Source organism: Phacochoerus africanus, chromosome 10 (genome assembly GCF_016906955.1).
Source record: "Phacochoerus africanus isolate WHEZ1 chromosome 10, ROS_Pafr_v1, whole genome shotgun sequence".
NCBI lineage: Eukaryota > Metazoa > Chordata > Mammalia > Artiodactyla > Suidae > Phacochoerus > Phacochoerus africanus.
The window spans coordinates 66,045,163-66,108,694 of NC_062553.1; the positions used below are offsets into that span (position 1 = coordinate 66,045,163).

General features: G+C 39.5%; 1 protein-coding gene and 1 pseudogene across 2 annotated transcripts; both read right to left on the reverse strand.

Moving 5' to 3' along the window:
* Window positions 1-13,610: 13,610 nt before the first annotated feature.
* LOC125137955 (UDP-glucuronosyltransferase 2B18-like) lies at window positions 13,611-34,108 on the reverse strand (annotated as a pseudogene). Its single transcript, XR_007137549.1, has 6 exons — window positions 33,387-34,108; window positions 32,614-32,762; window positions 20,123-20,254; window positions 18,078-18,165; window positions 16,969-17,188; window positions 13,611-14,808 (listed from the first exon to the last, which is right to left on the reverse strand). The product of XR_007137549.1 is annotated as a UDP-glucuronosyltransferase 2B18-like (transcript).
* Window positions 34,109-47,048: 12,940 nt separating this feature from the next.
* Window positions 47,049-60,000, reverse strand: LOC125138037 (UDP-glucuronosyltransferase 2B31-like). The gene is made up of 6 exons (XM_047799273.1): window positions 59,265-60,000; window positions 58,492-58,640; window positions 53,964-54,095; window positions 51,410-51,497; window positions 50,297-50,516; window positions 47,049-48,113 (listed from the first exon to the last, which is right to left on the reverse strand). Exons 1-6 carry the CDS (start codon window positions 59,983-59,985, stop codon window positions 47,834-47,836), a joined length of 1,590 nt encoding a protein of 529 aa, XP_047655229.1. The 5' UTR covers window positions 59,986-60,000; the 3' UTR covers window positions 47,049-47,833.
* Between the last annotated feature and the right edge of the window lie 3,532 nt (window positions 60,001-63,532).

Genomic DNA, 63,532 nt, shown 5'->3' on the forward strand with positions numbered 1-63,532 from the left:
TGTTAAGTTTTTCAAAGGCTGTGAGTCAGTTTCTGTTCTGCAAAGAAGTTCATTGTGTCCTTTGTTTTAGATTCTACATAGAAGTGACAGCATATGATGTTTGGGTCTCACTTTCTGACTAATTTCTCTTAGCATGATAATTTCTATGTCCGCCCCTGTTGCTGCAAATGCCATTATTCCAGTCCTTTTTCATGGCAAAGCAAAATTCCATTGCATGCATGTAACACATCTTTTTCATCCACTCATCTGCTGATGGACATTAAAATTGCTTCCATGTCCTGGCTATTGCATATAGTGCTGCAGTGAATATTGGGGTACATGTATCTTTTTGCGTCATTGTTTTCTCTGGCCAGAGGCCCAGGACTGGGACTTCTGGATCATATGATAATTCTATGTTTAGTTTCTTGAGGAATCTCCATACTATTTTCCATGGTGGTTGCACCAATTTATATTCCCACCAACAGTGGAAGAAGGTTCCCTTTTGTCCACACCCTCCCCGGCATTTACATACAGTTTGTAAACGTTTTGACGATGGCCATTCTGGGCTGGTGTAAGGTGGTACCTCATAGTGGTTTGGATTTGCATTTCTCTAATAACTAGTGATGTTGAACATCTGATCATGGGTTTTTTGACCATCTGTATGTCTTCCTTGGAGAACGGTCTGTTTAGATCTTCTGCCCATCTTTTGATGGGGTTGTGTGTGTGTTTGTTTGTTTGTTTGTTTGGTATTTAGCTGCAGAGGGTATTGATATATTTTGGAGATTAATCCCTTGTCCGTCACGTCATTTGCAAATATTCTTCGCCACCCTGTGGGTTGTCTTTTTGTTTTGTTTAGGATTGGCTTTGCTGTGCGAACACTTGTAAGTTTAATCAAGTCCCATTGGTTTGTTTTTATTGTCATGACTCTAGGCGGTGAATCTGGGAAGATATTGCTGCAGTTTATGTCATAGAGTGTTTTATGGTATCTGGTCTTATATTTAGGTTTTTAATCCATTTCGAGTTTATTTTTGTGTATGGTGTTAGGAAGTGTTGTATTTTCACTCTTTTACATGCAGCTATCCAATTTTCCCCGCACGACGTATTGAAGGGACTGTCTTTTCCTCCATTGTATTTTCTCCCCTCCTTTGTCGTAGATTAGTTGATGATAGGTGCTTGGGTTTAATTCTGGGCTTTCTACCCTGTCCCACTGATCTGTATATAGTTCTGTTTTTGTGCCAGTGCCATCCTGTTTTGATGACTGTAGCTTTGTAGATAGGCTGAAGTCAGGGAGCCTGACTCCTCCTGCCCCATTTTTCTTTCTCAAGATGTCTTTGGCTATTCTGGGTCTTTTGTACCTCCAAACAAATTTTAAAGAGTTTTTTCTAGCCGTGTGAAAAATGCCATTGGTAATTTGATCAGAATTTCACTGACGCCGCAGATTGCCTTGGGTAGGATTGTCATTTTGACAATATCGATTCTTCCAAATCTCGAGCATGGCATATCTCTCCATGTGTTTGTGCCGTCTTTGACTTCTTTCATCAGCATGTTATAGTTTTCAGAGTAGAGGTCTTTCGTCTCTTTAGGTAGGTTTATTCCTAGTTTTTTGTTCTATCTGATGTGATGGTAAATGGGATTGTTTCCTGAATTTCTCTTTCTGATGTTTCATTTTTCGTATATAAAAATGCAGTTGATTTCTGTGTATTAGTTTTGTATCCCGCAGGTTTACCAAATAAATTGATGAGTTCTAACGGTTTTCTGGTTGTGTCTTTAGGATTTTCTAGATATAGTATCATGTCATCTACAAATAATGATAGCTTTATTGTTTCCTTCCCAATTTGTGTTCCTTTTAGTTCTTTCTCTTCTCTGATTGCCTTGGCTAGGACTTGGAGAACCGTGTTGAATAGCGGGGGTGAGAGCGGACATCCTCATCTTATTCCTGATCTCAATGGGAATTCTTTCAGCTTTTCACCATTGAGAATGATGTTAGCTGTGGATTTGTCATATATGGCTTTTACTATGTTGAGGTAGGTTCCCTCTATGGCCTCCTTCTGACGGGTTTTAATCAGAAATCGCTGTTGGATTTTGCCAACAGCTTTTTCTTTATCTGCTGAGAAGATCATATATGGTTTTTAGTCTTCGGTTTGTTAATGTGGTGTGTCACACTGATTTATTTGTGGATATTGTAGAAGCCTTGCGTCCCTGGGGTGAATCCCACTTGATCATGGTTTTCTGTCCTTTTCAAGTATTGCTAGTTTTGGTTTGCTAGTATTATGTTGAGGATTTTTGCATCTAGTTCGTCAGTGATATTGGCCTATAATTTTCGCGTGTGTGTGTGTGTGTGTGTGGTATGTTTGGTTTTGGTATCAGGATGATAGTGGCCACAGAGAATGAGGTTGGGAGTTTTCCTTCCTCTGCCATTCTTTGGAATAGTTTCATAAGGAAAGGTGTTGACTCTTCTCTAGGTTTTGGATAGAATTCATCTGTGAAGCCACGGTCCTGGCCTGGACTTTTGTTTGTCCACCACCTGGTCCTGGACTTTTGTTTGTTGGAAGTTTTTAAATCATGGTTTCAATTTCAGTACTTGTGATTGGTCTCTTCATCGTTTCTATTTTGTCTTGGTGTGGTCTTGGAAGATTGCACCTTCCTATGAATTTGTCAGTTTCTTCTAGGCCATCTGTTTTATTGGCATATAGTTGCTTGTAGTCGTCTCTCGTGATGTTTGGATTTCTGTGATGCCCATTGTAACTTCTTTTCCATTTGTAATGTTTTTGACTTTGAGTCCTCTCTCTTTTTTTCTTGATGAGTCTGACGTAGGGTTTTCCACCTTTTGCCAGAATCCAGCTCTAGCAGCCAGGGAGTGTACACCCCGAAGGAGAGGGACAGCGTCAGCAAATGCACACAGAGACAGCCTCTTTGTCCCTTCTTCCAGGGTGTTGGACTGCTCATATTTTATTGGCATAAGCGGTTGAGTATATCGACAAGTCTCTAAGTACAGATTACATCACAGTGTTAAAAGTACACTAGTTAAATTTTACATGGTACAGCAGCTCTACATCCTGTTCTAAGATCTTTGATTTAACTAAATTTGGTGAGTACAATTTAAGGGCAATTAGGTACAATACATCATGTGGAAAGCAGGAGACTCAGTGCAAATCATCCCATGGCCAGCCAGTCTTTACAGGTTGAAGCGGTCACAGACACAAGAATTTGGCACTTACAAATCTTGTCTTTAGACGAGTGCTTATCTTTAAAGCGTTATGGCAGGGAGACAGTGTAGGAAAATATAAGTCAACTTAACTAGCTATCACTTAAAAGCTTTTAAAATCAAGGACAAAACTCCCAGCTAGGTTTCGTGAATAATATATGCCTAACTTCTATGAACCTCATTAAAATCCTAACTCTAAAGCTTACTGTATAACTAGTTAGTAGATAAACACTATGTTTTAAGTTAGACTTAAATAGGGGAAAGTCCTTCCGGATGAAATTCTTATTATATTATCGTTGTAATTTTGTTAAATCACAAATCACCACAGGAAAATAGGAATGGGAAATAAGAATAATAAGTAAATACTCAGGAAAGACTGAGGAAAACTGAATAACAAGTGAAAAAACAGAAAAGACTAAGTCATCCTTGGAACAATCCCCACTCAGCATCGCAAAATGGAAATTGTTTCTTGGAAAATTCAGTTCCCCACCAATGTCAGCAGGTGAGCCTTATTGTCTTCTAGGGCCTGTGCTCGGAATTGTGCCGTACATACTAGCAGACATCTCCTTGTTTAGGAATCTGCCCTCGGAAATGCACCGTTCAGACAGGCCCCTTTTCCTGATTAGGAGCTTGCCCTCGAAACTGCACTGTTCAGGCAGGCCCCTTTTTCTGATTAGGAGCCTGCCCTCGGAATTGCACCTTTCAGGCAAGCTCCTTTCCTCGGCTCCGTCTATCTTCTAGGCTCCCCCCAAACTTTGTTGATCTTTTCAAAGAGCCAGCTTTTAGTTCCATTGATCTCTTCCACGGTTTTCTTCATTGCTACCTCATTTATTTCTGCTCTGATCTTTATGATTTCTTTCCTTCCTATAACTTTGGGGTTTGCCTCTTACTCTTTCTCTAGTTGCTTTAGGTGTGAAGTTAGGTTTTTTATCAGAGCTTTTTCTTCTCTCTGAGGGTGGGCTTGTATCGCTCTAAAGTTCCCTCTTAGAACTACTTCTGATGGATCCGATAGGTTTTGGATTGTTGTGTCTTTGTTGTCATTTGCTTCTAGGTATGTTTTACTATCCTCTTTGATTTGTTCAGGGATCCATTGATTGTTTAGTAGCATGTTGTTTAGTCTTCACATGCCTGTGGTTTTGCTTTTTTTTTTTTTTTAATTGATTTCCAGTCATACAGCATTGATTGCAGTTGGAAAAGATGCTTGATGTGATTTCAGTTTTCTTAAATTTAGCAAAGCTTGGTTTGTGGCCCAGAATGTGTTCTAACCTAAAGAATGTTCTGTGCGCCCTTGAAAAGAATGTGTATTCTACTGCTTTTGGATGGAATGTCCTAAAAAATAACTGTTATGCCCATCTGGTCTAATGCATCACTTTAAGGCTTGTGCAGCCATGTTGATTTTCTGTCCGGGTGGCCTGTCCATTGCAGTAAGTGGGGTGTGAAGTCCCCCGCTCTCACTGTGTTGTTTTCAAATTCTCCTTTGTAGGCTGCCAGCAGTTGCCTTATATATTGATTGAGATGATCCTGTGTTGGGTGCCTATATATTTCCAATTGTTATGTCTTCTTCTTGGATTAATCCTTTGACCATTATGTAATGTCCTTCTTTGTCTCTTGTAATATTCTTTAGTTTAAGGTCGGGTTTTTTTCTGATACAGGTATTGCTATTCCAGCTTTGTTTTGATTTCCTTTTTCATGGAATAGTTCCTTCCATCCTCTCACTTTCAATCATCTTAATGATTTTTATTTGTTTCCATTAGAGCTGGTTTACAGAGTTCTGTCACTTTTCTACTGTACAGCAAGGTGACCCAGTAACACATACACACATACATTCTTTTTCCTCACATTAGGATATTCTGTCATATCATTTGCAATTGGTACGTGTCCCTAGACCGGAAGCATGTCTCTTGAAGTCAGCATATATATGGGACTTATGTTTGTGTCCATTCAGCCAGTCTGTGTCTTCTGTTTGGGGCATTTAGTCCATTGACATTTAAGGACATTGTTGATATGGATGTTCTTATTGAGATTTTATTAATTGTTTTGGAATTGTTTTTGCTGGTCTTTTTTCATCCCTTCTCTTGTGGTTTGATGACTATTTTTAGAGGTCTGTATGGATTGCTTTTTCTCACTTGTGTATCTATTGTAGACTTTTGCTTTTCAGTTTCCATGACGTTTTGCTATAGGAGTGTATATATATACCTATAAGCATATGTATATACATATGTATATATGTATACACACACACACACACACCCACACACGCAGACACACACGCACACACGCAGACACACACACACAAAGACCATTTTAAATTATTGGTCTCGTCATTGCAAATGCATCTCCAGGATCCTGCATTTGTTCCGTCCTCATGATTTCTGGTTTGGGTAGCATATTTTTCTTGGATGATTTACCGCTTTTAACTGTATGTATGGCTTTACTGGTGAGCCTTGTCATTTGTGGTGTTTTTGTTTCTAATTGTGGCCTTTTCTGTTGAACCTAGAGAAGTTCCTTTAGTATTTGTTTTAAAGCTGGTTTAGTGGTGCCGAATTAGCTTAGCTTTGGCTTGTTCGTAAAGCTTTTGTTTTCTGCTTCAAATGTGAATGAGAGCCTAGCTGAGTAGAGTAATCTTGGTTGGAGGGTTTCTCCTTTCCTCACTTTACTTATAGCAAGCCACTCCCTTCTGGCCTGCAGCGTTTCTGCTGAAAAGTCAGCCAGTAACCTTATTGGGGATCCCTTGTATGTTACTTGTTTCTTTTCCCTGCTGCTTTCAGTATTTTCTCTTTGTCTTTAATCTTGATCTGTTTAATTAATATGTGTCTTGGGGTGTTCCTCCTGGGGTTCATTTTGTATGGTAGTTGTTGTTCTTCCTGGATTTGAGTGAGTGATTCCTTCCCCAAGTTAGGGAAAAAGGAGGCTATTATCTCTTCAAATATTTTTTCTGGCCCTTTCTCTCTCTCTCTCTTCTCCTTCTGGCACCCCTATAATACAGATGTTGGTGCATTTAAAGTTGTCCCAGAGTTCTCTTACACGGTCTTCATTGTTTTCAATCTTTTTTCTCTTTTCTGTTTTTCAGCAGTGACTTCCACTGGTCTGTCTTCCACCTCGCGTATTCATTCTTCTGGTGCCTCTATTCTGCTCTGCCCTGGGACCCAGGGCACATGAAAGCCTGTGTGCCCCATTCAAGAGTGGGGTCTCTGTCTCCCCCAGGCCCATGGAGCTCCTGCTCACAAGCCCCACTAGCCCTCAATGCCAAATGCTCCAGAGGCTCCTCCTCCCAGTGCCAGACCCCCAGGTGTGGGAAAGTGGTGTGGGGCTCTGACCTCTCACTCCTGTGGGTGAGCATCATTGGTGTGGTTACTTTGCAGTCTGTGGGCCTCCCGCCTGGTGGGTGTGGGGTTGCGTGGATCATGTAATTGCCTCTCCTTCCGTCTTGATGGGCCCTTGTCTTTTTCTTTTGGAGTAGGATATTGTTTTTGGTAGTCCCCAATTTATTTCGTTGAAGGTTGTTCGCAGTTGTTTGTCATTTTGTTGTCTTCCTGAGAGAAGCTGAGCTCTAGTCCTCCTACTCCACCGTCTTAATCCTGTCTCTGCAGTTCTTTAATAATCAGCAATGTTGAGGCTATTTTTATGTTCCTGTTTGATATCAGTGTGTCTCCCTGGGAAAATGTTTATTCATATCTTCTGCCCCTTTTTTTGGATTGATTTTTTTTTTTTATATCAAGTCGTATGAGCTGTTTGTATCTTTTGGATATTGTCCTTGTGAGTCCCATCCTTTGCAAATATTTTCTCATATTCCATAGGTTGTCATTTTGTTTTGCCTATCATTTTCTTTGGTGTTCAAAATCTCTTAAGGTTAATTAGGTCCCATTTACTTATTTTGGCCTTCATTTCTTTTTCCTTGGGAGACGAATCTAGGATAACTTTGCGTCCATGTATATCAAAGATTGTTTCGTCTATGTGCTCTCCAAGAGCTTTGCAGTTTTATGTCTTACATTTAGCTTATTAGGCCTTTTTGAGTTTACTTTTTCTATGTGGCGTGAGAGAATGTTCCCATCCGATTGTTTGTAATGTGGCTGCCCAGTTTCCCATCACCATTTGCTGAAGAGATTTTCTTGTTTCTTTTGCATATTCATGCCTGCTTTGTTATGGATTGATTGTAGGCATATGGCTTTTTGTCTGGGCTCTCTATTCTGTTGCAGCGATCTCCGTGTGTGTTTTTGTGCCAATACCATACATAATGCTTTCATCATTGTAGTCTTTGTAGTCTTGTCTGAAGTCTGGCGAGGTTCTATCACCGACTTTGTTCTTTTTTCTCCAATTGCCTTTGCCATGCAGCGTCTTTTGTGGTTCCACATAAACGTTAGTGTCCTTTGTTCTAGTTCTGTGAAAAATGTTCTAGGCATTTTGATAGGGATTGTGTTAAATCTGTAGATGCTTTGCGTACTGTGATCATTCTGACAACATTCTTTCTTCCAATCCAAGAACGAGGAATATCTTTGCATTTCTTTGAATCCTCTCCAGTTTCCTGTCTCAGCGGTTTTTATAGTTTTCAATGTATAGGTCTTTCTACCTTTTCGTCAGGTTGATTCCTAGGAACGTTATTTGTTTTTGATGTGATTTGAAATAGACTGTTTCTTTCGTTCTCTCCTGAGAGTTTGTTATTAGTGTACATCAGTGCAAGAGATTTCTGTATATTAAACTTGTATCCTGCCCCTTTGCTGAATTCATGTGTTAGCTTTAGTAGTTTTTGTGTGGAGACTATGGGGTTCTCTGCAGAGAGTGTCGTGTCAACCAGAAAGCGTGAGAGGTTTATCTCTTCTCTCCCAATCTGGTTACTTTTATTTCTTTTTCTTCTCTTGATTCCTGTGGCTATGACTTCATATCCTATGATAAAGAGAGGCGTTGAGAGTGAACATCCTTGACTGTTCCTGAATGTAGCAGGAAGGCTTCCAGCTTTTCAGTGTGGAGTAATCATATTGTCAGTTCATCCTAAATGGCTCTTATTATCTCCACTGTGATGAGAGCTTTTATTCACGAATGGATGCTGAATTTCCTCAAAAGCTATTTTGTGTCTATTGAGATGATCCTGTAATTTTTGACTTTTTTCTTTGTAATGTGTGTGTCACATTGATTGACCTATGTTGAAGCATCCTTGTGACCCTGGACCAGTTCCAACATGAACTGGTGAATCATCTTATGTATTTCTGGGTTCAGTTTGCTAATATTTTGTCGAGAATTTTTGCACCTCTGTTCATCAACGAATGTTCCAGAATTTTTTTTTGGCATTGATTTTGACTAGTTTTGTTATCATGGTAATGATGGACTCAGAGAGTGAATGTGGAAGCGTTCCCTCTTCTTTACGTTGTTGGGCTAGGTTGAGAAGGATAGGTGTAAGTGATTCTTTAATGTTTGGTGGAAATGCCGCTGCAGTCATCTGGTCCTGGACTGCTACTTGCCAGGAGAGAGCTGTATTTTTTTTTATGACAGATTCTATTTGACTTCTAGTAATTGGTCTGCTCATACTGTCTGTTTTCTCCTCACTGAATCTCAGCAAATTATATATTTCTAGAAGTTTGAACATTTCTCCTGCATTGTGCAACTTGTTGGCCTATACATATTTATAATACACACTTTTGATTGTTTTGTATCTTCGTAGTATTGGTTGTTCTTCTTTTTCTTTCATGTCTTATTCTGTTTACATGTCTTCTCTCTTTTCTTCGTGGTAAACCTGGATAAGGTATGTCAGTTTTGTTAACTTGAAATGAAAATCTAGCTATTTGGCTATTGATCTTTTCAAATTTTTTAAAGTCTCTGTTTTATTTGTCTTCACGCTGATCTGTATTAATTCCTTCCTTCTGCTTTCTTTGGGCTTGTTTTTTTCCTTCTATTTCTACTTTTGTATGCTTGATTAGGTGGTTTACTTGGGTTTTTCTTGTTTCTCAGGAAGGTGTGCACCACTATGACCTTCCCTCCTAGAACCGGATTTGCTGCCTCCCAACGATTTTATAAAGCTGTGTTTTCATTTTCGTTTGTCTCATGGTATTTTCCCATTTCCTCTTGATTCCCTCATTGACACATTGATTTTTAGTAGCATGTTGTTAAGTCTCAACATGTTTGTTCTCTTCTCTCTGTAGATGAATTCTAGTTTCATAGCATAGTTGTTCAAAAGATGTTTGATATAACTTTTCTCCTCTTAACTTTGTGACATCCTTTGTGGTCCCTCTTAGAGAATTTTCCGTGAATACTTGGAAAAAAATGTTTGTACATATTTTTGGAAGTAGTGTCCTGAAGATATCAATTCCATCCTACTGGTATACTGTATCTTTAAGGACTTCTGTTTCCTTATAGATTTTCTGTCTGGATGTCAGTGTGATGTTAAGATCTCCCACAGTTATTGCATCACCGTCTATGTCTCTCTCTGTCTCTCCCTTTTTTTTTTTTTTTGGTAGGATTTTCTTTACATGTTCAGGTTCTCCTCTGTTGGGTGTGTATGTATGAAGGAATATAATCTGCTCTTCTCGTATTGAAGGCTTTATCAATACACAAGGGCTGTTGTTGTCCTTTGAGATGGACTTAATTTTATTTTTTATTTTTAATTTTTTTTGTCTCTTTGTCTTTTCTGGGGCTGCACCGTGGCATATGGAAGTTCCCAGGCTAGGGCTCTCATCAGAGCTGTAGCTGCCGGCCTATGCCAGAGCCACGGCAACATGGGATCCAAGCCGCATCTGTGACCTACACCGCAGCTCACAGCATGCCAGATCCCCAACCCACTGAGCGAGGCCAGGGGTCAAACCCGCAACCTCATGGTTCCTAGTCAGATTCGTTAACCCCTGAGCCCTGACAGGAACTCTGGGTATGGGGACTTAATTTTAAATCTATTTTGTCTGATATCAAGTATGGCTACTCCTACTCTTAGGTTGTTTCCATTTGCACAAAATATCTTTTTCCATCCCCTCATTTTATGTCTGTGTGTGCTTCATCTTTAAGTGGGTCTCCTGTAGGTATAATGTTGCAGATTTTTGTATGTTTTAAAAATCCATGTAGTTACACCATGTCTTTTGATTGGAGCATTTAGTCCATTGACATTTAGAGTAATTATTCAAATGTATGTCCTCATGCCTATTTTAACCCCCGTTTTCTAGGTTTTGTTTGTTTGTTTGTTGTTTTTTGTAGTTCTTCTCTGTTCATTTCTTCTTTTTGTTTTTCCACTTGTGGTTTGGTGATTTTCTTTTGTGGCATTCTTAAGTTCATTCATGTTTTGTTTCTCTGAATGTACGTGTACTGTTGATTTGTGGCTCCCTTGAGATTTGTTTCTGTTGCCCCGTAAATATGTCTACTTGCTTTGGGAGGGCCCTTATTCAGCTGGCAGATGAATTGTGGTTACTGGTTGTGGTGGGTTTGAAATAGTGCCTACTAAGCACTGATAGTGGCAGCATCCTCCCCACCAGAACCACACTGCAAGCCCGAGCTTCCTCCGCGTAGCTATTCCGAGTCTTCTCCCGGGGCCAAGCTGGCCCGGGTGCTGTGCCATGCAGTGTTGTGGAAGGAACAGGGCTGGGGTGTTTTCCCCACTCCGACTGGGAGTATTGTGAGGAAACAACTGCCAGGTAGAGCTTCTCCTTACCCTTTTTATGCAAGTCAGCACATACACACTCTTTGGGAGTGAAGACTTGCCTTCTCCAGCTCTACTGTTCATCTGGGTATTTCCCCCAGGAGTCAAGTAGTTTGTTGCCTCCATATAGGACACCAGGACCTGGACGTGCCATCTGTAGCTTAACTCCTTGGCTCCTCAGGGTAAGGGTCCATCTGTGAGGATGTTTTCTTCCTTTCCAACCCCTCCCAGGGGCAGAGGTCCCAATCCTATGACCTTTTCCCATCCTACCTGTTTGTATGTCAATTTCTTCTTGTAGCTTTGGTTTATAGGCCTTCTGCCTGTTTCTAGGTACCTTTCTGTGGCAGTTATTCCCCATGACTCTGTACTTTTGATGTGTTTGTGGTGGGAGGTGAACTTCCTGTGCTCCTACTCCACCATCTTGATGTGATTTTGTCATGGTCCCATAAATTTAATTTCTACATATTTAATTTTGGCATATTTAGCTTCTACGTATTTAGCGGGAGATGCTGTTATTATTAATGATTATAACTGAAATCTTAAACTTATTTTAAATAAATGTGAAGACTGAAATCACTGTGGAAAATTTTCCATGCATTTAGATGTTAGCAGTTAATGCACGTTATATTTTGCTGTATACAACACTTATTTAATGCTTTACAATGGACATTTATGCAAACTGCTAATAAATCCATGAAGTAGGTGATGCCATTACTTCCTTTGCTTTTCACTAATGGGGTAGCTTGATCGTAGAGAGGTTAGGTAACATGCCCAATAGCTCATAACTCTATTGTATTTATGTGGTGAGTTAAATTGCTTCTATCTGTGTTCAGTCTGCAACCTCTTAACCATGATGGTATGGTGCCTTCTTTTTCTGGGTTACAGTTCTTTTTAAAATGTAGTATTGATAGTTTCCCTTATGAAACTACATTTTACTTGTAATCATGCGACAAAATATAATTATTTTTCCAGTTAAAATTGCACTTAAATATATGGGCTTAGAACCACAATACACATGTTGTTTTTACAAAATGAGTCATAGCTCTGGGTCTTGCCCGGGCTCAGCCAGGGGACTCTTGTCAGAGATTTCTCAGGTGATGACGGTCTTGTGGTGGCTAGGGTTGGAATCCTGTGGACATACCTGGTGTTTGGCTTGAGAAGACCCAAACCACTGTGGAGGTGGAACTCCCAGGACGTTTCAGCCTTATGTGTGTGTCTCTTCACCATCTGCTCATTTATCCTGGAAACTTTGGGTATGGTACAGATCTCCATAGTGAGGAGGGAGACAGAGAGACGAGAGAGAGAGAGACAGAATATGTTACATTTTGTAACTGCACCTTGGAAATTAAGCTCAAGCATTTGTGAGGCGGCAACAAGACTTACTGAAGTTCAAGTGAAGTTCAACTTCTATTTCATGGGAGTGCCGTCACATATTTATGGTCATGTCTCAAAAATTCTACAAAGAGAGGTTTTTGAAGTTATCCAGCAGAGGTCCCTAAGGTATTGTAAAAATCGTGCAATGTTGACCTAAAAACCACAGTAAAGTCCTTAAAATTTTGCGAGTTAAGATTTTTAAACTACTGAAATTTTAATTGTGTGTTCTAGTACATTTATTTATAATATTTGGAATATGACTCTGGTGTCCTTAAAACTGTCCTTCCTTGGATCTATTCCATCGCATGCCAGATTCCCAGTCAATTCGTGTTTTCTTAAGGAATCGATTGCTATCATGATATGAACATCTTAGCACTCCACAGCTTGGATTAATATGTTTGTTCCAGTCGTTATTTCAAAGTCACATAACTAATGCATAAAAACATTGTTGTGAGAGGGCCCATAGTAAAGAAGTAATCAAATAAAAAGAAATTTTTAGTATTGGAAATTCCAGTGTATTCTTTAAGATTATTTCCTCTGAGGTATACAAGTCACATATGTTTAAATTGATTTCCGAATACTTGTTTTTGGTAACTGTGGAACCTGTTCTTCCTTACCGATTATTTAATGTGACGTGGAGAGCATTCAACTAACTGTATTGCTCACATCTCTCCATTCTCTCCCATGGTTGTATGTAGCCCATGCCTGTGCTGTGCGTTCATATACTGACGGCCATTGAAGTGCTAGGGGGAATCTTCAGAATATAACTGAGAACATGTGCAGTTCTTTCTACATGACACATTCCTAGACGTAGAATTACACTCTCAAATCACATGTTCACATTTTGTTGAAAAGCGTTTTTTCCACGTTATACTTCGAGAAAAATAGCCATGCCAGATTATTTGTTTGGCAAATCATCCGAAGGGAAATAATTTATTAGCTCAATTTCCATTGCCCAGAGCACGAGTGAGGTTTGTCACCTTTTATATGTCATTGGCCAATTCACATCTGTGAATTTCCTGTCCCTCTCCTTCATTTACTTCCATATGAGTCTGACTTTTTTGTTTGAGATCTGTAGTAATCCTCACTGGATGAAGACTACCACATCTTTTTCTGTCACACGTGGTGCAGGATAGATTTGATACAATGATTTAAGCCCGTATATGTGATTGAACAAATTTTATCTGCTGTGGCCTTGTATTGGTTCCATTTTTCTTTAAAAATGTGTCTGGGAGCTCCCGTCATGGCTCAGTGGTTAATGAACCCAGCTAGGATCCGTGAAGACATGGGATCGATCGGTCGCTGGCATTCTGGCATTGCTGTGAGCCATAGTGCAGGCTGGCAGCTGTACCTCCAATTCGACCCCTAGCCTGGGATCGTCCATGTGCCAAGGGTACAGCCCTAAAAAGGAAAAACCCAAAAAAATCATTAATTCACTCTTTGTTCAACAAATACATTTTATTTCACAACATATCTGCAAGTAATTAACTGATATAGATTGACAGATCCAGGTACATTTGTAGAAAATGAAAACTAAGTCCCTTTGGAGTACAGGTTATTTAGTACGTTAATATGTAGTGGAGAACTTAAGTCAACTACCAGAGGCTGAATATGGGAGTGGAAGTCATCAGGTGAATATTTTTAAAGATAATAAGAAAATGAGAATTAGGGTATGAATTCAAAGATTTTCACACCTAGATCTATTTTTTAATTTATTTTTTTAGATCTATTTTTTTAATAGCAGTTCCTATATTTTGAATTCTCCAAAATTTCCCAGGGAAATACGTTGAAGTGGATGATGGTAACTGGCTTGCCAGGGTTTTAGATAGGAAGTGATGCTGAGGCTGGATGCAGAGGAAACACCAAGAAGTTTTAGAGGTCTCACAAAAAAAGGAAAGGGTAACTCTTCTTACATAATTCCAATTTTTGCACACATTCTCTGGCAAGATAAAACTGTAAAATTCTGCACCCGAATGAAGTTAAAAATTCTGAATATTGACAACATGTGGGTACTCTGGGTGTACTTGTTATTGTTCTTGTGTCTATGCACACCGTGTGAAACACAGTTAAATTCAATCATGTCTTTTGATATAACTATTGAATTAAAATAATAACTTTCAATGTATACCCACGTAATTCTATTTTGACGGATTTTTTCACTAGGTGTCCTCTTGGCGTGACCTAGGTCTAACTCTGAAACAGGCAGAAGGTCCTGGGTACACAAGTCTTGCCCTGAGATGTTAAATTATGAGAAGTCATTTTGTCACAGGAGGATGGGAACCTTGTCATACCTCCTTCCTGCTGGAATAAACGGAAGAGTTCTATCTACTGGGCCATACCCGCTTCCGGCCTCAGACACAGCTACTGCCTTTTTGCCTTCTCTCCTGCGTTAGCCAACTTCCGGCAACAAAAAAGACAACCCCTTGTGAGGGCAAATGCAGCCATTGCCACACAGGCCAGCAGGAACCCAATGACATCCAGAGAGTGGTACTGGTACCAGGTGAGGTCGTGGGCTGCTGGCCGCAGGTGCTTGGCTCCTTTGTGGCGCATGACAAACTCGATCCAGAAGACCGCCCGGTCCAGGGGCTTCACAGGCTGATCATGTTGAATGGTTGATAACCACATCACGTTTTCCTTGTAGCTGAAGGCCAAAGAAGCAGAATCAATGTGGAGAATGAACTAGGAAGGATAAATGTGACGTTTTCATGCCGATGGTAAAAAGGAGTGTCGCACAGTGGGGAAGAAAGACAGATTATTTTTCAGAGATGACTATAGAGACCTTAGCTTATGGGCTACAGTTTGTTACATGAGTAGGATTTCAACCTAGGTAGAAAAGAGAGGAGATGTGAGAGGAGAAGAAGTTGTAGTAGAAGGAGTGGAAGAACTTAAGTTGCAACAGCAAAAAAAAAAAAAAAAGGAAAAAGGAAAAAGAGAGAAAGGAAGTGCAGTAACTCTGTGCTTTGAAAGTTCAAACTTTGATTTCCCCAGTAGGGCATTGTTAATAGACCCAGTGGACAAGTTTTAAAATACTGTCATAATCCAGGGATATGCATAAGTCCATGATGGTGTTCGGAGGCAAGTCTAGGCAAGGTTGCTGAGGAGCTGGTGTTGACCTAATATTAGGAAAGGAGTGGTTAAAAGGGTGGAAGTGGATTGCCTTGGTTTGAATCCTGACTCTGACTCTTACTTTGCTGCCTGCCTCTGTCTGTTCCTCGGTTTTTGAGTATCCGATGGAATGGTTAGGAATAGCCTCCTATCTGATTATTGGGAGGAACAATATATTGATTTTTAGAAGTATTCCTAGCCCACAGTAGACTCTCAGTGAATGCTTGCTAGTGTTGATATTGTTTTTCGTGGGAGTTAATTTAGAATAGAGTGTGCTCAACATTTGACTAATTTGGCATTGCAGTTACATTTGTTCCCACTCTGTTAAAGTCATTATGGATCAAAAGGCACAGGAGGAGGAGGCCTCGAGAGATAGGGCTCACAAACCGGAAATCCCAAGGTGCTATGGCATGGGAAAGGAGCAATAACGATGGAGGTCAGTTCTGTCCTGTTCTGTGGAAACACAGAGGGAGCCCTGGGGCTCTGAGTGGAGGGTGGTAATCAGGAAGCGTTTGTAATACAGTGGAAAGTCTGTAAGGAAGTAGTAAGGGGATGTGAGCTCAGGACTTAGTACGATGCATAACATATTGTAATCATTCAGTATAAACTAGGTAAAAATTATCTTCGTTTTGGATACTACCTTCACACTCTTAAAAAATCAAAATCTATAATGATACCAGAGAGATGTATTTTTACATAAAATCAGTAAAATGATGTATACGTAAAAAACAAGAAGAAGAAATATGTACTTCTTACGGTGCTCTCTCCGGATAATGGTTGTGCTAAAATTAAAATGTAACAGCACTGCTTTAAAGCACAAATGTCCACAGTGGTCTTATTAGCAATATATTCTCCAAATGTTTATTTTCCAAAATCATTGTGAAACACAGGGGATATTCATATTTATATAGACACATACATGTATATGTCATTGTTACAATATTTATAGTATTCGAGAGATTAATATAAGTCACGAAATAACTTGGAAGCCGAATGACTTGCGTTTCTGAAAATTGGGCTTTTATGTAGTAATGTACCAATGTCTTGTCCAAATCAAATGCTTTTTTATTTTCTAATTCTTCCAAATAAGACAAATGCAAGCCCAAGCAAAAGAGCTGAGACTATAACTACGTTGATGGGTAGTATCTGTCTTATTGTATTGGGGTAAATTAGAAAGTTCTAGGTGTTACCTGTTCTCAGTAATGGGTTCAAAATGTTGGCATAGAAACTTTGGGAAGTGGTCATTGTAATGGCAATTTGAGATTGATTATGTCATGGTGGTTTACTAACAACAGACCATCTTGGAAGAGGTTTAAACATTAAATGAGTCCATCTGCTGAAAAAGACCTCACAACTCTGCAAATGACTGCCCTTATAATATACATGATTTCCTAGTTGAACCTGGTTCTAAATGCTTCTTCTTAATTCTTCTGCTCCTACCTCAGTGATTGTTCTCATGCTAATGATTAGTGCTTTCAAAATGTTCCCACCATCCTTACATCCTCTGACAAAAGTTCCCCCTAAAAGCAGGGGAAAAAAACCTTAATGCGACCCAGTAGGTTACTGATGACTGTTTCAAAGCATTGAGCAAAGCTTACTCCTCATTTGTTTATGTCAAGACTCATTGCTGACCCACTGGCCTTCATCTGGGAACCTCTCTAGAAACAGCATCAAAGTAGAAAAAACCTATACTCACGAAGGGTTGTTAATGACTTGCTTCAAGGCATTGAGCAGATCTGTTCTTGACATTGTGTCCAAGTCCAATCTTACAGCTGCTCCCTTGGCTGTCATGTGAGCGATGTTATCAGGCTGATCAGCAAACAGGGGAATGCCCACCATAGGGACCCCGTGGTAGATGGCCTCAAAAATGCCATTGGCGCCACCATGAGTTACGAAAGCTTTGGTTTGGGGATGACCTAGGATTGAGTGAATTTCAGGAAAAGGATTAATCTTACGTCTTAAAACAAAATGATCCGGTGCACATTAGAAGGCACTGAAAGCAGCAGTGTCTTCTAGATAACAGATGATTATGTACAGGAAATGGCATTTCAAGTGCTTTCAGAACTCAGAGCAAGAGACCCCTTGGTCTGCTGGAGAGGTCAGTGAAGACTTCATGAAAGCAGTGCTGTGTCACTTGCATTTCACAGATGAGTCCAAGATTGTCCTGTGAGCAGCTTGAAAGAACCTCCTGGGTCAAAGAGAGCACGTGTGCACAACAGGGGGGAGACAATGCCGGAAATACCCGCTCTCCAAGAAGTAGGAGGTCTCTGAATCTTATTGGAAGGGTGTCAAGGTAAGAGGAAAAGCGTAAAGGTAGTGGCACTGGAACCAGAGGAAAGAAAAGCTACACTGTATCATGAAATCTGGAATCAGCTCATGAAACAATTTTGGATTTTTTCCTGTAGAAAATGGAGAGTCCCTGGTAATGAAGGAGGGCTTGGTTTTCTGTAGCATTTCAAATACCTCTAGAGAGGGGGAAAGACTGCTGCAGGGAAAGAATTCAGCGAGAGAAAGACAATCCCCAACGTTCTTTCTAATTTCACTGTGAGAAGCAGTTACAGTCAAAATAAATCTACTTTGATTCTGGCCATGAGAAATGTGACCTGCTTTAACAAAATGCCGTCTCTGTTGTAGTCACTCCTCTTGTCCTCAGAGGCTGGAAATAAAAATAAAGGACCAAAGTTTTCTTTTTGAAAATAAGTTTCAATAATAAATGCTAGGAGAATGATAGATATTCCTGCAGAAGTATTAACATTCTGCTCAGCTGTTACTCATGTTTTCAGTATTTGTTCTCCCAAGTCTTACCAAGAAGGTCATTTTGGGGGATCCACTTATACAGCCGAGTATTGGGTCCTAAGGTATCAGGTTTCTTGCCTTCGTATTTCCACAGCACCTGTTAGGGTAAAGAAATCCTTGATTCCATGAATCAACTTCAGAGTTGCAGCAGTAGAGTTCTACAGAGATTCAAAGACATCTAGTTAAATGCTCTCCATATGACAGCTAAGGAAATGAGGCCACACACTCTTCAGTGACAGTAACTACTAATGCTCTGACCTCAACTCACATTTACACAGTTATGATTCTATTCAGTCAGGTAATCATGACCTCTCACACATGACTGCCATAGGCAATTGAGATTCAATGACACTTCAAATATTTAAGAAAATGTTAGGTGCTCTAATTCTACTGAACAAAAATAGTGTCAAATTACTAGTCACCTACGCATTATTTTTCTTTATTTCATATACAAGCTTTGATTTTCAAATTTGGTATTCACTTGTGTATTTCTTTTTGACTGCTCCTTGTGTTCACTTATACCTTGAGTTATTTTAGGAGAGTTTTACACCTCGTAATTGACATGTATAGGGAAATGTCAGTCCTTAGGCTGTTAGGAGAAATAAATGTTTTTGCTTATTTATAATTTATTACTAATAAGTTAATTAGTACTGCTTAGGAAGTATAAGGAATTTTAGATTATAAATTGATACGCACTAATTCCAAGAACAATGACAATTGGTAATTTCTGATGTGAACCCAGAGTATTGCCATTATGAAAAAGCTTAGAAATTCATTAAATTTAGAGACGGGGAGTTTGTTGGTAGTTTGTAAGTAAAACTAAGTCTGTTGAAAAAGTTGCAGAACTATGATGCGAAAATGTATTCACTGGACTCTGAACAGTTTAACAAGGAAGCACAAGGCATTGACCACATTGGTCAAAGTGTGGTTTCTATGCACAGTACCAAAAGAAGTTACTAATCTTGAAATTCCTATGCAATTTTCATAAATCGAATTATAATTTATTAGTGCTTAACCCCTATTTGCACTGTGAATAGAACATCCTTTAAGTTCCCAGCCAGCAATTAGCATACCTGGCTAGGAGAATACTAGGATATCCGATAGTAAACTGAAAAGGAATATCCAAATATCCAAAGGCACCAAGTGTATATTACATGTTAGAAAATAGTTTGCTGCTCTATTTTATGGAGAAAGAGGCAGCTGCGCTTTTTCCATGCCCGTCTTCCTCATGCTTGACCCCTTGGTATAGTCCCTCCTCCTTCCTCAGTGAGGAGGGGTAATCTTCGAATAGGTGAGAAGCAGAGTTCATCAAGGGCCTAGACTTTACAATGCACAGGGTTCACCGTAAGGGCAAACCCCTATCTTCATCTTTTATCTTCCTGCTTCAGACATTGGCAGGCCCCAGTCCAGTAGGGGAGGCTGATGTTTCTCTTTGTCTAAATCACTGTGACTGTGGGGGTAGCTGGAAGCAGCCTGATGAACCCTGGCCATTCTTTCTCTGAACAGCGCCTTGAAGAGTACACAGAATGGGTGTGTGTCAACACAGAATGGGTGTATGTCAACATTTAGAGGAGTTCAGTAGGGGCCAGGATTATCGGACAAGTATGAACTGCATGTCATATTCCAGACTTTTGCCAATATTGCTTAACATTACTGTGCTATTACACTTACTGTTAAAATTTAACTCCTGAGAACATCTCTATGTGAACCATGTCTTCAGGAGTCCTTCTGGGTAAAGGAGCAAATGACTAGGCAAAATTTGGTATTTCTTTTCCTGTCCATGATATCATTATAATACCAAATTTCACAAGGTTGCTGTTAAATAACTTTTTTGGGGGGGGGATCACAATGTTAAACCAAAATTACTGTCAGTCAAATATACTCTGTCTACTAATGCAGCAGCGGCCATGTATGTTTTGCTTGTCCAATATATCTGAGATAAGGTGGACCTATCATGATGGTTTGTCTTTCTTGCAGGAAATGTCTAATCAGGTCTTTCACAGAATTTAACAGTCTCATAAAATAGTTGTCCACAATTGTATTCCTTCATCTACCTTTTGGGGAATCTGGGCAAAGGCGGATGCAATCGTATTGGCTCTTTCTTCTGTCATGTTACTGATCATTGACCCCAGAGTAAAGAGCACAATACCATGTTCTCCAGCACTCTGGACAAACTCTTCCATTTCCTGTAAAAGAAGGATTTGCTGCATCACAGAAGAGTCACAACATGGTCAAGATTATTGGAAGGATTGCTACAAACAACGAAAGAGAGAAAATCTGGTAGCCTCAGAAATTCTTAGCGTGATGGCTTTAAAAAAATAGTAAAATACACATAAAATTTACCATCTTGATCATTCCTAAGTGCATAGTTCAGTAGGTGCAAGTACATTCACATTATGCACCCAGTCTTTAGCAGTTTTTCATTTGGCAACGCTGGAAATCGATTTCCATCAAAAACTCCCTCATTCTCTTCTCCCAGGCCCTGGCAACCTTCTCCTTATTCTACTCTGCTCTACTCCGTATTTCTACAGATTTGCCTCATCTGTATACTTTGTCATAGTTGAATGGTACAGTATCGATATGTCTGTGACTGGCTTATTTCATGTAGTGTAAGGTTCACCCATGTTGTGTCAAGTGTCAGCAAATGGCAATGAAGAGAGGACAATCCAAAACCTACGGGACACAGCAAAAGCAGTTCTAAGAGGGATTGTTTTGGTGATAGAGTCTTATTTCAGAAAATAAGAAAACCCCCAAATAAACAACCTAACTTGACATCTATGGCATCTGGGTAAGGAAGAACAAACAAAACTCAGAGTTAGAGAAGGAAAGAAAGCATAAAGACCAGAGCAGAAATACATGAGATGGGGATGGGGAAAGCAAGAGAAAAGATCAATGAAGCAAAAGGCTGGCTTCTGAGACCAAAGACAAAACAATAAGGTAAAATAAAAACGGTTTTCCCATCATGGGTTAATGAATCTGACTGGTATCCATTAAGATGCAAGTCTGATCATTGGCCTTGCTCAGTGGGTTAAGGACCTGGCATTGCAGTGAGCAGTGGTGTAGGTCGCAGATGCAACTCGGATCCCCCATTGCTGTGGCTGTGGTGTAGGCTGGCAGCTATAGCTCCAACTGGACCCCTCTTCTTGGAACCTCCGTATGCCGCGGGTGCAGCCCTAAAAAGACAGAGACATGAAAAAAACCCTGGTTTTTGAAAAGATAAACAAAATTGATTAGGCTTCAACTAGACTCATCAAGAAAAGATGGGAGCGTGCTCAAAGCAATAAACTTAGCAAAGAAAAAGGAGAAATTACAACTGACACCACAGAAATACAAGGATCATAACAGACTCCTACACCCACCTCTATGCCAACAACAGATGTAACCTAGAAGAAATGGACACTAAGAGTTTTACTAAGGTAAAACCTTCTAAGACCGCATCAGGAAGAAACGGAAAACAGAAATAAGTCAGTCACTAGTACCGAAATCAATTATATCATTTAAAACATCCAAAAAACAAAAATGCAGGATCAAATGTCTTTGCAGGCAAATTCTATCAAACATTTAGAGAGGAGTTAACACCTCTATTTCTGAAACTCTTTCAAAGATGTGCTGAGGAACTTGCCTGTGCATTCTATGAAGCCACCCTCATCCTGATTCCAAAATCAGACCAAGACACCTCACCAAAAAAGCACCCCTCCCAAAAAATAAAGTAAAAAAAAAGACTACAGGCCAATATCATTGTTGGACATAGATGTAAAAATACTCAAGAAAATGTTAGTATCTGGAATCCACCAGTACAATAACTGGATCATGCACCATGATCAAGTGGCTTTTATACCATGGATGCAAGGATTTTTAATATACACAAGTCAGTCAATGTTATACACCACATCAACAAACAGAAGGGTAAAAACCATATGGTCATTCCGAAAGATGCTGAAAAAGATTTTGACAAAATTCAACCCCACTCGTTTGTTGACCCTCCCGAAAGTGGGCAACGAGGGATCCTAACTCAGTATAATAAAGGCCATACACGACAAGCCCACAGCCCACATCATTCTCAATGTTGAAATGCTGAAATTGCTTCTGCTGAGGTCAGGAAAAGGACATGGAGGTCCATTCTCACCAATTTTCTTCAACATAGTTTTGGCAGTCCTAGCTACAGCCACTAGAGAAGAAAAAGAAATAAAAGTAGCGAAGAACGGAAAAGACATAAACCTGTCACTGTTTGCAGATGACATGATACTATACCTAGAACCTCCTAAAGAGGCCACCAGAAAACTGCTAAAGATAATCAATAAATTTGGCAAAGGTACAGGACACAAAATTAATACACAGAAATCTCATACACTAACTACAAAATATCAGAAAGGGAAATCTGAAAAACACAGTCCCATTCACCATTGCCTCAAAGAGAAGAACGTACCTAACCTACATAAAGAGGCAAAAGACCTGAACTCCCAGAACTGTAAGACACTGATGAAGGAAACTGAAGATTACACAAACAGATGGAAACATATGCTATGTTCTTGGATTGGAAGACTCAATATTGTTAAAATTACTGTACTACCCAAGGTCATCTACATGTTCAGGGCAATCCCTATGAAAAAACCAATAGCATTTTCCCAGAAATGGAACAAAAAACTTGAGAATTTGTATGGAAACACAAAAGACCCCAAATAGCCAAAGCAATCTTGAGGAAAAAAACAAAGCTGGAGGCATCAGTCTCCCTCGCCTCTGACTACACTACAAAGCTGCCGTCATCAGAAGAGTCTGGTTCTGGCACAAAAACAGAAATACATGTCAATGCAACATCACAGAAAGTCCAGAAATACATCCATGCACTTGTGGTCAACTGATCTAAAGGAGGCAGGAATATACAATGGAGGAAAAATCAGTCTCTTCAATAAGTGGTGCTTATTGAACAGCTACATGCAGAAGAGTGAAATTAGACAGCTACATGCAGAAGAATGAAATTAGAACACACTCTAACACTCCACACAAAAATAAACTCTGAAAGGATTAAAAATCTAAATGTAAGACCGGATACTCTAAAACCCTTAAAGGAAAACATAGGCAAAACACCATGACATAAACTGCAGCAATATTTTTTGGATCCACCTCTTAGAGTAATGACAACAAAAACGAAAATCGACAAATCATACCTCTATAAACTTAAATGCTTTTTCGCAGCAAAGGAATCCATGAATAAAATTAAAAGACAAGCTGCAGAATGGGAGGAAGTATTTGCAAAGCGAACAACAAGGGATTATTTTCTAAAATATACAAACAACTCATGCAGTTCAATATCAAAAAATAGTCCAAAAATGGGCAGAAAATCTAAACAGACGTGTCTCCAAAGAAGACATACAGATAGCCCCCAGACACGTGAAAGGGTGTCCAATGCGGCTAATGGCTAGAGATGTGCACTCAAAACTACAGCCAGGTAATCACCTAGTCAGAATGGCCGTCATCAAAAATCTCTATACAGCAAAGGCTGGAGAGTTTGTGCAGAAAAGGGACCCCCCTTACACTGTTGGTGGGAATGTAAGTTGGTGCAACCCCTATGGAGAACAGTGTGGAGGTTCCCTACAAAAATAATATAGGACTACCATATTATCTTGTGGTCTGCCTCCTGGGCATATATCCAGAGAAAATCATAATTTGAAAAGATAAATGTATCCCAACGGTCACTGCAGCAATATTTACAGCAGACAAAACATGGAAGTAACTTAAATGTCCGTCAGCAGGGGACTGGGTAAAGCAGATGTGGTACATGTATGCAGTGGACTATGACTCAGCCATAAAAAGGAGTGAAATAATGCCATTTCCGGCAACATGGATGGACCTGGAAATTATCACACTAAGTGAAGTAAGGAAGAGAAAATACGTCATATGCGATCACTGATATGTGAACTCGAATGCAAGTGATACAAAGGCACGTACAAATCAGAAACCGAATCAAAGATTTCAAAACCACACTTAAGGTTACCAGAGGTGAAACATAGGCAGATTAAATTAGGGGATGGGGATTGACATATACACACAATCATATGTAAAAGAGGTAACTCGGCTCTACCGTATAGCACACGGAAACCTAGTGGATACTGTGTAATAACCTACATGAGAAAATAATCTGAAAAGGAATGAGTATGTGTACATGTAACAGGATGTGTAACTGATTTACTGTGCTGTATACCTGAACCTAACACAACTTTGTAAGTCAACTCGACTGCAATAAAATCAAATGTGAATTCCAAAAGAAAGAAAGAACTTTGCCAACTGTCAAAAAAGTTGTAAATGTTGTGTTGTGTCAAAATTGACTTTTAAAGGCTGAGTAATATTTCTTTTTCTTTTTGTTTTTTGTCTTATTTTTAGGGCCTCATCTGTGGCATATGGAAGTTCCCAGGATAGGGGTGGTATTGGAGCTATGGCTGCCAGCCTACAGCATAGCCACAGCAACCCAGGCTCCAAGCCGTGTCTGCCAGTGTAAGTCTCACAGCAATGCCAGATCTTTCACCCACTGAGCGAGACCAGGGGTTGAACCCACATCCTCATGGATACTAGTTGGGTTTATTACCACTGAGCCACCATGGGAACTCCTAGGCTGAGTAATATTTCATTGTTTGTAGATAATACATTGTGTTTTGTGCTTTACCTGTTGATTGACAGTGGGTTGCCTCAACCTCTTGGATTTAATGAGTAGTGCTTTCATGAGCATGGTTTGCCAAATCTCTTTGGGATCCTACCTTCAACTTTTGTGAGTATGTACCCCAAAGAGGAATTGGTGAACTATCTATTAATTCTATTTTCAATTTTTCAAGGAAGCTCCATATTTTCTTTCTTTCTTACTTTTTCCTCTCCAAGGCCTCTCTCCTGAGGTTCCTGGGAAGGAGGTGTGGGATATGAAGTCAGTTTCTTGTATCACGGGTATTTGTGCAAATGTGTGTGTGGGTTGTGTGTGTGTAAGCAAGAAATGAAATCAAGCCAGTACACAGTAGTGAGGAAGAGATGCTATTCAAGAATACTGTCCTCAGACTCTTCATCAATAATGTTGTTAATAGTTAACACAGATTCTCGGAAGGCAGGCACATAGCAGGATTTAAGCTACCCTTAGTTATTACTATAATTCTACTGAATCATTTGTTTATTCTAGACAGACTTTCTGGAGAATTATTTTAGACTAGTCATCAGTATTCCATTTCCCTGACCCTAAGAACGAAGAAATATTTGTGATTTGAACGACTTGATATCTATCGTTCTCTCAGCTCTATAGTCCTTATACCTTCCTTTAAACTTTATCACGATTTCCCCAATTCTCTCTCTCTTACTAATCACTGAGGTTTGAGGAGTCTGGTGTTTGACTTTGGAAACGTTCCTGGGTCCTTTTTATCATCCAGAGATACACTGTGTGGTTAAATATTTGAATGACCATATTGCTGGGTTTGTTTACATATGACAGCTTTTGCCCTGAGATACATCGCATAACTGATGTCACAGTAGGACGTAGATGTGTAACGGGTTGTAAGGGACCCTCATCACCATCTCACTGAGCCCCCCAGGGAGTACCACCCCACAGGAGAGGTATACCAGGGTTTCCATGGCATAGTTTTGGTCACCTGGTGTGTGGTCACTTCAGAGTAAGTGAAGCTCCAGGTGAAGCCCTATTTGCCTGGAGTTGTTTCAGAACTAGTTTGTCCTGTGATTTCTTTGCATTTCCCAAAATAAATGTTATGTTTTATCCACTAGAACAATATCCAATTGCGGAGTGAATGTACTCTATTTACAAAACATGTGGACAGGCAGAATTTTCCTGGATAAGTGTTCCAAAACCTTACACCCATCTTTCTTCCTTTTTTTCTCCTTTAAATTCATCATTCTGAAAATAACTACCCAACCCTTCCACCATAAAATGTATGGCTTCTCATCCTAATTGCTGTCACAAAAGTTCTTTTCAAAATTATTATCATGATTATTATGATTATTATCTTGGCCGCATCTGCAGCCTATAGAAGTGTCTGGGCTGGGGATAAAATCCAAGCCATAGCTGTGATCTGCGCCGAAGCTGTGCCAGTGCTGGATCCTTTAACCCCTGCCCACTGCACCACAGAGGCAACTCCTTCAAAATGATTTTTAGCAGAAAAGTAAAAGAGGATTTAAAAAAGAAACCTCAGTCTTGCAAATTATAATGTGTAGAGTTTTATTAAAAATATAATTTCACCCTGATGATATCAGGTTCATTATTAAGTTCACTGAAGTTTTCTCATGACTCCTCTTACCACTTCCAGATAATATACACATACCCGTTTATCTCCAGCGGTCTTTAAAGTTACCTGCCTTCAGTATTTTGTCTCATTGGCTTGCTACCCAAGGCTGCTTCATCTCTGCCATGGAAGATGCATCCCTATCATATTGTTGTAGTACATCATTTCTTCAAAAATTGATCACTGATGTGAACTGGTTATTCTCATTCTCTGACACCTTTATGAAAATATGGTGAGCTAGTGGCAAAAAAGAAGGCAAAATATGAACAACTGTAAAAATGAACTAAGATTACTCATACTCTCTGTGCAAGGATATCCTTAGTTTACAATTCATATGCTTTTCTAAGGAGATGAAATATATGTGGCATCAAACATCATGCAGTTTAAGGTTTATAACATATTGATTTGTTCATGTATACATTGTAATAGGATTGTCATTTTCATGATTGTTCGTACCTCATTCATGTCACATAATTATCATTTCTTTTTTTGTGGCTGGAATGACTAAAGTCTAGTCAGAGGAGGATTGATGATTATAACATAATATTGTTGTCCATATTCACTGTATGATAACTTAGCTCTCTAGGAATTATTTACTGTAGGATGCAAGTTTGCACCCTTAAAAAATTCTTTCCTATTCTCCCATGCCTGAGCTCCTAATAGCCACCATATCCCTCTCTGTTTTCACAGGTGTGACTTCTTTTAGATTCCACACATAAGGGATGCCATACAGGAGTTCCCATCGTGGCACAGTGGGTAACAAATCTGACTAGAAACCATGAGGCTGCAGGTTCGATCCCTGGCCTTGCTCAGTGGGTTAAGGATCCGGTGTTGCCGTGAGCTGTGGTGTAGGTCACAGACATGGCTCAGATCTGAGTTGCTGTGGGTCTAGCGTAGGCCAGTGGCTACAGCTCCGATTAGACCCCTAGCCTGGGAACTTCCATATGCTATGGGAGCAGCCCTAGAAATGGCAAAAAGACAAAACCAAAACCAAAAATGGATACCATACACTGTTAGTCTTTGTTCAAAAACATAAAAATTACAAGCATTAGCTAGACTAACCATGAAAAACTAAAGAATCAAATGGGTTAAATTATAAATGAAAGAGGAGGCATAACTTATACTACAGAACTATTCAGGGCCACAAGACAATGTCGTGTAGGAGTATGTGCCAACAAATTACGTCATCAAGAAGAATGGATATGTTTCTAGAAACACACACTCTATCAAGGCTGAATCATGAAGAACTAGAAAATCTTAGCAGCCATAATTTGTAAAGATATTAAAGCAGTAGTTAAAGATCTCCAAATACAGAAAACCCCAGAACCAGAAGGCTTCCTTGACGAAACATTTAGAGAACAACTGATGTCCATCCTTCAGAAAATTAGCAAGGAGAGAGGAAATGTTTCTGAACTTATTTCACAAGGCCAATAGTACCTCGATAAGCTATAGATAAAGACATTACAAATAAAGAGGCCTACAAGCCACTATCCAGGATGAATACAGAGGCAAAAACTCTCATGCAAATATTAGCCAGCCAAAATTCCTGAACATAGGAAAAGGATTGTATACCATGACCAAGTGGGATTTATCCTTAGGATTCAAGGATGGTTCAACATGCCCAAATCATTGCAGATAGTACCTTGCATTAATAGGAAGAAACCGAAAATAACTTGATCATCTCGATAGATGCAAAACAACATGTGACAAGAGACAGTATCCTTTCCTGATAAAAACTCTGAACTTATAGGGTAGAGAAGGAACATACCTCCACATAATAAAACCCATACATGACAAACCCAAAGCTAACATGATGCTCAACAGTGACCAATCGAAAGGTTTTTTTTTTTTTTCCTGCGATTAGGAAAATGGCAAGGGCGCTCGCTTGCACACTAATTTGACATAGTATTCCAAGTCCTAACAGCACAACTTGGCAAGGCAACGTGATAAAAAGTATCCAAATCAGAAAGGAAAGAGTAAAATTCTCAGTATTTTACAGATGGCATGAATTTTTGTATTGGAAATTCCAGAGACTCAACCCAAATCCTAAGCTAACCAACAAATCCAGTAGATCTGCCGGCTACAATAGCAACACACAGAAATCAGTTGCATTTTCCTCCACTAGTAATGAAACATCTGAAAAAGTAGCCCGTTGATAACAGCATCAAAAACAAAAATGTAAGTAGAAAGGTCTGAACCTTGATAACTCCGAGACTTTGTCGAAAGAAATAAAAGACATAAGTGGAGAGGCATCGTGTGTTCATGGATCAGAGAGTAAATGCTGCTGAACTGGCCTCACACCTTCCAGTTTCAAATTGTACTGCAAGGATACAGGGTTTAAAACCATACAGAACTGGCCTAAAAATAGACAAACAGACCAGTGCAACAGAGCACAGGGTCCGGGAGGGTCTGGGATTAAAATTGGGAGTTTATAGTCAACCACTATTCAACAAGGGAGGCAAGAACACCCAATGGGCAGAGGTTAGTCTGTCTCTTCTCTTTGGAGAAAACTGAATAAACACATGCAAAAAAAGTGTAATGCCGCCTCTATCTTACATGTCTCTTAAAAATTAGCTTAAAATGGACCAAAGACATATACACATCAGACCAGATACTGTAACTCTCCTAAAAGAAAACATAGGGAGAAATCTCTTTGACATTGGTCTTGAAAATGATTATTTTGGATATGACACCAAAACTATGACAAAAGAAAAAAGTCAACAAGTGGAACTGTATCGAACTTAAAATCTTCAGCATGGTAAGAAAAAAAAAAAGCAGTCAACAAGTTGAAAACAAAGTACAGAATGGGGGAAACATTTTCAAATCACGTATTGAATGAGGGATTAAACCCCAAAATATATAGAGAGCTCATTCAACCCATCAACAAAGTTCATTCCATAGAAAAGAGTAAATGAACAAAACTGACATTTGTCCAGAGAAAACATCCAAATGGCTAAGAAGTTTATGAAAAGATGCTTGACATTACTAATCATCAGGGACAGGCAAATCAAAACCGCAATATCACCTCGCACCTGTTAGAAGTCTACCACTAAGAAGAGAAAACCGTTGGCAGAATGTGGAGAAAAGCGAATGCTTGTACGTCATCAGTTAGAAGGTAAATTGACTCTGCCTCCATGGAAAACAAAATGAACATTTCTACAAAAAAATAAAAAATAGATCCGCTATGTGACCATCTATTCCACTCCTGGGTATGAACCTAAAGAAAATAAAAACAGGATAGCGAAAAGCTGTATGTGCTCCCATGTTTATTACAGCATGATTCCTAATAGCCAAGGGAAATAACCTAAAGGCCCATCAACTGATGAATGCATAAGAAGATTTAAACACCCACACCTACACCCACGCCGACACCCACACGCTCAAAAAAACACACTGGATGTTACTCCTCCATGAGAAAGAAAGAAATCCTGTCATGTTCAACCACATGGATGGACCTTGAGGACATTCTACTGGAAATTGTGCTTCCATTTGAATCGTTCTTCTACTCCCACACCTAAATATACATCATGACATATAGTTTTAAAATGTAATTCTAACTGATATTCTCATGTTACCTGCAAGACAACTGTGATCTCGTTATATCTGCTATGTTCCAGCTAAACCTCATACCTGATTTAGCATAAATAGGTATTTGATAAAATGATTATAATGATGTGATGTACACACTATAATGTGCTTAAACATTGCTTAATTTTGGATATGTAGATTACTTCCGGGGTGCCTTTCATGAATTACTGTCCAAAATAGCGTGTTTGCACATCTCGACTATTTTCCTGTATAGTTTCATAGGCGTACAGTGTGAAGTCAAAGGCTATAAGCATTTTTATGATTCTTGATGAATTCTGCCAAACATCTTAATACTTTAAGAAGTATAGAAATTTTCTGAGAGAACATAATAACTAATGGAAAGGTTAGTAGTTTGAAGGAATTGTTTCTTTACGTAGTGTAGTCTTTCCAGTCATTGCCTCAGATTCAAATCTTGTGTTGCATCTTAGTAATAGCAGCTACTATTACTAATTGTTACAATTATACTGTTAGTCATCTTTCACTCTGTCCTCCTTCCTCTCCTCCTAACCTCCCTCCTACCCACAGTATCACTTTCCTGAAATGAGAATGGTGAGATCTTTCCAAAAATAGGGCTAGATAGCACAGAAATTTCGCTAATGTTCTCTCAGCCTCTGGATGTTGTAAGAGCTACCATAGAGAATCCAAACAATTTGCAGTCAAAAGAGATGCTGAGTTTTCTCCTTGAAAGAAATATCAGTTTCATTTTTCCATCAAGAAGGAGTGGACAAAAGGCTCTCCTAAGAGATCACTCCCAAGAGGTGGCTAAAGAGTATTTGCTTCCTATTTATGTCTAAACTACACAGAAAACCGATCGTGTCAACGTAGAACAGACTAGATTCTTGCTTACCTTCATGAGGACTAGCAGCCTAGAAACTTGGGTGATTTTTGAGAAATTTTGGGATTTTTAACCTGTGGGCAGTTTCCAGATTCAAGAGGTATAAATTATTTTCTCTTTAATACATGTTCAGAATTTATGGTTTCCATATGTGCAGTGTATGTTTTCTCTGTGTTCACACCGTCAGGCCGCTATGAACTTGGGGCCTACGTTCCTTAGGGAGCTTTAGAGGTTTGCTATAGGATTGGTGTAGGCAGAAAACCCCTGGCCTAATAGACTAAGCTATGTCTTTTATGCTATAAGATGTGAACCCTGGAATTTCAAATGAGGAACGGTTTAAATGCTGATGTGCAAGTGGGGAAAGGTTGGATTTGGCCTCAGAAGTTGTTAAGACTTACATTTCTATCGTTGAAGAATGGTATTTTTTTAGCTAGGGCACTGGTGAAGGGCCTCATCCTCTGAAATAATTAAGAAACTTTTAGAATCTTTTAGAATTTTAGAATTTAGAATTTAAAATTAAGAGTATTAGAATCTTCTCAACTGCGTACTAACCTTAAAAGCTTCTTAGCACTAAAACTTTTAAAAATTAAATGTATTAGATTATATTTTATTAACTATAAATTTTATTCCAAATTAACATTTACTAGCTTTGTTGAATTGTTTCTATAAAGATCCTTTTTTAATTAAAAAGACTTGAAAAATTTGCTCCCCATGGGCTCTAATCCCCAGAACGTTGCTGGAGAATATACCTTTGAGGTTCCAGAAAACCCGTTCTGATTAAATTAAGAATTAGGTCCAGGTGGCTGGCATAGATTGGGTTATGGAAAGTATGCAATAATACAAACAAAATAGCAGTAAAGGCAGTAGTTGTTATTTCCTCTGGATCACTGAGCATATGCCAGAGACATTTTGGCTGTTTCATACGTACTAACCAATTTCCCCCCAGGAGCAACCATATGAAGTAACTCCTATTATGATAAAATTGAGTGTGGTTATATCTCTGTAAACATTGCAGTCTAGTATTCAGTCATTATTGCCTCTATCTCCCAACAACCTGTTAAAAGGTACGCCTTTCCTTCTGGCCCCTTTACACTCCAATTCAGGGCCTACATCCTACGTTGTTAAAAACATCTGATCATTTCTCTCCTTTTCTTTACCTTTTTAAATTTCTGCCTAACTCCTTTATGAGATGCCTCAAACTTCTTATAATTACCTGTCTTCAACTTGCCTATCCAGCATCATCTGCCTCCTTGCTCAGCCTCTTCCTGTTTAGATTAACCTTAGACCTCTTGGGAATTGTCATTAACATTCTGCTTGCTTTTAGTCTGTGGCTCCCCCACCCCTGCCCTATCACTTCTTATTCCTGCACATCCCTCCGATCTCCCCTTAATTATCAGTGCCTCAGAGGTACTTGCTCTGATTCCTGCTGGATGCTTCCTTGGCAGTGTGGTGTTTCCTTACCGTGACACTTTTCACTTGATGTTTATGACTTGCTTGCATTCTGTCTTTCCAGGTAGAGTGCCAGGTGGTAGAAAATGCATCTACACTCTTTCTCTGCCTTTCAGCACCTACTCCTGGTATATGCTAGGCATTTTATGTTTATTCTTATAATGAATGTCTGATACCGTATTGTATGTTAAAAAATGAGGATGGTAATAACTGACCTATTCTCAAAGTCTCCCAGATGTCCCTTTATTTCATGAAGATACTGAAATTCAGAGAGTTGAGGCAGAAACGAATATGTGAGGTACTAATTGGCAGGTCATTCTATCCAGCTTCCTATTCGAACTAAGGAGTGGAGGATTATTCCTACTGAAAATGTAAAGTAGAAAAAGCACAACAATCCAAATCAGGTTACCTTAGGTAGGGGTTTGGCAGGTTTGCAATGGAAGCCTCCAATAAATTCAAAATTTGGTAGCAGTGGGCGGGGAAAATCAAAATCCCAATAATTTCGAATGAGCCACATGTCAGCTTTCCCCATTGTCTCAAATAATGTAGTGGGCCTTCCTGAAAGATAAAGCAAAATAGTAACTAAGGTTAGATGAAATGAGAATATAGTCATGTGCATACCTTAGGTAAGTTTTGGAAAGGAGCTTGGAATGACGTAGCCAGAGATGTTTGCACATGTCTCTTCTTGATAAAGCAGTTATGTATCTTTGTGTAAAGTATATCAGTTCATCTCATATAATGCAGAAATGGAGCTACATCAGTAGAAACAATCTCTAAACACTCCCCAGAATTTTGCGTTACACACACCTGTGTGAGTCCTCAGTCTACCTGTCATCATTTATTATGACATTCTATGAGGCTTAGAGTGAGTGACCTTTTTAGTGAAAGTAGAACTTTAGTAATGGGTATATAATTGCTTGGAGAAAGTCCTAAGCATTTCAAGATGTGGCTTACGACGTTGTGAAGTCTTCTGAACTAGTAATGCTCCACAGGGTTTATCTTCCCCAATGATTTAATGTTTCCAAAGTATTTACAAGATTGAGGGATCATTTTATATTTTCATTTTTCATCACTTCACTTATAAGAGACAAATTCCTGGGGCTTAATATTTACATAAACGCACCCACCAAGGCATTGGGAAACTTAGGTCTTCGTGTTAAACCAACTAAAAGCATGACTTACCTAGTGCTTCACTGTAAAATTGATTCCACTTCTTCTCATTAAACATCTGGAAACAGGAGTCCAAAAAAACTACGTATAACATATTTTTAACCCTCTCCGTGAATGTCATGTGATCACTAAGTTCTGACATGACAACAGGTACATAGGATGGTGGGAGTGGAAGCTTTCCACCGAGTTTTTCAATTGAATAACCAGGAGAGAAGCGCAGGCTGTACACCAGCGGTATGTTGAGTATCTCAGCCACCAGCTCACCACAGGGTATAACGGGATCTGCAAGAACAACATCAAACCTTGATTCTTGTAGCTTTGTCATAAGTTTCTTGTTCAATGTAGCATCTTTACAGAGCTTCAGTGCAATGTCAGAGAATTTCCAAAAGAAATTTTGAATTTTGAAAAAATGTGTCCAAAGTGAATCTTTTGCAACATGTCTCCATTTCTCGATAAACTGCTTGACAAAATTATCAAAGTAATCTTTAGTTATCGATGTAGGGAACATCTCAAATTTGAGAGTAGATGATTTGTTGACATCAACAACAACGGCAGCTGGCGATGTCAGAACCGTCACCTCATGACCCCTGCTGACAAGTTCCTCCAGAATTATCTTCATGTTAATCCAGTGACTATATTCCATTGGCCACACCAGCACCTTTCCACACCTGCCAGAGCTAAAGTAGCACAGTCAGCTGTAGCAGCAGCAGGAGTGAGAGCCATTTCAGAGACATCTTGTTCATATGTAGTACTTTTTAAAAATTAGTCTACCCTTTTGTTATTGCCCTTGCTTATATCTGAGGAGAAATCAATCAGGAAGTTAAAACATAACTCCGACACCTTAAGTAAATAGCTTATATGAATGGTCAGCAGCTGTGGCAAGCAACTGAAGGGGCAAAGTGTAGAACACTCCATGTTCCTGTGGTGTGCTGAATGTTGTTCCTGGGCTTTATCCATCTAAAAGTCAATGACCTTGCACAAGCAAATGAACTATATTATGTAAGAGATAAGACATTTGTAAAATCAATAGAAAGTGAGAGGCCCTCTTGTCTGCTTTCATCTTGACAGGTAATTAGAGATAAGGTGATACTAGCAGGATGGAGTGTTATGGGGTGCAACACCTGTATCCCCCACAAAAACAACAAAAATAATAAATGAACAACTATGAATGATGAATTATAAAGTATAAACTATAAATTGTAAAGCAAATGTAAATTACTTTGGGATAGCTCTGGGCCACAGGGAAGGAGCAGCAGATACCCTGCAGAGTTTAAAAACAGAAGATGGCCATATAGAAAAGCTTAGCAAAGATGGGCTTTCCATCATGCCCTCCTCCAGTTCAGAGCAGCTTAGAAGCAGCAGGGCTCCTTTCAGAGGAATTTCACTTTAGGAAGAAAGGAGACTAGGAGAAGGTCCATAAGGCTTAGACACTGTCAGCCTTTGCTGCTGAGGGCTTCCCCAGCCTTCCCCAGCACTGAGTCCAGTTGCCAGAGCTGCCCAGGGTCCCTTGCAGCCATGTCCTTTCTGAGGCAGGAGCTGTCCCTGTGGTGACCTGACCTTGAGGCCCCATCAGCCCTCTGCCTTGCTTTTCCTGGTTGAGTTGCCAGAGTGCCCTGCCATTGATGGCCCTAGAGCCACTCCTGTCTAGTCTCCTCCCAGGATCTAGGTCAGTGCTTTGTCCTGCCGTGGCTGGGGCTGTGCTGCTGTTCCTTTGCACTCATGCTGTGTTTTTCATTGTGGCTTGGGCTGGCCATTACCTAGCCGAGGCTGTCGCTGCTCTGCACTGTATCTGTGGGTCCTAAGTCATGGCCCCAACCTGTCATTCCTTGGGCTAAGGGGCTGCTACTCTGCACTTTACCCTGGGTCCTAAGTCAGTGCTCTGACCCGCCATTGCTATTGCCATACCACTGCTGCTCCAGATCCCACCCCATGAGTCCTGAGAGGTGGTTTTAACCAAGGGAACATGCTGCTGCTGCTGCTGCTGCTGCTCTGTGCCTTCTCCTGAGGGCAGAATTGGAATCTTGACCCACCCTCCTGAGGCAGTACTGCTAGAGGACCCTGCCCTCCTGGGCTTAAGCCATAGTTGGATCCTCTCATCTCAGGGCCTGTACCAGCCCCCCTCCCCAGAATTATATTCACTATATGCCGCACACCTAGCAAGACAACTGTATACGTGTTTTACCTGCTTGCTTGTTATATTTATTCAGAGATGAAAGGAGGAGGAATGGGTAGTCACCCAGCCTCGTAAAATTAATTGTCTTCCCCGGTGCTCTCTGCTTTATCCTGTGGATTGGCACTGCAGTCTGAGGTTACTTTCTTCAGCCTGAAGACCTTCCTTAGTTTTTCCCGTAAGGCACATGTTCCAGCAATGAATTCTTTTCTCCTGTGAAGGGTCATCAGAATGTCTGTATTTTGCCCTCATTTTTGAAAGATATCTTTGTTTGATGTAGAGTTTTTGATTGATAGTTTTTCTTTCAGCCCTTTGAGTATGTCACCCCACTCTCATGTAACATCCATTGTTCTGATGAGATATATATAAGTCCTGTATTTTGGAGTTCCCTTGTGTGGATATGCTCTTTTTGGCTTGATGCTTCAAGTTTTTTGTTTTTGTCTTTTAAAATTTCACTAATGTCTGTGTAAAGCTCTCCTAATTTATTCTACTTGGAATTGGGGATGTATAGATTAACATTTTCCATCATATTTGGGGATGTTTTCAAGCATTTTTTTAAGTACTTTACTCTTGTCCTTTTTCTATGGACTTACTCTCATTTGGTGGATGTTAGTGGGATGAATTATGTCCCACCTTTCTCTAAACCTCTGTTCATTTTTTTTTTGCATTTTTTTTCTCTCTGTTCTTTGGAGTGTATTATCTTATTGAGTTCTCTTCAAGTTCATAGGCTTTTTCATCAGCCTCTCAAACCATCAGTTAACTCCTCCTTGTAAACTTTATTTTCGGTTATGGTAGTTTCCAACTCCAAAATTTCCATTTGATTCTTTGGAAGAATATTTCTATCTCTTTTTTACATACTTTATTGCTTGGGATGGATGTACTTATTATACTCTCCCCACTTCTTTAAGCATGGTTTGCTGAAATTAGGTTCTATGCTTTTTGGAACTTATCCATTTCTTCTAAGTTGTTCAGTTTGTTGGAATATAGTGATTCACAATAGTTTCTTATGATGATTTGCGTTTTTTATTTTGGTTTCTCCTAGTATCAATTTGAGTGTTTTTGTTGTTGTTGTTAGTTTCCTTTTAATCACTGAACACATGTAAAATAGCTAATTTGAAGAGTTTCAACGTTAGAGCCAACTTTTTGTTCCCCTCGCAGACAGTTTTTATTATTTGCTTTTTTCCCCATGTACATCACATTTTCCTACTTATCTATCTTGTGAAATTTTTGCTAAACTGTGACATTTAGAAAATAGAGTGTAGCAACTCTGGATACTGGTCCTCTCCAGGTCTGTCTGTTGTCGCTGTTATTTGTTCAGTGCCTAAGTGCACTATTTTAGTGAAGTCTCTTTCCTTTACTATGCAGAGTCTCTGTTGTGTCTCTTCAGAGGGCGTTGCCTCGGGCATATTCGCATTCCTGGGGATGACAGGTATTTTGTTCAGGCGCACCTTTGACTGTCTATTGTCTTACTGTTAGCCTTCAGCAGTTGTTGGGTGATTGTGCTCTAGGTTTTGATATCTTGGGACTATAACTTGCTCCGGATTCTGACACTAAAATGTTCAGCCACTTTTGTAGGCTCATAATTTTTGAAGTCAATATTTGAGGTGTGTTTCTACCTCAGGAAGGCTTTTCTTTGGTGTTCTCTGATGAAGTAGCTTGCCAGTGGTTTAATGTGCATGAATCATGAAGCCTCCAGATTCCTCTGAATTGGTACCAACTAATCTTTCATAGTTTGAGGGCACTCTTAGCCACGAGCCTCCCTGAGTCTGTTTCACATGAAGTGAATTCCTTCCACGTACCTTTGAGCGCTCTCTGTTTTACTTACTGTGTCTCCCTTTGTTCAAACTTTCTGAATGTTGGCTTCCAGAGCTGGGGACAGGGACAGTGGCACACATCTCTCCGAGCGAGATTCCTGCTTTAGATGTAAGCTGTAGCCTCTATTTTTAGTTTGCCTCTTTCCTCATGGACACTCAATTCTATGAAAGAGCTGGGGCAATGACCATTTGGGATTTAGTGTTCTCAATACACTATGTGCCTGAAAAGAACCTCTGCCTTAGGAGTCAGGCTATGTGGAAGAAGGGAGGACCTTCCTGGCTCCACCTTCTGGATCTTAGCCTCTGTAACACATTGCTGAAGTGTGTGTGTGAGAGAGAAATGCAAGTGGACTGACCCTTCTAAGGAGACACCATAGTAGTCAGATGGGAGCTGTGGTGAGTGAGAGCCCAGTGTTCTTTCTGAACCTGCTAGGATTGGAGTCTGGATCTGAGTACGAAGGGTATGAGAGGGAGCAGACTGAGCTTTAAATGACAAGGCTCTCACTGATTTTACTCTTGGTAGTACTGTTTTATGAAATAAAAGGGGTCTTTTTTAGCTGTTTGTCTTTAGGGCAATTTCTAGATACCTTAAATAGTTGTTTCAAAAAATAATTTTCACTAGAAGTTCTTGTTTCCTGTGGGAGCTGGTCTATGGAATTCAGGTCTGGGAGGTTCATGCGGTTGTTGTAATTTTTCTCTACATTCCTCTCTTTTAATATATGGTATGTCCTTGCACGTAGTCCATAAAAGAGCAACCATGGGAATAAAAGGAAATTTTAATACATCTGTGAATTTTAATTGAAGAACGCTGAAGATATAGGAAGGGTATGCAAAGAAGCCTGGTTAAAAGTATAGTCTTGTATGTCTTTTTTCCTCTCCCCTTTGGGTGTTACTGACATGCAAAATGATGTGAAGACAATGCCAGTTTACTTGGGTTGGGAATGGGTGAATTGGAAGTAACTGTTTAATGTGTATGTCACTTTTTGCGGGATGAAAATACTCTGGTTCCTGCTAAAGATGAGAGTTGTACATCATGTGAATGTATGAATGATATTGAATTACGCAGTTTATAATAGATGGACAGATGCATTTTGTGTTATGTGTATTTTACTTTAATTTTAAAAACACAGATGGCTGCCAAGGTTTGGTCCAGAGGCCATTTTTAAACATCATTAGTTTGTAATATTTATTTATTTATTTATCTATCTATCTATCTATCTATCTATGTATTTCTATTGAAGTCTACTTGATAAACATTTTTGTGTTAGTTTCAGCAGTAAAGCATAATGATTCAGTATTTTTGTAGGTTATATTCCATTATAGGTTATTGTAGGATATTGGGTGTAATTCCCAGTGCTGTACAGTAAATCATTGTTGCTTATCTGTTTTATGGTAGTAGTTTGTATTTCTTACCCCACACTCCTCATTTGTCCCTCCCGCTCCCTCATTTGGTAACCGTCATTTTATTGTCTATGTATATGAATCGGTTTCTGTTTTTTATATGTATTCATCTGTATCACATTTTAAGTATTATCCTACAGTACTCATCTTTCCTCTCTGACTTATTTCACTGCCCCAAATATTCTCTAAGCCCACCCCTGTTACTGCAAACTGCAGTATTTCATTTTGTCCTTATGACTGAGTGATAATTTCTTGTACACATATACCGCATCTTCTTAAGACAATTGTCTGTTGATGGGCACTTGAGTTGCTTTCATATTTTGCGTACTGAAAGAGTACTGCTGTGAATATTGGGGTACATGTTTTGAACTAGATTTTTTGAATTTTTTCAGATGTAAACCCAGGAGTGGAATTGCTGGATTATGTGGTAGTTGTAGGTTTAATTTTCTGAGGAAACGCCATACAGTTTTCCAGAGCTGTTTCACCAATTTACAACCCCAGCAACAGTGCATGAGGGTTCCCTTTTCTCCAATGGTTCTTCAGCATTTGCTATTTGAACACTTTTTGATGATAGCCATTCTGACCAGTGTAGAGTGATATCTCGTTGTCATTTCGACTTGTATTTCTTTGCTAGAAAGCAGTGCTGGCAATATTTTCATGTTCCTGTGAGACTTCCATGTGTCTTCTTTGGAAAAATGTTTATTCATATCTTCTGCCAATTTGGGGGATTTTTTTTTTCCATATTTAGTTGTATGAGCTTTTTGTATATTTTGGATATTATCCTTGTCAGTCCCATCATTTGCAAATATTTTCTCACATTCCATAGCTTGTAATTTTGTTTGGTCTATCAGTTTCTTTGCTGTTCAATGTAATTTAAGCTTAATTAAGTCCCATTCACTTAATTTGCCTTTATTTCTTTTTCCTTGGGAGACTAACCAAGGATAATTTTGCTACAATTTATGTCAAAGATTGTTTTGCCTCTGTTCTCTTCTAGGAGTTTTATGGTTTCATGTCTTGCATTTAAACCATTTGAGGTTACTCTTGTATGGCGGTGAGAGTGTTCTAACCTCATTATTTTTCATATGACTGTCCAGTTTTACATCACCATTTTTTTTCCCGCTTTTTGGGGCCACACCCAGGGCATATGGAGTTTCTCAGGCTAGGGGTTGAATCAGAGCTGTAGCCGCTGGCCTACACCACAGCCACAGCAATGCAGGATCCTCGCCATGTCTGCGACTTACACCACAGCTCACGGCAACACCAGAGCCTTAACCCACTGAGTGAGGCCAGGGATCAAACCCGCAGCCTCATGGTTCCTAGTTGAATTCATTTCCGCTGCGCCACAAGGGGAAGTCCTCCATCACCATTTGCTGAAGAGACTGTCTTTTCACTTTTGTGTGTTCCTGCCTCCTTTGCTGTGGAAGGACTGTAGGCATATGGCTTTTTTTTTTAGGCTGCCTATTCTGTCCCAAGATCTATGTGTCTCTTTTTGGGCCAATACCACAATGCTTCCATTATTGTAGCCTTGTGGTCTTGCCTAAAGTCTGGCAAGGTTATACCACCAACTTTGTTCATTTTTCTCCTGATTGCCTTTGCCATTTAGAGTTCTTTGTGGTTCCACATAAATTTTAGTATTGTTTATGCTAGTTCTGTGAAAAATGTCCTAGGTGTTTTAATAGGGAATGTGTTAAATATGTAGGTGCTTTGGGTACTCTGTTTGCCTTAACAACATTAATTCTTCCAATCCAAGAACAAGGAATGTCTTTCCATTCTTTGAATCATCTCCAGTTTCCTTCATTCGCGTTTTTTTTTTTTTTTTTTATAGTTTTCAGTGTATACGTCTGTCTACCTTTTTGGTTCAGTTGACTCTTAGGAATTTTAATTTTTTTCGATGTGATTTTAAGCAGATTGTTTCTTTTTTTAAACTTCTGATAGTTTGTTATTAGTGTACATAAATGCAACAGATTTCTGTATATTAATCTTGTATCCTGCCCCTTTGCTGATTCATTTAGTAGTTCAAATCATTTTTGTGTGGAGACTTTAGGGTTGGTTGCAGAGAGTATCATGTCAACTGCAAAGAGTGAGAGTGTTGTCTCTTCTCTCCCAATTTGGATAATTTTATTTCTTTTTCTTCTCTGATTCCTGTGGCTAAGACTGAATATTCTATGATAGATAGATGCAGTAAGAGTGGACCTCTTGACTGTTTCTGAATGTAGCAGGAAGGCTCCTGGCTTTTCACTGTTGAATAATCTTATTATTCGTGAGTTTGTCCGTATATGGCCCTTACTATATTGAGATATATTTCCTCTATAGCAACTTTGATGAGAGTTTTTCTTGATGAATGGATGCTTAATCACGTGCTGCTTTGTGTCTATTGACACGATCCTGTGATTTTTGCTCTTTTTTTTTTTTCTTTTTGAGGCTTTTTGGGGGTCACACCTGTGGCATATGGAAGTTCCCAGGCTCAAAGTCATATTGGAGCTGCAGCTGCTGGCCTATGCCACAGCCACAGCAACATGAGATCCCAGCTGGGTCTGTGGCCTATATCACAGGTCACAGCAGTGCTGGATCGTTAACCCACTGAGCGAGGCTAGGGATTGAACTTGCATCCTCATGGATGCTAGTCAGGTTCATTACTGCTGAGCCACAATGGGAATCCCTCATTTTTTTCTTAATATGCGTATCACACTGATTTGCCTATGTGGAATCAAACCTGTGACCCTGGAATAATTCCAACATGGACTGGTGAGTGATCTTATATTTATGTATTCTTGGATTCAGTTTGCTAATATTTTGTTGAGGATTTTTGTATATATATTTATCAAAGGTATTGGTCTGTAATTTTTTTTTTTTTTGCATTGACATTGACTAGTTTTGTTATCAGGATAATGATGGGTTCATAGAGTAAATTTGGATGCATTCACTCTCTTTTACTTTTTTGGAATAGGTTGAGAATGATAGGTATAAGTGATTCTTTAATGTTTGGTAGAAATGCCTCTGAAGTCATCTGGTCCTGGAATTTTGTTTGCAGGACGTTTTATTTTATTTTTTTAAATGACAGGTCCTATTGTACTTCTAGGAATTGGTCTGTTCAAATTGTCTGTTTCTTCTTCAATTAGTCTCAGCAAATTGCATATTTCTAGAAGTTTGTCCATTTCTTCTGCATTGTCCAATGCGTGGGCCTATAACTATTTATAATATATACTTCTGATTTTTTGTATCTCTGTAGTATTAGTTGTCATACTTTTGCTTTCATGATGTTCTGTTTATGTCTTCTCTCTTATTCATGGTGAGCCTGGATAAAAGTATGTCAATTTTGTTAATTTAAAAAGAAAAACTAGCTCTTTGTTCTATTGATCTTTTCTAATGTTTTTTTTAAACCTCTGTTTAATTTATTTTCGCTCTGAACTTTATTAATGCCCTCCTTCTGCTGTCTTTGTCTTCTGCTGTCTGCTGTCTTTGGAGTTGTTTTTCTTCTATTTGTACTTTTTTGGGTGCTCAGTTAGGTTGTTTACTTGAGATTTTTCTTGTTTCTCAGGAAGGTGTGTCTCACTATGACCTTCCCTCTTAGAACAGCTTTAACTGCATCCCAAAGATTTTAGAAAGCTGTGTTTTCATTAGTCTCATGGTATTTTCTCATTTCCTCTTGATTCCATCATTGACCCATTGATTTTTAATGGCACGTTGTAAGTCTCAACATGTTTGTTGTCTTCTTTCTACAGATGACTTCTAGTTTCATAGCATAGTTGTTTAAAAGATGTTTGACACAACTTCTCTCCTCTTAAATTTGTTGAGGCTTGTTTTGTGACCTCCTTTGTGGTCTACCCTAGAGAGTCTTCCATGAATTCTTGGCAAAAAGTATTTTCTGTTTTTTGGAGGTGGTATCCTGTAGATATCAATTAAGTCCTACTGGTCTACTGTATCCATAAGGATATCTGTTGCCCTATGGATTTTCTGTCTGGATGTCAGTGTGGTGTTAAAACCTCCCACAATTATTGCATAATTGTCCATTCTCTTTTTCTCTGTTAGTATTTGCTTTATATATCCAGGTTCTCCTCTATTGAGTGTAGTATATATGAAGGAGTAGCATATCCTCTTCTTGCATTGATCCGTTTATCATTAAATAAAGGCCTTTTTTTGTCTTTTGCCATGGACTTAATTTTAAATCTATTTTGTCTGATATGAGCGTGGCTACCCTCCTCTGATGTTGTTTCCATTTGCAAAAAAAAAATATCTTTTTCCATCTCCTCCTTTTGAGTCTGTGTGTTTCTTTCCCCTTTAATTGAGCCTCTTGTAGGCATCATATTGCAGATTTTTGTATGTTTTAAAAATCCATTTAGTTACACTATATCTTTGATTGGAGCCTTTAGTCCATTAACATTTAGAGTAATAATTCAAAGGTATGTACTTATGGCCATTTTAATCATTGTTTTCCAAATTTCTAAAAGAAATTCTTCTCCATTCATTTCTTCTTTTTGTTTTTCCACTTTGTGGCTTGGTGATTTTCTCTTGTGACATTGCTAAGTGCATTCACTTTTTATTTTTGTGAATCTCTATATGCTTTTTATTTGTGCTTACCATGAGATTTGTTTATGATGCCCCATAAATATGTATACTTGCTTTGGCAGAGCCTTGTTCAGCTGGTAGATGAACTGTGCTATGCTGGTTGTGGTGGCTTTGAAAGAGCGCCTACTAAGCACGGGTAGTGGCAGCATCCTCCCCACCAGAACCACACTGCAAGCCCAAGCTTTCTCTGCATAGCTATACTGAGTCTTCTCGCAGGGCCAGGCTGGCCCAGATGCTGTGCCATGCAGGGTTGTGGAAGGAACAGGGCTGGGATGTTTTCCCCACTCAGATTTGGGAGTATTGTGAGGAAGCAATGGCCAGGGTAGAGCTTCTCTTTAGTCTTTTTTTGGGGGGTGGGGGGGCGGCAAATCGGCACATATGCACTCTTTGGGAGTAGAGTCTCACTTTCTCCATCTCTACTGTTCATCTCAGTATTCTCCCCATGAGTCAAGTGATTTGTTTCCTCCGTACAAGACACCAGGACGTGGACATCCAGCCTGTAGCTTGACTCCTTAGCTCTTCAGGGTAAGGGTCCATCTATGAGGACCTTTTTCCTTTCCAGTCCCTCCCAGGGGCAGAGGTCCCAATCTCATGACCTTTTCCCATCCTACCTGGTTGTATGCAAAGTTTTCTTGTAGCTTTGGTTTATAGGCCCTTTGCCAGTTTCTAGGTATCTGTCTGTGGCAGTTATTCCCCATGAAGCTGTACCTTTTGATGTGTTTGTGGTGGGAGGTGAACCTCATGTGCTCCTACTCCACCATCTTGATGTGATTTTGTCATGATCCCATAAATTTAATTCCTGCGTATTTAATTTTGGCATATTTAGCTTCTACATATTTAACAGGAGATGCGGATTACTATTAACATTTATATTTGAAACGTTAAATCGACTTTAAATAAATGCGAAGACAAATCACTGTGGAAAATTTTCTATGCATGTAGATGTAAACAGTTATTGCAAGTTATACTTTGCTGTATACAACACTTATTTAATGCTTTGCTGTGGACATTTGTGCAAACTACTAATAAATCCATGAATCAGGTGATGCTGTCGCTTTATCTACTTTATACTCATGGGGTAGCCCCGTTATAGTATATATGTGCTATATACTACTAGCACATAGCTCTGTAGTATTTATATGGTGACTGAAAATGATGCTATATGGTATTCAGACGGCAACCTCTTAACCATGATGGTATGGTGACTTCTTTTTCTGGGTAACAGTTCTTTTTACAATGTAGTATTTGGCAGTTTGCTATTATTAAACTACATTTGAATTGTGATATTATGACAAAATGTAATTATTGTTCCAGTTATGCATTGGTACGTGAAAAGGGCACTTAAATATAGGGGCTTACAACCACAGTACTCATGTTATTTTTACAAAGTGAGTTATAGCTATGGGTCTTTCCTGGGCTCAGCCAGGTGATTCTTGTCGGAGATTTCTCAGGTGATTACGGTCTTGTGGCGGCTAGGGTTGTAATCCTGTGGACATACCTGGTGATTGTTCTGAGAAGATCAAAACCGCTGTGGAGATGGAACTCCTGGGATGTTTTAGACTTATGTGTGTATCTCTTCACCATCTGCTCATTTATCCTGGAGACTTTGGGTGTGGTACAGATCTCCATAGCAAGCAGGGGGATAGACGAGATAGAGAGAGAGAGACAGAATATGTTGCATTTTGTAACTGCACCTTGGAGATTAAGCTCAAGCGTTTGTGAGATGGCAAAAAGACTTACTGAAGTTCAAGTGAAGTTCAACTTCTATTTCGTGGGAGCGCTGTCACATATTTATGGTCATGTCTCAAAAATACTACAAAGAGAAGTTTTTGAAGTTAGCCAGCAGAGGTCCCTAAGGGGTTGTAAAAATCGTGCAATGTTGACCTAAAAACCACAGTAAAGTCCTTAAAATACTGTGAGTTAAGATCTTTAAGCTACTGAACTTTCAATTGTGTGTTCTAGTATATTTATTTATAGTATTTGAAATATGAAGCCGGTGTCCTGAAAATTGTCCTTCCTTGGGTCTATTCCATCGCATGCCAGATTTCCAGTCAATTCATGGTTTCTGAAGGAATTGATTGCTATCATGATATGAACATCTCAGCACTTCATATCTTGGATTAACATGTTTATTCCAGTCATTATTTAAAACCACAAAATTAATGCATAAAAACATTGTTGCGTGAGGGCAAATAGTAAGGAAGTATATTGAATAAAAACTTAAATTTTTATCATTGGAAATTCTGTGTATTCTTTAAGATCCTTTCTTCTGAGGTATACTGATTAAAATGGGACATGGAGAGCATTCAATTGTATTGCTCACATCTCGCCATTCTCTCCCACGGTTGTATGTAGCCCATGCCTGTGCTGTACGTTCATTGACTGATGGTCGTTGAAGTGCCAGTGGGAATCTTCAGAATATAACTGAGAACATGTGCAGTTCTTTCTACATGACACATTCCTAGATGTAGAGTTTCACTCTCAAATTGCATGTTTACATTTTATTGAAAAGCATTTTTTTCCACGTTATAGTTCCAGGAAAGCAATCCCACCAGATTATTTGTTCGGCAAATCATCTGAAGGAAAATAATTTATTGACTTAGTTTCCATTTCCCAGAGCACGAGTGAGGTTTGTCACCCTTTCCATGCCATTGGCCATTTCACGTCCGTGAATTTCCTCCTCATATGCTTCATTTACGTTCATACGAGACTGTTTGATCTTTTGTTGTGATTTGTAATCATTCTCACGGTATGGAGACCCCCAATCCCTTTTCTGTTACAGGTGTGGCAGGATAGATTTGAGAATTTTATTTAAGCCTGTATATGTGCTTGAACATTTTTATCTACTGTGGCATCATATTAGTTCTCTTTTTCTTTAAAAATGTGTCTGCTGCCTAGGGAGTCTGTGTGGAAAATTCTATGGTAAAGTTTGCCTATACTTCCCCAAGCGTCAAACTTCTAAGTTTTTTAAAAGAAATTATTCCTTATGCAGCAGCATTTTGATCATATGACTTGAATGGAAGGCCTCTTGACCAGTCGTGCAAGTGTGCTTTTCCTCCCCTGGACCACTTTGATCATAAGTGCTTTCCTGACTTGTAGTTTTCAGGAGTGCTTTCAGAATGCTTTCATGTGATTTACTAATTTTCCATAAAATGTTTGTAATTTTTGTATTCTCATTGTTATAAAAATCCAAAGAAAATGATATTTTTATGATTTACCGTCATGAAAAGGACTGAATGTTTACTTATAATTTTATAGGATGGCCGGGTCAATATGATCCTGAGGAAAGCACAAAATAATGAGACATGCTGACCAAAAGTGTGCTTGTATCAATTAATAATCATTAATTAAGGGAATTTGTTTTGTGGCTCAGCAGAAATAACTCCAACTAGTATCCATGATGATGTGGGTTTGATTCCTGGCCTCAGTGGGTCAGGGAAACAGCATTGACATGAGCTGTGTTGTAGGTCACAGATGCTGCTCACATCCCTCATTGCTGTGACTGTGGCAAAGGCCAGCAGCTGTAGCTCTGATTTGGCCACTAGCCTGGTTACTTCCATATGCTGCAGGTGAGCCCTAAAAGGAAAAAAAAACAATCATTAATTCACTCTTCTGTTCAATAAATACATTTAATTTCACAACATACCTGCAAGTAATTAACTGATATAGTTTGATAGATCCAGGTATCTTTGTAGAAAATGAAAATTCAATAAATCCCCTTGGAGTACAGGTCATGTATTATGCTACTATGCAGTGGAGAACTTAAGTCAACTACCAGAGGCTGAATATGGGAGGGGAAGTCATTGTGACAAGAAGAAGATGAGAATTAGGTTGCAAATTCCCAGATTTTCACACATAGGTCTATTTTTTAATAGGAAGCTGGTAGCAGTTGCTAGAATTCAAATTCCACAAACATTCCATGAGGAAATGAATTAAACTGGATGAAGGCAACTGGTTTGCCAAGGCTTTAGGTAGGAAGTGATGCTGAGGCTGGATGCAGAGGAAACACCAAGAAGTTTTAGAGGTCTCACAAAAAAAGGAAAGGGTAACTCTTCTTACATAATTCCAATTTTTGCACACATTCTCTGGCAAGATAAAACTGTAAAATTCTTCTCCAAAATAAATTTAATTATTCTGAATATCGACAACATGTGGGTACTCTGGGTGTACTTGTTATTGTTCTTGTGTCTATGCACACCGTGTGAAACACAGTTAAATTCAATCATGTCTTTTGATATAACTATTGAATTAAAATAATAACTTTCAATGTATACCCTCGTAATTCTATTTTGACGGATTTTTTTCACTAGGTGTCCCCTTGGCGTGACCTAGGTCTAACTCTGAAACAGGCAGAAGGTCCTGGGTACACAAGTCTTGCCCTGAGATGTTAAATTATGAGAAGTCATTTTGTCACAGGAGGATGGGAACCTTGTCATACCTCCTTCCTGCTGGAATAAACGGAAGAGTTCTATCTACTGGGCCATACCCGCTTCCGGCCTCAGACACAGCTACTGCCTTTTTGCCTTCTCTCCTGCGTTAGCCAACTTCCGGCAACAAAACAGACAACCCCTTGTGAGGGCAAATGCAGCCGTTGCCACACAGGCCAGCAGGAACCCAATGACATCCAGAGAGTGGTACTGGTACCAGGTGAGGTCGTGGGCTGCTGGCCGCAGGTGCTTGGCTCCTTTGTGGCGCATGACAAACTCGATCCAGAAGACCGCCCGGTCCAGGGGCTTCACAGGCTGATCATGTTGAATGGTTGATAACCACATCACGTTTTCCTTGTAGCTGAAGGCCAAAGAAGCAGAATCAATGTGGAGAATGAACTAGGAAGGATAAATGTGACGTTTTCATGCCGATGGTAAAAAGGAGTGTCGCACAGTGGGGAAGAAAGACAGATTATTTTTCAGAGATGACTATAGAGACCTTAGCTTATGGGCTACAGTTTGTTACATGAGTAGGATTTCAACCTAGGAAGAAAAGAGAGGAGATGTGAGAGGAGAAGAAGTTGTAGTAGAAGGAGTGGAAGAACTTAAGTTGCAACAGCAAAAAAAAAAAAAAAAAGGAAAAAGGAAAAAGGAAAAAGAAAGAAAGGAAGTGCAGTAACTCTGTGCTTTGAAAGTTCAAACTTTGATTTCCCCAGTAGGGCATTGTTAATAGACCCAGTGGACAAGTTTTAAAATACTGTCATAATCCAGGGATATGCATAAATCCATGATGGTGTTCGGAGGCAAGTCTAGGCAGGGTTGCTGAGGAGCTGGTGTTGACCTAATATTAGGAAAGGAGTGGTTAAAAGGGTGGAAGTGGATTGCCTTGGTTTGAATCCTGACTCTGACCCTTACTTTGCTGCCTGCCTCTGTCTGTTCCTCGGTTTTTGAGTATCCGATGGAATGGTTAGGAATAGCCTCCTATCTGATTATTGGGAGGAACAATATATTGATTTTTAGAAGTATTCCTAGCCCACAGTAGACTCTCAGTGAATGCTTGCTAGTGTTGATATTGTTTTTTGTGGGAGTTAACTTAGAATAGAGTGTGCTCAACATTTGACTAATTTGGCATTGCAGTTACATTTGTTCCCACTCTGTTAAAGTCATTATGGATCAAAAGGCACAGGAGGAGGAGGCCTCAAGAGATAGGGCTCACAAACCAGAAATCCCAAGGTGCTATGGCATGGGAAAGGAGCAATAACGATGGAGGTCAGTTCTGTCCTGTTCTGTGGAAACACAGAGGGAGCCCTGGGGCTCTGAGTGGAGGGTGGTAATCAGGAAGCATTTGTAATACAGTGGAAAAGTCTGTAAGGAAGTAGTGAGGCAATTTGAGCTCAGGACTTAGTACAGCATATAGCGTATTGTAATCATTCAGTATAAACTAGGTAAAAATTATCTTCGTTTTGGATACTACCTTCACACTCTTAAAAAATCAAAATCTATAATGATACCAGAGAGATGTATTTTTACATAAAATCACCAAAATGATGTATACGTAAAAAACAAGAAGAAGAAATATATACTTCTTACGGTGCTCTCTCCGGATAATGGTTGTGCTAAAATTAAAATGTAACAGCACTGCTTTAAAGCACAAATGTCCACAGTGGTCTTATTAGCAATATATTCTCCAAATGTTTATTTTCCAAAATCATCATGGAGCAAAGGGAATATATATATATATATACATATATGCATATATATGTATATATATATATATATATCCTTGTTATGATGGCAATATTTGTAGTTTTATTGGAATTAATTTAAGTGTGAAATAATTTGGAAGCCAGATATTTCTGGATTCTGAAAATTTAATTTTATGTAGTAATGTCTTAACATGTCTTGTCCAACTGAAGTAGTTTTTGATTTTACAATTCTTCCAACGAAGACAAAAGCAAGCCTAAATGAAAAATTTAAAACTACATTTATAAGGAGTGTCTACATCATTGTATTGGGGTAAATTAGAAAGTTCTAGGTATTACCTATTACCAGTTATGGGTTCAAAACATTTTCAATGAAAATTTGGGAAGTGTTAATTTTAATGGTGATTTGAGATTGATTATGTCTTGGTGGTTTACTGAAAACAGACCTTCGTAGAAGAGTTTTAATCTTACAATGAGTCCACATGATAAAATAAGTCATAACTCTGCAAATGACTGCCTTTATAATATTCATGATTTCCTACTTGCACTTTGTTCTAAATGCTTCCTCTTGATTCTTCTGTTATTATCTCAGTGAGTGTTCTCATGCTAATAATTAGTGCTTTCAAAATTTTTCCACCATCCTTAAATCCTCTGAAAAACATTCCCCCTAAAAACAGGGGAAAAAAACTTATGTGACCCAGGAGGTTACTGATGACTGTTTCAAAGCATTGAGCAAAGCTTACTCCTCATTGTGTTTGTGTCAAGATTCATTGCTGACCCACTGGCCTTCATCTGGGAACCTCTCTAGAAACAGTACCAAGTTAAAAAAACCTATACTCACGAAGGGTTATTAATGACTTGCTCCAAGGCATTGACCAGATCTGTTCTTGATATTGTGTCCAAGTCCAGTCTTACAGCTGCTCCCTTGGCTGTCATGTGAGCGATGTTATCAGGCTGATCACCAAACAAAGGCAGGCCCACCATAGGGACCCCATGGTAGATGGCTTCATAAACACCATTGGCGCCACCATGAGTTACGAAAGCTTTGGTTTTGGGATGACCTAGGATTGAGTGAATTTCAGGAAAAGAATTAATTTCACACTTTAGAAAAAATGGGCGCTGGGCATTAGAAGGCACCAAAGGAAGTAGTGTCCTTTAGATAAAAGACAATTATATACATGTAACTGCATTTCAGGTGCTTTCAGAACTCAGAGCAAGAAACCCCTTGGTCTGCTGGAGAGGTCAGTGAAGACTTCATGAAAGCAGTGCTGTGTCACTTGCATTTCACAGATGAGTCCAAGATTGTCCTGTGAGCAGGACTTCCTTGAACAAACCTCCTGGGTCAAAGAGAGCATGTGTGTAACCCAGGGGGGAGACAATGCCGGAAATACCCGCTCTCCAAGAAGTAGGAGGTCTCTGAATCTGATTGGAAGGGTGTCAAGGTAACAGGTAAAAGCGTAAAGGTAGTGGCACTGGAACCAGAGGAAAGAAAAGCTACACTGTATCATGAAATCTGGAATCAGCTCATGAAACAATTTTGGATTTTTTCCTGTAGAAAATGGAGAGTCCCTGGTAATGAAGGAGGGCTTGGTTTTCTGTGGATTTCAAATACCTCTAGAGAGGGGGAAAGACTGCTGCAAGGAAAGAATTCAGCGAGAGAAAGACAATCCCCAACGTTCTTTCTAATTTCACTGTGAGAAGCAGTTACAGTCAAAATAAATCTACTTTGATTCTGGCCATGAGAAATGTGACCTGCTTTAACAAAATGCCATCTCTGTTGTAGTCACTCCTCTTGTCCTCAGAGGCTGGAAATAAAAATAAAGGACCAAAGTTTTCTTTTTGAAAATAAGTTTCAATAATAAATGCTAGGAGAATGATAGATATTCCTGCAGAAGTATTAACATTCTGCTCAGCTGTTACTCATGTTTTCAGTATTTGTTCTCCCAAGTCTTACCAAGAAGGTCATTTTGGGGGATCCACTTATACAGCCGAGTATTGGGTCCTAAGGTATCAGGTTTCTTGCCTTCGTATTTCCACAGCACCTGTTAGGGTAAAGAAATCCTTGATTCCATGAATCAACTTCAGAGTTACAGCAGTAGAGTTCTATAGAGATTCAAAGACATCTAGTTAAATGCTCTCCATATGACAGCTAAGGAAATGAGGCCACACGCTCTTCAGTGACAGTAACTACTAATGCTCTGACCTCAACTCACATTTACACAGTTATGATTCTATTCAGTCAGGTAATCATGACCTCTCACACATGATGCCATAGGCAATTGAGATTCAATGACACTTCAAATATTTAAGAAAATGTTAGGTGCTCTAATTCTATTGAACAAAAATAGTGTCAAATTACTAGTCACCTACACATTATTTTTCTTTATTTCATATACAAGCTTTGATTTTCAAATGTGATATTCACTTGTGTATTTCTTTTTGACTGTTATGGAAGGCAGTTTACTTTTCTTCACTTATATTGTAACATAAGTTATTTTATCATAGTTTCAAAAACCATTTAATTGACATCTATAGGAAAATACCAGTCATTAGGAAGTTAGGAGAAATTAATATTTCTTTTTCTTAATAATTTATTAGTGATAAATTAATTAGTGCTCGTGTTCTGATGTAGCTCAGTGGTTAATGAATCTGAGTAGGAACTATGAGGTTGCGGGTTTGATCCCTGGCCTTGCTTGGTGGTTGAGGATCTGGCGTTGCCATGAGCTGTGGTGTAGGTTTCAGACTCAGCTCGGATCATTCGTTGATGTGGCCCTGGGTGTAGACCGGCAGCTATGGCTCTGATTAGACCCCTATCCTGGGAACCTCCATATGTTGTGGGCCTGGCCCTTGAAATGGCAACAATACAAAATAATATAAAACAAAATAAAAAATTAATCAGTGTTGCTTAGGAAGTAGATGGAATTTTAGATTATAAATTGCTAAGAACTAATTCCAAAAAAATGACAATTGGTAATTATTGATATGAACTCAGAGTATTACTAGTATTAAAAATTTAGATATTCATTAAATTTAGAGAAGGGGAGTTTGCTGGTAAATCGTAGGTAAAAATAAGTCTGTTGAAAAAGTTCCAGACCTGAGATGCTAAAATATAGTCAACTGGCTCTAAATTTAACACTGAAGCACAAGGCATTGACAGCACTGGTCAATGTGGTTTCTATGCACAGTACGAAAAGAAGTTACTAATTTTGAAATTCCTATGCAATTTTCATAAATTAAATTGTAATTTATCAGTGTTTTACCCCTAAAGAAAGTAACTTTAGGTTCCCAGCAAACAATTAGCATAGCTGGTTAGGAGAATACTGTGATATCAGAGAGTACACTAAAAAGTAATATTCAAATATCCAAAGGCACCAAGTGTATATTACATGTTAGAAAATAGTTTGCTGCTCTATTTTATGGAGAAAGAGGCAGCTGCGCTTTTTCCATGCCTGTCTTCCTCATGCTTGACCCCTTGGTATAGTCCCTCCTCCTTCCTCAGTGAGGAGGGGTAATCTTCGAATAGGTGAGAAGCAGAGTTCATCAAGGGCCAGACTTTACAATGCACAGGGTTCACCTTAACGGCAAAACCCCATCTTCATCTTTTATTTATCTTCCTGCTTCAGACTTTTGGAGGACCCAGTCAAACAGGGGAGGCTGATGTTTTTCGTTTTCTAAATCATTGTGACTGCAGGGGTATCTGGAGGCAGCTCAGTGAGCCCTGGCCATCCTTTCTCTGAATAGCACCTTGAGGTACACACAGAATGTGTCTGTTTCAACATTTAGAGAAAGTCATGGGGCCAGGAGTATCTGACAAGTGTGAACTGCATGTCATATTCCAAACATTTACCATTTTTTTTGTCTTTTTGCCTTTTCTGGGGCCACATCTTATGGCAAATGGAGGTTCCCAGGCTAGGGGTCTAATCAGAGCCATAGCTACCGGTCTACACCCAGGGCCACAGCAACATGGGGTCCTAGCCATGTCTGAAACCTACACCACAGCTCATGGCAATGCTGGATCCTTAACCCACTGAGCACGGCCAGGGATTGAGCCCACCACTTCATGGTTCCTAGTTGGATTCGTTAATCACTGTGCCATGATGGGTACTCTGACATTTGCCAATATTGCTTAACATTATTGTGCTATTACACTTACTGTTAAAATTTAACAGTACCATGTCCTCAGGAGTTTTTCTGGGTTAAGGAGAAAATTACTAGGCAAAATTTGGAGTTTCTTTTCTTGTCTGGAATACCATTATAATGCCAAATTTCACAGGGTAACCATTAAATACATTTTTTTGAATTACAATCTTAATCCAAATTATTGTCAATCAAAGACACTCTCTGCTAATGCAGGAGCTGCCATGTATGTTTTGCTTGTCCAATATATCTGAGATAAGGTGGACCTATCATGATGGTTTGCCTTTCTTGCAGGAAATGTCTAATCAGGTCTTTCACAGAATTTAACAGTCTCATAAAATAGTTGTCCACAATTGTATTCCTTCATCTACCTTTTGGGGAATCTGGGCAAAGGCGGATGCAATCGTATTGGCTCTTTCTTCTGTCATGTTACTGATCATTGACCCCAGAGTAAAGAGCACAATACCATGTTCTCCAGCACTCTGGACAAACTCTTCCATTTCCTGTAAAAGAAGAATTTGCTGCATCACAGAAGAGTCACAACATGGTCAAGATTATTGGAAGGATTGCTACAAACAATGAAAGAGAGAAAATCTGGTAGCATCAGAAATTCTTAGCGTGATGGCTTTAAAAAAAAGTAGTAAAATGCACCTGTGATAATATTTACCATCTTGATTATTGCTAAATGCAAAGTTCAGAAATGGTTAGTACATTCATGTTGTGCACCCAATCTTAAGAAGTTTTTCATTTGGCATAATTGGGAATCTATTCCCATTGAAAATGCCATCATTCTTTTTTTCCCAGGCCCTGGCAACCTTCTCTTTGTTCTACTCTGTTCTTCTCCATATTTCTACAGATTTGACTCATCTGGATACTTCCTCATAGTTGAATGGTAGAGTATTTTTATGTCCGTGTCTGGCTTATTTCACTTCATGTGAGGTTCATCCGTGTTTGTCAGGTGTCAGAAAATGACAATGAAAATATGACGATCCAGATCCTACAGGACACAGCAAAAGCAGTTCTAAGAGGGATCGTTTTGGTGATACAATCTCATTTCAGAAAGGACGAAAAGTCACAAATAAACAACCTAACCTGATATCTAGAGCATCGAGAGAAGGAAGAACATGCAAAACCCAGAGTTACAGTGGAAAGAAACCATAGAGATCAGAGCAGAAATAAATGAGATAGAGATGGAGAAAACAAGAGAAAAAAACCAGTGAAACAAAAAGCTGGTTTCTAAAAGATAAACAGAATTGATAAAACTGTCAACTAGACCTTCAAGGAAGAAGGGAGTGTGCCTTTCTAAATACACTTAGAAATGAAAAATGAGAAATTACAACTGACACCACAGAAATTTAAGGCTCATAAGTGACCACTACAAACAACTATATGGCATTACCATGGACAACCTAGAAGAAATGGACAAATTCTTACTGAGGTAAAAACCTTTCGAGACAGACTCAGGAAGAAATAGATAATATGAATATTTCAGTCACAAGTACTGAAATTTAAAATATGATTTAAAATTTTCCAAAAATCAGAAATCCAGGACCAGATGGCTTTGCAGGCAAATTCTATCAAACATTTAGAGAAGAGTTAATGTCTATCCTTCTGAAAAGTTCCCCAAAAATCACAGATGAAGGTACATTCCCAAGCACATTCTATGAGGCCACCATCTTCCTGTTATGCAATTGAGACCGACACCACACACACACACACACACACACACACACACACACACACACACAACTAGAGGCCATTATCTTTGTTGAACATAGATGTAAAAATCCTTAACAAAATATTAGCAAATGGAATCCAAGACTACATTAATAGGATCGTGCACCATGATCAAGTAGGTTTTATCCCAGGGTTGCAAGTATTTTTCAATATACACAAATCACTATGTTATAAATAACATCAACAACCTTAAGAATAACAACCATATGGTCATTCCAAAAGATGCTGAAAAAGACTTTGACAAAATTCAACCCCCCTTTTACATTAACCCTCAAGAATGTAGGCATAGAGGGGGCCTACCTGAACAAAATAATGGCCATAAATGACAAACCCATATCTAACATCCTTCTGAGTGTTGAAAAGTGAAAGCACTTCTGCTAGGATCATGAACCAAATGAGGATGTCCATCCTTGCCACTTTTATTCAGCATAGTTTTGGAAGTCCTCCTTATAACATTTAGAAAAGAAAAAGAAGAGTTCCTATATAGCACAGCAGCAATGAATCTGACTAGGGATCATGAAGTTGTGGGTTTGTTCCATGGCCTTGCTCAGTGGGTTGAGGATCTGGCGTTGCCTTGAGCTCTGGTGTAGGTTGCAGATGTGGCTCAGTTTTGGCATTGCTGTGGCTGTGGTGTAGGCCAGTGGTGACATCTCTGATTAGACCCTTAGCCTGGGAACCTCCATATGCCACAGATGTGGCCCTCAAAAAGACAAATAATAAAAAAAAAGAAAAAAGAAAAGTAACCAATAATAGAAAAGAAGTAAAACTGTCACTGTTTGCAGATGACATGATACTGCACATAGCACCTCCTAAAGATGCTACCAGAACACTACTAATGATCATCAATAAATTTGGCAAAGTTGCAGGATACAAAATTAATGCACAGAAATCCCTTGCAATCTTATTACTAAAATCTTATTAGTAACAACAGAAAGAGAAATTAAAAAAAAATTCCCATTACCATTGCATCAAAGAGAATAAAATATGTACCTTACTTAAGAGGAAAAAGACCTGAAATCTGAAAACTTACAAAAGACTGATGAAGGAAATTGAAGATAACACAAACAAATGGAAAGGTATGCCATATTCTTGTATTGGAAGAATCAATATTGCCAAGATGACTATACTTTACAAGGGCATCTACAGATTCAGTGCAATCCCTATTCAAATACCAAGGGCATTATTCACAGAAGCAGAAGCAAAAACTTTACCATATTTATGGAAGCACAAAGAACCCAAACAGGCCGAGCAATCTTGAGAAAGAAAATCAGGCTGGAGGAATCAATCTCTGTGACCTCAGACTATGCTACAAAGCTACAGTCATCAAAAGAGTATGGTACTAACACAAAAAGAGAAATCTATTTCAATGTAACACCATAGGAAGTCCAGAAAACATAACCATGCACATATGGTCAACTAATCTAAAGGATGCAAGACTATGCAACAGAGAGAAAAAGAAACTCTTCCATAAGTGGTGGTAGGAAACCTGGATGGCTATATGTAAATGACTGAAATTAGAACACTCTCTGACACTACAGAAAAATAAACTCTAAATGGTTTAAAGATCTAACTGTAAGACTGAATACTATAAAACTCCTGAGGAAAACATGGGCAAACACTCTATGACATAAATGGAAACAGTATCTTTTTGGACCCAGCTCTTAGAGTAATGAAAATTAGAAAGATAAATCATAAGTATATAAGTTTAGGAGTTCCTGTCGTGGTGCGGTGGTTAATGAATCTGACTAGGAACCATGAGGTTGCGGGATCGATCCCTGCCCTTGGTCAGTGGGGTAACGATCTGGCATTCCCATGAGCTGTGGTGTAGGTCGCAGACGTGGCTCGGATCCTGCATTGCTGTGGCTCTGGCATAGGCTGGCGGCTACGGCTCAGATTGGACCCCTAGCCTGGTAACCTCCATGTGCCACAGGAGTGGCCCTGGAAATGGCAAAAAGACAAAAAAAATAAATAAGTATATAAGTTTAAACACTTTTCACAGCAAATGAAGTCATAAACAAAATGAAAAGACAAACTACAGAAGGGGAGGAAGTATTGGCAAAGTGACCAATGAGGGAATAGTTTTCAAACCTATGGAAAAAACTCATGCACTTTAATAACAGAAAAAAAAATCAAGAAATGGGCAGAAGATCTAAATAAGCATTTCTCCAAAGAAGACATAGATAGCCAACAAAAGATGACATGAAAAGATCCTCAAAAGTGCTAATTATCAGAGAAAAGCAAATCAAACTGCAACAAGTAATCACTTCTGCTCAATGTTATAGAAATTTTGTGGTCATATCCCCGTAAACATTGTAGTCTAGTTTTCAATCATTATTGCCTCTGTCTCTCAACAGCCTGTTAAATGATGTGCCTTTGCAATCCAATTCAGTGACAACATCCAATGGTTTTTAGAAATATTTTCATTTCTCTCCCTTTCTTAACCTTTTAATTTTATGCCTAACTCATTACTAGATATTTCACCCTTTGTTATAATTATGTCTTCAACTTACCCATCCAGCATCATGTGCCTCCTTGCTCAGCCTCTTCCTGTTTAGATTAACCTTAGACCTCTTGGGAATTGTCATTAACATTCTGCTTGCTTTTAGTCTGTGGCTCCCCCACCCCTGCCCTATCACTTCTTATTCCTGCACATCCCTCCGATCTCCCCTTAATTATCAGTGCCTCAGAGGTACTTGCTCTGATTCCTGCTGGATGCTTCCTTGGCAGTGTGGTGTTTCCTTACCGTAACACTTTTCACTTGATGTTTATGACTTGCTTGCATTCTGTCTTTCCAGGTAGAGTGTCAGGTGGTAGAAAATGTATCTACATTCTTTCTCTGCCTTTCAGCACCTACTCCTGGTATATGCTAGGCATTTTATGTTTATTCTTATAATGAATGTCTGATACCATATTGTATGTTAAAAAATGAGGATGGTAATAACTGACCTATTCTCAAAGTCTCCCAGAGGTCCCTTTATTTCGTAAAGATATTGAAATTCAGCGAGTTGAGGTGGTATAGAAATGAATATGTGAGGTACTAATTAGCAGGTCATTCTATCCAGCTTGCCATATCTCTCAGTGTAATCAAACATTCGAACTAAGGAGTGGAGGATTATTCCTACTGAAAATGTAGAAAAAGCACAACAATCCAAATCAGATTACCTTAGGTAGGGGTTTGGCAGGTTTGCAATGGAAGCCTCCAATAAATTCAAAATTTGGTAGCAGTGGGCGGGGGAAATCAAAATCCCAATAATTTCGAATGAGCCACATGTCAGCTTTCCCCATTGTCTCAAATAATGTAGTGGGCCTTCCTGAAAGATAAAGCAAAATAGTAACTAAAGTTAGATGAAATGAGAATATAGTCATGTGCATACCTTAGGTAAGGTTTGGAAAGGAGCTTGGAATGACGTAGCCAGAGATGTTTGCACATGTCTGTTCTTGATAAAGCAGTTATGTATCTTTGTGTAAAGTATATCAATTCATCTCATATAATTCAGAAATGGAGCTACACCAGTGAAAGCAATCTCTAAATACTCCCCAGATTTTTGAGCTACACACACCTGTGTGAGTCCTCAGTCTACATGTCATCATTTATTATGATATTCTATGAGGCTAATAGTGACCTTTTTAGTGAAAATACTACTTAAGTAATGGGTATATAATTGCTTGGAGAAGTCCTACGTGTTTCAGTATGTGGTTTATGATTTCGTGGAATGTCTGAACCAGTAATGCTCCACAGTGTTTCATCTTACCCAATAATTTAATATTTCCAAAGTATTTACAAGACTGATGGATCATTTTATATTTTCATTTTTCATCATTTCACTTATAAGAGACAAATTCCTGGGGCTTAATATTTATATAAACTCACCTAATTCCTAAAGGCATTAGGAAACTTAAGTCTTCATGTTAAACGAACTAAAAACATGACTTACCTAGTGCTTTGCTGTAAAATTGATTCCACTTCTTCTCATTAAACATCTGGAACCAGAAGTCCAAAGCAACTACATATAACATATTTTTAACCCTCTCCGTGAATGTCATGTGATCATTAAATTCTGACATGACAACAGGTACATAGGATGGTGGGAGTGGAAGCTTTCCACCGAATTTTTCAATCGAATAACCAAGAGAGATGCGCAGGCTGTACACCAGCGGTATGTTGAGTATCTCAGCCACCAGGTCAGCACAGGGTAAGATGGGATCTGCAAGGATGACATCAAACCTTGATTCTTGTAGTTTTGTCATAAGTTTCTTGTTCAAAACAGCATCTTTGCAGATCTTCAGTGAAACATCAGAAAGTTCTGAAAATATATTTTGCGCTGTTGAAATATGTGTCCAAAATGAATGTTTTGCCCCCTGTATCCATTCAGTGAGAAGCTGCTGGAAGAGATTCTCATAATCCTCTTGACTTACAGATGCAGGGAAAGTCTCAAATTTGATAGTAGGTGATTTGTTGGGATCAACAAGAATGGCAGCTGATGATTTTAGAACAGTCACCTCATGACCCCTGGTGACAAGTTCCTCCAGAATTATCTTCATATTAATCCAGTGACTATATTCCATTGGCCACACCAGCACCTTTCCACACCTGCCGGAGCTAAAGTAGCACGTCAGCTGTAGCAGCAGCAGAAGTGAGAGCCATTTCAGTGACATCTTGTCCACTATTACTTTTAGGAAATTATGTTTCTTTTGCTCTTGCTCATGTTTATATCCGAGGAGCCACCAATCATGGAGTTGTTTAAAGTGTAACACCCACACCTGCAGTAAATAATTTATAAGAATTGGCAGCAGCTATGGCAAGCAACTGAACGGACAAAGTGTAGACCATTTCATGCTTGGGCAATGTGTTTACCTTTGTTTTGTTTGTGCTTAACCCATTGAAACGCCAATGACCTTGCACATGCAAACCAACTATATTGTGTAAGGGAAAAGTCTTTTGTAAAATCAATAGAAATTGAGAGGCTCGCTTGTCTGCATTCTTCCTGACAGGTAATGAGAGAAAAGATGCTATGAGTCGGTGGAGTGTTGTAAGGGCCAACACGTGTATCCCCCAGAGAAACAACAAAGACAATAAACGAGCCACTACGAACCAATGTGATTTACTTTGGGAAAGCTCTGGGCTACAATGCAGAAGCAGCAGGTTCTTGGTTCCCAGGGGAATGGAGACAGATCCCCACCCCCCAAATGTGGCTTTCAGCTTGGAGCCCTGCTGCGGACATGGGTACTGCCAGCACAAAAGCTACACCCTCTCCCAGAATGTGGATGCTCCAGTTGGGCATCAGGAAACACTGGCCTGTGGAAAACCACTGCCTGCATAGATTAACCACCTACAAGGATTGACTGCCCTCTGTCATGAGACTCAACCCCCTACCCCTCCTTTGACCTTCCCCTCCTCCTTCTTTGCTGTTCCTGCCACAAGTTCCCTCCATGACCTCCAACCACTGATTCCCACCACAGATGTTTTTAAGCCTAGCACCTCCTCACAGTCAGAGCTGGTGCCGTCTTGAGCTCAGCCCGTCCCCCTCTGAGGCCTTGATAAATCTCTCCCGCTTTCCCAGCTTGGCCTGGCACGTTCTACCCTCGGCAAACCTAACAGCGGGTACCCTACAGAGTTTGGAAACAAAGGATGGCCATGTAGAGAAGCTTAGGAAAGTTGGGATCTCCATCACGCCCTCCTCCAGTTCAGAGCAGCTTAGAAGCAGCAAGGCTCCTTTCAGAGGAATTTCACTTTAGGAAGAAAGGAGACTAGGAGAAGGTCCATAAGGCTTAATACTGTAGACACTGTCAGCCTTTGCTGCTGAGGGCTTCCCCAGCCTTCGCCAGCACTGAGTCCAGTTGCCAGGGCTGCCCAGGGTCCTTGCAGCCATGTCCTTTCTGAGGCAGGAGCTGTCCCTGTGGTGACCTGACCTTGAGGCCCCATCAGCCCTCTGCCTTGCTTTTCCTGGTTGAGTTGCCAGAGTGCCCTGCCATTGATGGCCCTAGAGCCACTCCTGTCTAGTCTCCTCCCAGGATCTAGGTCAGTGCTTTGTCCTGCCGTGGCTGGGGCTGTGCTGCTGTTCCTTTGCACTCATGCTGTGTTTTTCATTGTGGCTTGGGCTGGCCATTACCTAGCCGAGGTGTCGCTGCTCTGCACTGTATCTGTGGGTCCTAAGTCATGGCCCCAACCTGTCATTCCTTGGGCTAAGGGGCTGCTACTCTGCACTTTGCCCTGGGTCCTAAGTCAGTGCTGTGACCTGCCATTACTACTGCCACACCACTGCTGCTCCAGATCCCACCCCATGTGTCCTGACAGGTGGCTTTAACAGGCCATCAGAGGGACCATGCTGCTGCTGCTGCTGCTCTGTGCCTTCTCCTGAGGGCAGAATTGGAATCTTGACCCACCCTCCTGATGCGGTACAGGCATGATAATTTGGAAAAAAATTATTTGCCAAAATATGAGCAAAACAGAGATATTTCTATGACCCTTCACAGGAGAAAAGAATTCATTGCTGGAATATCTGCCTTATGGGAAAAACTGAAGGAAGGTCTTCAGGCTGAAGAAAGTAAACTCAGACTGCAGTGCCAATCCACAGGATAAAGCAGAGAGCACTGGGGAAGATAATTTTACGAGGCTGGGTGACTACCCATTCCTCCTCCTTTCTTCTCTGAATAAATATGACAAGCAAGCAGGTAAAACACGTATACAGTTGTCTTGCTAGTTGTGCGGCATATGGTGAATATAATTCTGGGGAGGGGGTGTGGTACAGGCCCTGAGATGAGAGGATCCAACTATGACTTAAGCCCAGGAGGGCAGGGTCCTTGGCATGATAATTTCTATATCCATCCATGTTGCTGCAAATGCCATTATTTCATTCCTTTTTATGGCAAAGTAACATTCCTTTGTATATATTTAACACATCTTCTTGATCCAAGCCTCTGTGTTGGATATTTAGATTGCTTCCATGTCGTGGCTATTGTATATAGTGCTACAACGAATATTGGGATACATGTATCTTTTTGAGTCATTGTTTTCTCTGGATAGATGCCTAAGACTGGGATTTCTGGATCACATGGTAATTCTATTTTTAGTTTTGAGGAATCTCCACACTATTTTCCATAGTGGTTGCACCAATTTACATTCCCAACAACAGTGGAAGAAGGTTCCCTTTCTCCACACCTTCTGCAGTATTTATAGCTCATAGACTTTTTGATGATGGCTATTCTGGCTGGTGTAAGGTGGTACCTCATAGTAGTTTGGATTTGCATTTCTCTAATAATTAATGATGTTGAACATTTTTCATGTGTTTTTTGACCATTTGTATGTCTTTTTCAGATAAATATATGTTTAGATCTCTTGATAATTTTTGATGGTTTTTTTTTGGTATTTAGCTCCAGAGGGTATTGATATATTTTGGAGATTAATTCCTTGTCAGTCACGTCATTTGCAAATATTTTTCGCCATCCTGTGGGTTGTCTTTTTGTTTTGTTTAGGATTGGCTTTGCTGTGTGAAAACTTGTAAGTTTAATCAAGTCCCATTGGTTTGTTTTTATTGTCATGACTCTAGGCGGTGAATCCGGGAAGATATTGCTGCAGTTTATGTCATAGAGTGTTGGGCCTCCGTTTTCCTCTAAGTGTTTTATGGTATCTGGTCTTATATTTAGGTTTTTAATCCATTTCGAGTTTATTTTTGTGTATGGTGTTAGGAAGTGTTGTATTTTCACTCTTTTACATGCAGCTATCCAATTTTCCCCGCACAACGTATTGAAGGGACTGTCTTTTCCTCCATTGTATTTTCTCCCCTCCTTTGTCGTAGATTAGTTGATGATAGGTGCTTGGGTTTAATTCTGGGCTTTCTACCCTGTCCCACTGATCTATATATAGTTCTGTTTTTGTGCCAGTGCCATCCTGTTTTGATGACTATAGCTTTGTAGATAGGCTGAAGTCAGGGAGCCTGACTCCTCCTGCCCCATTTTTCTTTCTCAAGATGTCTTTGGCTATTCTGGGTCTTTTGTACCTCCAAACAAATTTTAAAGAGTTTTTTCTAGCCGTGTGAAAAATGCCATTGGTAATTTGATCAGAATTTCACTGACGCCACAGATTGCCTTGGGTAGGATTGTCATTTTTACAATATCGATTCTTCCAAATCTCGAGCATGGTATATCTCTCCATGTGTTTGTGCCGTCTTTGACTTCTTTCATCAGCATCTTATAGTTTTCAGAG

Bases quoted from the DNA above. Each gene is read 5' to 3' on its own strand.
- LOC125138037 (XM_047799273.1), bottom strand. From the start codon at position 59,985: ATGTCACTGAAATGGCTCTCACTTCTGCTGCTGCTACAGCTGACGTGC. The intron at 50,517-51,409 runs GTAAGACTTGGG...ACTCAATCCTAG, and splicing joins CCCCCAAAATGACCTTCTTG to GTCATCCCAAAACCAAAGCT. The intron at 48,114-50,296 runs GTGAGTATAGGT...TTTGGCCTTCAG, and splicing joins CAAGTCATTAATAACCCTTC to CTACAAGGAAAACGTGATGT.